Below are 72,089 nucleotides of genomic sequence, written 5' to 3'. Positions count from 1 at the left end.
ACTCTTTCATCAACGACAAATTACTAATCGAGGCATGGGACATCCCAGGCTGCCTCAACTGAAAGTAGTTTGGACCAAAGCTACCAACTACCCTTGGTTTACTAGCTAATTCGTTTGAGATATACATTTCCATCATTGAATTATAAGCATTTTCCCATGTATTGTTATGTGTACTCCAGTGGATGTAAAGGAGCTGGTTGCTAGGGTTAATGTTTACATGACTACAACTCCAAAGTGAAAAATATCAAAGTTGTTGGGAAAGTGTGACACAGATGCAATTTTTTTTTTGTCACTGCTATCAATTATGCTCCAGGAGAGTCCAAACATTTTTCTCCTTGACCTTCAATTCTAAGCGGGCACTCTGTAAGACAGCCCTGTCTCCTAGAGTATGGGGCACGAGATGAAGCAATTTGGAGTGCAGTCAAGCAATTATTCTCACTGCCACTAGTGCCACTAGTGTCGACATTGCGCCACATGTCCAACACTACAAAGTATACCTTTAAATGTTTACAGGAGGGAGCGTGGGCACAGCGCCTGCCAGTTAGTGCCCAGTCCCCTGAGCGGGTGGAGGAACAGAGGTAACTTATTTTCTTTGGCAAGGTTGAGCACACAGTCACTTGGTTTGTGTTGTGTGATTGTAGCTCTGAAAGACACTCTCTCCCTCTGTCTGTGTTTCTCTCTCTTTTCTCTCCCTCTTTCTCTCCCTCTCCCTCCCAGTTTCTCTCTCTCTCTCACTAACCTTTCTCTTCCTTTCTCTTTTCTCTCTCTCCTTCCCACCCCGATTTCTCTCGCTCTCTCCCTCCCTCCCCCTCACTCCCTCTCCATCCGCTCTCTCCCTCCACCTCCACCCCTCTCTCTGTCACACTGGGATGAAGGCTGTCTTGTTGTGCTGTGTGTTTGCCTACAACACAGCCTGCCTGGTTCCAGGCTGTGTTGTTAGTAAATTGGGTCATTAGAAGACACTCTGACATAACCAAAGGCATTTTGTTCTTGCTGCCGTGTGCAGGGGAGCGAGGTAATTGAGGTAGATATGTACATATAGACATGTTTATAAAATTGAGCACACAGCCATGCAATCTTCATAGAACATTGGCAGTAGAGCTCGGTGACTTTCAATGTGGCTGCTATTTTTCCAACAAGTCAGTTTGTCAAACTTCTGCCCTGCTAGAGCTGCCCCAGTCAACTGTAAGTGCTGTTATGGTGTAGTGGAAACGTCTAGGAGCAACAACGGCTCAGCTGTGAAGTGGTAGGCCCCACAAGCTCACAGATTGGGACCGCCGAATCGTCTTTCCTCGGTTGCAACACTCACTACCGAGTTCCAAACTGCCTCTGGGAGCAATGTCAGCACAAGAACCATTCATCGGGCACATCATGAAATTAGTTTACATGTCCGAGTAGTGACACACAAGTCTAAAATCACCATGCGCAATGCCAAGCGTCAGCTGAAGTTGTGTAAAGCTTGCAGCCATTAGACTGTGGAGCAGTTGAAACACACTCTCTGGAGTGATGAATCACGCTTCACCATTTGGCAGACCAACTGATTTTTCTGGTTTGGCAGATGCCAGGAGAAAGCTACATGCCTTAATGCATAGTGCCAACTGAAAAGTTTGGTGGAGGAGGAATAATGGTTTTGGGCTGTTTTTCATGGTTCGGGCTAGTCCCCTTAGTTTCAATCAATCAATCAAATGTATTTATAAAGCCCTTTTTACATCATCAGATGTCACAAAGTGCTATACAGAAACCAAGCCTAAAACCCCAAACAGCAAGCAATGCAGATGTAGAAGGGAAATCTTTCATTCAATGGAAATCTTAACGCTACAGCATACAATAACATTCTAGACTATTCTGTGCTTCCAACTTTTCAGCATGACAATGTACCCATGCACAAAGCGAGTTCCATAGAGAAATGGTTCGTCGAGGTCAGCGTGGAAAAACTAGATTGGCCTGCACAGAGCCCTGACCTCAACCCTATCAAACACCTTTGGGATGAATTGGAACGCTGACTGCAAGACAGGCCTAATCGCCCAACATCCGTGCCCAACCTCACTATTGCTCTTGTGGCTGAATGGAAGCAAGTCCCCACAGCAATGTTCCACCATCGAGCGGAAAGCCTTCCCAGAAGAGTGGAGGCTGCTGTGGTAGCAAAGGTGGGACCAACTCCATATTAGTGGCCATGATTTTGGAATTACATGTTCGATGAGTAGATGTCCACATACTTTTGGTCATGTCGTGTAGGTAGGGATAAAGTGATGAGGTAGGGATAAAGTATGTGATGAGTCAAAAGAGATTAGTGCAAAAAGGGTCAATGCAGATATTTCTTTGTAGCTATTGGTTAACTTATTAACTAACTATTAACATGTTATTGAATAGGGGATGGGTGTCTTTTCAGTCATAGAAACATAATTCATAGAATGGACCTATCCCTTCAGACCACTGGAATTGATCTGCTATACCGTTGAAATTGAATGGAAATTGTAACTTATATTCTATATTTATATGATTTCAATAGGTTTTCCAATGAGGATTAACAGTATAATCAAAAACAACAGATGTTCCCATTCAAGTCAACATTCTCTGATGTCTGGACCTCCAACTATCTTTGTGGTACCATTTGAAATGTGAAATGTATTCCCATTTTAGGACATTTATCAGCCAAAACATGACTCCCACCCTGTATTCAATAGCATGATGTGTCTCATCCGATTGCGGGCACAGCGCAAAAACCTAAGACGATGAAAAATAGGGTCTAAAGTACAACATATGTGAATATGAAAATAATTTGAGTTGATGCATTTTTGGTTAACAGAGGTTAACTGATAAATGTCCTAAAATGGGAATACCAGTGATGAAGACATGGGTTGTGCAAAAGGTGTTTCTATTCTAAGCATCTTCAAGACCGGACGGCACACTGGGATAAGACGAAAGGAGGAAGGGTGTGTCACTTTGTTACCAACAGCTATGACTGAGTGAAATTTATTTGAATTGCACTGAATTAAATTTGACTTCCTGTCACTCAAACAAAAATTCTAGTTCTACACTCTTTGGGGTGTGGCCAATTCAATTAGAATTTCAATTCATGAGTTTAATGGGAGTCAATTCCAAAATGCTCAATTGAGCCCAACCCTGCTTGGCATAGCTCCTGGTCAACAGTCGTTCTGAAGCTGTTCGCTGCAACAAAAACCCAACTCAACATGGGTCCGCGCCCATATGTTATTCTCTTTCATCTCGAAATCACCCCTACTGATTTGACTATTTATTCGTTTGTCCATAATTCCGTTCTGACTCTTTATTTCAAAATGGCCGTCACAGTTCCTTTCATGATGTGTGAATAGAACGTAAACATCACAAGTGTATCAGTCTCTCTCTCTGTCAATTAGTTTTAATTGTCAGTGAATGTCGAGGTTCAGCACATGTATTTTCTCTCATCCTGAAACACGTCTTGTGTAATGTTGTCCTTTTGTCGAAGTACACTCATATCATCCTTCATACACAGTGTCTCTGACGTATGTTCTATTGTTCCTCAAGTACCCATTTTGATGTTGGAGCATCAACAAGCATCTATTGGCTGAAACAAAATTAGCTTTAACACCTTATTACTCACCTCCATTTAAAAGCCTGGACCTTGACCACTTACGCTGTGAAAGAAAATTACCCTGGCACAAAGACCGAGCTCTTGTCTCCCCAAAACACATCACCGCACCCTTGTCATTAGTGGAGGGTCTATTAAAAAAAATTATTGTAGCCCTTCACTGTGGCCAGTTTGGTCTTTGTGCAGTTGTGGGTTTGTATCACTGGAGAAGGACAGAGTATAAACAATGGATGAGCCGTTTAGTCAGAGTAAGACTACACTGTGATTTTAGAACATCACGGGGTGGAAGTCACATGGGGTGACGGGTGAAGATGGCACACTAGGCACTAGCTGCGAAACCCAGACCAGAATTGTTTGAAAGATATTCTCTGGAACTTTTGTATACTTTTTAGCCAGTAGTTCTGAAAGCAGTTCTCACAAGCCAAAAGTGGTCCCCAAAAATTACATACAGGTACAGTATGTTATAGCCTCAGGATAGTTACAGAATGAGAAGCGTAACCTCAAACATGTATATGCCCCTAATATTTCACATGTCACCGTTCTCTCTACCTTGGAGCCTGTGATATCTAACTCTCTTGAGGGTCCCAGAAGTATGGATGGTGACGTTAATTTGCTTTGCAATCCTTTACTAGACCATTCTGGTGCCCTCCTTCTCTCAGACACATGCCACAGCAGCAATGGTGGAATTTCAATCAAGGCTCCTGGTTAATTCAGATTCATGGGAATATACCTTTTACCTGATAAATTTAAACAGATAGAGAACCAACAGTCTATTCAAGCCATTAGGGATAGTGAGAGAGTACTTCAATGTGATGCCAACAGAATTAATCAATATTTTAGGCACTTCTATTCCAAGTTGTATGGGTCAGAGAATAGAGGGCAATGACTTTGATGCCTTCTTTAAACTTCTTAAGGTATAGTGGGCAGCATTTTCACTTTTGGATAAATAGCGTGCCCAAATTCAACTTCCTGCTACTCATGCCAAGAATATAAGATATGCATATTATTAGTATATTTGGATAGAAAACACTCTGAAGTTTCTAAAACTGTTTGAATCATGTCTGTGAGTATAACAGAACTTAGGTAGAAGGCAAAACCCTGAGGACTAACCGTTCAGAATCTTTATTTTTTTAGGTCTGTCTGTTCAGTGAGTTCTCATTGGGAAACAATATTTCTTAGGCACTTGTTTTCAGTTCCTACCGCTTCCAATGGATGTCACCAGTCTTTGGAATTTGGTTGAGGGTATTCCTTTGTGCAATGAAGAAATATGGCCATCTTGGAAAACGGTAACGCTGTTGAGAGTGCGGAAGACTTGATAAGTAGCGTTAGTTTCCTCTCGTCCTCTATTGAAAACAGATAGACCCGTCTTCAGTTTGATCGATTATTAACGTTTAAAAAGTGGTCCCCCCCCCCCCCCCCCCCCCCTCTGTCTTGTCCATTCGCCAACGAGTATACCAGCAACATAAGAGAAGTTTGGAACAGATCTCTCTCCATGATCACTCCAAGTGGACTCCTGTCACACCCCTGAGAGAAACGACATGAGAGAAAAAGCAGTTCGGCTTGCAAGCCTTCCCCTTTTTCCTCCAAACATAACAATGGTCATTATGGCCAAACAGTTATATTTTTGCTTCATCAGACCAGAGGACATTTCTCCAAAAAGTGCAATCTTTGTCCCTATGTGCAGTTGCAAACCATAGTCTGGCTTTTTTATAGCGGTTTTGGAGCAGTGGTTTATTCCTTGCTGAGAGGCCTTTCAGGTTATGTCAATATAGGACTCGTTTTACTGTGGATATAGATACTTTTGTACTTGTTTCCTCCAGCATCTTCACAAGGTTCTTTGCTATTGTTCTGGTATTGATTTGCACTTTTCGTACCAAGGTACGTTAATCTCTAGGAGACAGAACGCGTCTCCTTCCTGACCGGTATGACGGCTGTGTCGTCCTATGGTGTTTATACTTGCGTACTATTGTTTGTACAGATGAACGTGGTACCTTCAGGCGTTTGAAAATTGCTCCCAATGATGAACCAGACTTATGGAGGTCTGCAAAAAAATGTTTTCTGAGGTGTTGGCTGCTTTTTGTTTTTTTCCCATGATGTCAAGCAAAGAGGCACTGGGTTTGAAGGTAGGCCTTGAAATACATCCAAAGGTACAACTCCAATTGACTCAAATGATGTCGATTAGCCTATCAGAAGCTACTAAAGCCATAAAATAATTGTATGGAATTTTCCAAGTTGTTTAAAGGCTTAGTGTTTGCCTGTTTTTTGATTTATTGGTGACTAAAAGTTGGCAAGAAAAATGACCCTCCTAATTTCACTGCAAATAGTCAGTTTCTTTTCTCCATATAATTTGGCTTATTAGGCTCGTGCACATTTCCATGAGTGTTGTATTACCTAGTTAGCTAAGTTACTGAGTGACTAAGCTAATTCGTATTCATGTTTTTGTTGCATTTCAGGTGGAGTTTCATTGCTGACAGGTCAGCATGCTGATAGGCCAGGGCCCATATTAACAAAGAATCTCAGAGCAGGAGTACTGACTTTAGTGTGTGCAAATGAGGTAGGATAAGGGAGGTAAGGCAATAAATAGGCCATAGTGGTGAAATAATTACAATTTAGAAATGAAATACTGGAGTGATAGAGACAGGAGTGATAGATGTGCAGAAGCTGCATGTGCAAGTAGAGATACTGGGGTGCAAAGGAGGGGAAAAAAAAGAATAACAGTATGGGGATGAGGTTGTTGGATGGGCTATTTACAGATGGACTATGTACAGGTGCAGTGATCAGTGAGCTGATCTGACAGCTGGTGCCTAAAACGAACGAATGGCACTGTGATAGACTGCATCCAATTTACTGAGTAGTGTTTTAGGCTATTTTGTAAATGACATCACCGAAGTCAAGGACAGGTAGGATAGTCCGTTTTTACGATGGTATGTTTGGCAGCATTAGTGAAGGAGGCTTTGTTGCGGAATAGAAAGCAAACTATAGATTTGATTTTAGATTGGAGATGTTTGATATGAGTCTGGGAGGAGAGTTTACAGTCTAGCCAGACACCTAGGTACTTATAGATGTCCACATATTTTAGGTCGGAACCATCCAGGGTGGTGATGCTAGTCGGTTGTGCGGGTGCAGGCAGCGAACGGTTGAAAAGCATGCATTTGGTTTTACTAGCGTTTAAGAGCAGTTGCAGGCCACGGAAGGAGTGTTGTATGACGTTGAAGCTCGTTTGGAGGTTAGATAGCACAGTGTCCAAGGAAGGGCCAGAAATATACAGAATGGTGTCGTCTGCATAGAGGTGGATCAGGGAATCGCCCGCAGCAAGAGCAACATCATTGATATATATACAGAGAAAAGAGTCGGCCCGAGAATTGAACCCTGTGGTACCCCCATAGAGACTGCCAGAGGACCGTACAACATGCCCTCCGATTTGACACACTGAACTCTGTCTGCAAAGTAGTTGGTGAACCAGGCAAGGCAGTCATTAGAAAAACCGAGGCTACTGAGTCTGCCGATAAGAATATGGTGATTGACAGAGTCGAAAGCCTTGGCCAGGTCAATGACGATGGCTGCACAGTACTGTCTTTTATCGATGGCGGTTATGATATCGTTTTGTACCTTGAGCGTGGCTGAGGTGCACCCGTGACCGGCTCGGAAACCAGATTGCACAGCGGAGAAGGTACGGTGGGATTCGAGATGGTCAGTGATCTGTTTGTTGACTAGGCTTTCGAAGACCTTAGATAGGCAGGGCAGGATAGATATAGGTCTGTAGCAGTTTGGGTCCAGGGTGTCCCCCCCTTTGAAGAGGGGGATGGCTGCGGCAGCTTTCCAATCCTTGGGGATCTCAGAATATATGAAAGAGAGGTTGAACAGGCTGGTAATAGGGGTTGCGATAATGGCGGCGGATAGTTTCAGAAATAGAGGGTCCAGATTGTCAAGACCAGCTGATTTGTACGGGTCCAGGTTTTGCAGCTCTTTCAGAACATCTGCTATCTGGATTTGGGTAAAGGAGAAGCTGGGGAGGCTTGGGCGAGTAGCTGCAGGGGGGGCGGAGCTGTTGGCCGAGGTAGGAGTAGCCAGGAGGAAGGCATGACCAGCCGTTGGGAAATGCTTGTTGAAATTATCGATTATCATGGATTTATCAGTGGTGACCGTGTTACCTAGCCTCAGTGCAGTGGGCAGCTGGGAGGAGGAGCTCTTGTTCTCCATGGACTTTACAGTGTCCCAGAACTTTTTTGAGTTAGAGCTACAGGATGCAAATTTCTGCTTGAAAAAGCTTGCCTTTGCTTTCCTGACTGACTGCGTGTCAGTCATGGGTGGTAAATCCTCAAAGGAGGTCCCGGAATTAACCAGGGACAAGAGGTATATGCAGTCTGATGAGAAGAGGAATGAGTATTATGAACATGAGCAGAGAGAGCAAGCCATAGCCAGGGAGAGGAAAGAAGAGCCAGAACCAAGACAGTCTAACCTTAAAAAGCGATTAGCACCGTATAATAAGCCAGAGCTGAGGGAGGTTCAATCAGATTGGGAAGAGGATCAGTGTCCTCTCATAGAGCTTCCTAATCCTAGAGCAGGAGAAGCTGACCAATCGGATACCTTACAAGTGTATCGACCCTGGACTCAGAGAGATGTAGCAAGAGCCGTTGAGGGAATAGTACATCCAAAAACAGGAATAGAAGGGTTTAGGAGAGATATGGAGGGACTGACCGAGAGTTTTAAACTAAATATATGAGAATTGTAAAGGGCTGTCCGACAGATAGTGGGGATAGACCGGGCAGCAGTGAGGGGAACCTGGGTTCCAAGGCACGGAGGAGAACCGGTTTTACTGTGGGCAGGAGATGGGGATCATACAGACAAATTGACACAGCTCTGTAATAATCTTAGGGACTATTGCCATAGACATGCAGACTTTTCAAAGATACATGAAGGTAAACAAGGGGATGAGGAAACTGTTAGCCAGTATTTAGAGAGACTGAGAGACGTGTTCGATGCTAATAGTGGACTGGTAGATCCTAGACAGGGAGAGGACGGACCTTACCACCAACAATTAAAAATAGCCTTCTTGAGTGGTATGAAGCCTGATATTTGTCTAATGATAAAAGAGACTCTGATAGGGTGGGGAACAGCCACATTAGCCGAAGTAAAAAGGTATGCTATACACCATGAGCATAATGGCAAGGGAAAGAAAACTAAGAAAGAACAGATAGGACAGAACATTTGATCGCCACTCTTGGGGAAATTGCAGGAAAGAGCAGGAAAGATTTTAAAAAGAAAGGGGAAAACAGGGAGAGTAGAAAGTGGAAAGAACCGAGGACAGAAAGTGTTACAACTGAAATAAAACAGGCCACATGGCAGAGGATTGTAAGGCCCCACCAAGGAACAGTAGACAGAGACAGTTTAAGGAGAGACGGAAGAGGGAACGTAGGCGAATGAGAGAGCGAGAAGAGTCCGAGGATGAGGAAGAACAGGCAGGACTAGATGAGCGGAATTCAGAGAAAGGAGAAAGGAGGACAGGATTTGGCAACCTTATTGAGAAAGTTACAAGAAGGATATCAGCAGGGGAAAAAAGTCTGTGAGTGTGAGACCTAATAGTAATTATTCCTGAATTCTGAGTAGGAGATAGAGAGAGTGACAAGGGTCAAGAGAGAGAACCAATTGAGAGAGAGTAAGAAGGAGAAGCCTCGCTGGGGAAACGCTTGGATCTTTAAAGTATGACTATTTTCTCCCAACGCGGGAGACTTTGGTTCGTATCTCAGCCTTGGCACCAATAGACTAAAATTCATTCTGATTGTAATTCAAATACTGATATGTTTTTCCGGGAGAGGTACGGTTAGTTAGTGTTTGTTTAGGTTATAAACTGAACGTTTTAATAGCTTGTTTGGGTTAAATTGAAAGACTAATTCATTCTAAATAATAGCGAGTCAATTTCGATGGAATGCATTGTCTTGCCTAATTGGTCCGCTGGAATAACGTATTGGGAATGGAGTCGTATTTAAATTACTGAATCATAGAAGAGACAGTTACCCAAGTCTAATGAATTCTACATAATAGAGGAGAGATAATTGCGATAGAGTTGTGCCCATCGAATTGTCTTTTCATTCCTATGGATTGACTGACATACGCTAAAAATTTAGCGAAGTACATGGTACTTTAAAATTTTGGACATTTCATAAAGGGGAAGCCGAAAGAGAAGAGAAAGTTGGAAAGTTTGGTTTCACTCTTACGATAGAATTCAAGCAGAACTCAGTCTGAATAGGGGTTAGATTTTTGCCTAGAGGCAGGAATAGGAGAGTTGGTTGCAGTGTTGCCAACTCATTTTCAGGGTAAAGTTGCTAGAGGAAGGTTGATTTGTTGCTAAATGATGTTGTAATATCATTGCGTGATAACGTAAAACTGCGTCATTATGTAGAATACACAATAACGTTACTTAAATTGATTTGACAGTTGTTCAGGTACAGACTCCCACTCTTTTCTGTACTTCTGGCAGTAAGATTTTGATTGAGAGATGTTGATTGATGTTGTAAGTTTTGTTCAAGATCAAACCTTCGTGACCAACTATATTCATTGGGTTTAGCTTGTCGAACCCGTACTACTGCTGCTGCAGTCAGCCAATAATGATTTGCAATTCGTTGAAATTGCTGCTGCCTGGGCACGGGCTGAGCTCCTGCTGCTGACGTCACTCACAATGCACTTTTGCAGCCAGGCAATGATGTTGTGACTGAGGGTGTGACAAAGAAAATTGTTTGTGTTATTTAGAGGGAAAATGCGTGTATTATAGCTTTGAGTTACTTTTCAAAAGTTGCTAAAAGTTCCAAATACATTTTTAAAAGTAGCTAAATTTGTCAGGGTAGTCTGAAAAGATGCTAAATCTAGCAACACAATTGCTAGGTGGGCATCACTGGTTGGTGGTGCTGGTGGTGCTGGTGGGCTATATTTGGCTGTAAGGGACTCAGGTCTGAATAGTTGAATCGTAAAAGTTTTGTTATGGTTTCCGGTTATTGAGTTTTGGTTTGAAACTAATGATTGGAGGGAGCACAATGGAATTATCATTATTATTGGGCTTTGTTTGTAGTCAACATTTGGATTTCTGAATCGGGGTAGTCTGACAAAGTGGTTTTTCTGGGAAAAGGAGTGTTTCATTGTCATTCTTTGGAAATGTTCTCCGGGGCTGTAATCTTGAAGGGAGCTAATGAGAGAGGCATGTTGCTACCAAAATTGAAAAGGCTTTTGTTGTTTGTTGTTTTGTTTGTTTCTAGCCTTTGGGGTTAAGGAGATTTCCATTTTCCCAGAGACACGATATCTTAAAGGGGTACACTCACATATGGAATATTAGAAGTTTTGTTTTCTCAGTTTTATTTAAACACGTGAATTCTTTAGATAAAGAGTTCTGTAAGTTGTATAATATAGTATGGAACATGACTGTAAAAGGGTGGTATGACCTTTGACCTCTATCATGGCTTCCCGTTGTGGTCTGATCAGCCTCATGGGAGGGCCATTTGGATAATGATTTTAAGGTAATTTGTGATACTGATTTTAAGGTAAATTGAGTAATTGATAATTATGAATGAGTTTATAGTTCTTTGACATAGTTGTAATTTGAACCAATGAGAAGAAAGAAATGGCATAGCCCTGGATTAATGGTAGATTTATGTTAAGTATTCAGAACCTAATCCAGGTCATAACGATAAGGATATATGAAATCTGTGTTGATTTAGGATTATTGATAGGATCGAGATAACCTTAATTAACCTTAATTAACCTATGTAAGGACTTTAGAGATTGCCAACATGTTTTTTCAAAAAATCCATGAGTTCAGATAAAGCCAAACAGTGAGACACTTAGTTAATATTTGGAAACAACAAGAAAGAGCTACAGAAAGATAGGAGAAAGGGCAGACGGAGGAGCCCTCCCCGCACTGCTGAGACCTTGAAGGTTTGGGAGCAGAGAGGAGAAGGTGGGGAAGGGGGGCCAGGAAATGAGCAAGAAAGGAGTGACACAGAATGGGTAGATAACAGTTACTGAGTGGAGACAAAAGGGGAATGAAAGCTTAGTTGGTCTCAGGAACTAAGGTGTTAACTACGGAAACATTGCCCGGAAATTATTCGGCACAACAGGCCGAAATAGTAGCATTGACTAGGGGATGTGAAATAAAAAAGGAGAGAAAGATTACTGTTTACATAGACAAGCACATATACAGTGCCTTGCGAAAGTATTCGGCCCCCTTGAACTTTGCGACCTTTTGCCACATTTCAGGCTTCAAACATAAAGATATAAAACTGTATTTTTTTGTGAAGAATCAACAACAAGTGGGACACAATCATGAAGTGGAACGACATTTATTGGATATTTCAAACTTTTTTAACAAATCAAAAACTGAAAAATTGGGCGTGCAAAATTATTCAGCTCCCTTAAGTTAATACTTTGTAGCGCCACCTTTTGCTGCGATTACAGCTGTAAGTCGCTTGGGGTATGTCTCTATCAGTTTTGCACATCGAGAGACTGAATTTTTTTCCCATTCCTCCTTGCAAAACAGCTCGAGCTCAGTGAGGTTGGATGGAGAGCATTTGTGAACAGCAGTTTTCGGTTCTTTCCACAGATTCTCGATTGGATTCAGGTCTGGATTTTGACTTGGCCATTCTAACACCTGGATATGTTTATTTTTGAACCATTCCATTGTAGAGTTTGCTTTATGTTTTGGATCATTGTCTTGTTGGAAGACAAATCTCCGTCCCAGTCTCAGGTCTTTTGCAGACTCCATCAGGTTTTCTTCCAGAATGGTCCTGTATTTGGCTCCATCCATCTTCCCATCAATTTTAACCAGCTTCCCTGTCCCTGCTGAAGAAAAGCAGGCCCAAACCATGATGCTGCCACCACCATGTTTGACAGTGGGGATGGTGTGTTCAGCTGTGTTGCTTTTACGCCAAACATAACGTTTTGCATTGTTGCCAAAAAGTTCAATTTTGGTTTCATCTGACCAGAGCACCTTCTTCCACATGTTTGGTGTGTCTCCCAGGTGGCTTGTGGCAAACTTTAAATGACACTTTTTATGGATATCTTTAAGAAATGGCTTTCTTCTTGCCACTCTTCCATAAAGGACAGATTTGTGTAATATACAACTGATTGTTGTCCTATGGACAGAGTCTCCCACCTCAGCTGTAGATCTCTGCAGTTCATCCAGAGTGATCATGGGCCTCTTGGCTGCATCTCTGATCAGTCTTCTCCTTGTATGAGCTGAAAGTTTAGAGGGACGGCCAGGTCTTGGTAGATTTGCAGTGGTCTGATACTCCTTCCATTTCAATATTATCGCTTGCACAGTGCTCCTTGGGATGTTTAAAGCTTGGGAAATCTTTTTGTATCCAAATCCGGCTTTAAACTTCTTCACAACAGTATCTCGGACCTGCCTGGTGTGTTCCTTGTTCTTCATGATGCTCTCTGCGTTTTTAACGGACCTCTGAGACTATCACAGTGCAGGTGCATTTATACGGAGACTTGATTACACACAGGTGGATTGAATTTATCATCATTAGTCATTTAGGTCAACATTGGATCATTCAGAGATCCTCACTGAACTTCTGGAGAGAGTTTGCTGCACTGAAAGTAAAGGGGCTGAATAATTTTGCACACCCAATTTTTCAGTTTTTGATTTGTTAAAAAAGTTAGAAATATCCAATAAATGTCGTTCCACTTCATGATTGTGTCCCACTTGTTGTTGATTCTTCACAAAAAAATACAGTTTTATATCTTTATGTTTGAAGCCTGAAATGTGGCAAAAGGTCGCAAAGTTCAGGGGGGCCGAATACTTTCGCAAGGCACTGTACATCTAAGACCATACAAAGCAGCACAGATAACTCTTAACTTGTTGAGTGTAGGGGGCAGGATTTTCGTTTTTGGCTAAAAAACGGTACGTTTTGAAACTGCCTATTTCTCAGGCCCAGAAACTAGAATATGCATATAATGTCAGATTAGGATAGAAAACACTCTAAAGTTTCCAAAACTGTCAAAATATTGTCTGTGAGTATAATAGAACTGATATTGCAGGCGAAAACCTGAGGAAAATCAAACAAGGAAGTGCTGTTTTTCCTGAAAGCTCTCTGATCCATTGGATGCCTTGCCTCCATTTAAAGGGATATCAACCAGATTCCCTTTCCTATCCTATGGCTTCCTCAAGGTGTCAACAGTCTTTAGACATAGTTTCAGGCTTTTATTTTGAAAAATGAGCGAGAAAGATAACATCGTGCCAGTGGATAGCCTTTTTGAAATCTGACATGGTGGCTGGATTAACAAGAAGAAAAGCTTTAATTTGGTGTATTGTACTTGTGATTGTATGAAAGTTAAATATTTCTAATAATTTAATGTGAATTTGGCGCTCTGCCATTTCACCGGATGTTGTCAAATCGATCCCGTTACTGGGATTTGATTCCTAAGGTTAACTACTATTTTTCCATCTCTCTCTCTCTCTCTTGGTGGCATTGAGAATCATCTTGTTCTTAGCTGTTCACAGACAAGGTACACTGAGTATACCAAACACTGGGTTTCACTCCCACCTTTTTCATTCAGAACAACCTCAATTAATTGGGGCAGGGAGGTCTCAAAGTCAAACAGTGAAGAGGCGACTCCGGGATGATGGCCTTCTAGGCAGAGTTCCTATGTCCAGTGGCGGGGTTCTTTTTCCCATCTTAACCTTTTCTTTTTATTGGCAAGTCTGAGATATGACTTTTTCTTTGCAAATCTGCCTAGAAGGTCAGCATCCTGGGAGTCATCTCTTCACTGTTAACGTTGAGACTGGTGTTTTGCGGGTACTACTTGATGAAGCTGCCAGTTGAGGACTTGTGAGGCGTCTGTTTCTCAAACTAGACACTCTAGTGTACTTGTCCTCTTTCTCAATTGTGCACCGGGGCCTCCCACTCCTCTTTCTAATCTGGTTAGAGCCAGTTTGCGCTGTTCTGTGAAGGGAGTAGTACACAGCGTTATAGGAGATCTTAAGTTTCTTGCCAATTTCTCACATTGAATAGCCTTAATTTTTCAGAACAAGAATAGACTGACTAAAATAGTCTTGTTTCTGGCCATTTTGAGCCTGTAATCAACAGTTGTAATGCTTCTTTAAGCACAACACTTTTCAGCTGTGCTAACATAATTGCAAAAGGTTTTTCTAATGCTCAATTAGCCTTTTAAAATGATCAACTTGGATTAGCTAACACAATCCCTGAGCTGACAAGGTACAAATCTGTCGTTCTGCCCCTGAACAGGCAGTTAACCCACTGTTCCTAGGCCGTCATTGAAAATAAGAATTTGTTCTTAACTGACTTGCCTATTTTTTTTAAAACACAAAAAAAACATGCCATTGGAACAGAGGAGTGATGGTTGCTGATAATGGGCCTCTGTACACCTCTGTAGATATTCCATTAAAAAATCTGTTGTTTCAAGCTACAATAGTCATGTTTATGACAGAATTTGTATTCAAGGTATGATTAATTCTGTGTATATGCAATTCTGTGTGATTAGTTAGGTATTTAGTAAATAAATAATTAAACCCAATTTTGTATTGCTTATTCAACTTCTTAGCCAGGTTTCGTGAAGATAACCAAGAATTTACAACTTTCAGATGAGACTGAAATAAGGTGACGATTAATATTGACTGCTGTTGATGTAAAATATTCCTAGGTCTTCAAGAGTTTATTCGGAAGATAACAGCTCTATAAATATTTATCGTGGTGCCCCGACTTTCTAGTTAATTACATTTACACGATTAGCTCAATCAGGTAATATTAATTACAGTGAAATTATTTTATAGAATAGCATGTCATATCACTTAATCCGGCATAGACACAACAACTGTATGTTCACTGACAATAGTGTACATTTAAACATTTTACTGTACACCCTGGCATCTTCTCACCTTTTCTGCATGTACCTCCCTGCTGGTGTATTCTCCCCCTGTCTCCCTTCTCTCTCACACATGCATGCAGCCAATTGATTTGCTCTCTGCTTCATATTGCTGGTGATCAGGTTTTGTTTGACTTTCCTCCACAAAGCACAGGAGGACTCGGTGGGATGCACCCCCCCCCCCCCCCCCCCCCCACACACACACACACACACACACAGTGCCCCTGCTTCAGATCCCAGGGCATCTTCTCCAGCTTCTGTCAGAGCCATGATGTCATAATGAAGAGCCTCTTTACTACATCCACTCCCATCCACCCTCACACATACCTCCACTTCCTGAGCTATATGTTATATGTTATGTTACACTAATATAAGAGTGATATGGGGGAGAATGGAGGGAGCTCAATAGGACTATAGTAGAATAGATAGGGTTGAGGTTAGGGACCATATATATAGTAGCAGGTTTTCGACTGTCACATTCCCCTATAACAATGACAAGACAGAGGGGGGGTCAAGACTGTAGCATTTGGCTGTAATCAAAGATCTGGAATCAGATAACATCTTACATTGGTTCCAGGGACCTATAGGGCACAATGTGACCCTGTGACAGTGTGTTAGCCTCGTGGGCTTAGATCACTGGATGCTCCCGGAGATGATTTCACAAGGTCAACCAGAGGTCTGCGTAAGTATTACAGGTTGTCAGGGTGCACCCTACAGGGCTAGAATTTCTTTTTCAGTGTTTGTGCATATGAGAGAGATAGAGAAAAAGCGAGAAACTAACCCTAGGAGATATCTGAACTCAGTTCAAGCAGAATTACACCAGGGTACTTTCTGTGAAACTACTTCATGTAGACAGGGTGGTTATTTTCTCTTCGAGTGTTTGTTATTCATGCAGACTGAGTACTTTATACAAAACTAATCTCCAGCGATGAGTCATATGGAACGGGTCAGATGTTAAGGAAGTCTCAACTTGCTCCCAAACGAGAGTGGAGCAGGCTTCATTGTGTTTAGGCATGCCGTTAGCGTCCCAGTAAAATAGCATTTGCTTCCCAGTCATCTCAATAGCTCGGCTCTGTCTCAACAGCTTCCTCACGCTCTGATGCACACAACATCTGTGGCTCTGCAGCACCGCTCGTTAGTCCTCCTCTCCTCCTTTATCTCCTCTCTCTCTCTCTCCCTTGCTCTCTCTCTCTCTGTCTCTCTCCTTTCTGCCTCCGCTACGGGCCCCGTTTAGCGCTTCTTCCCCCCTCTCTGTGTCATTGTCAATGGGCATGGCTCGGAGACATGGCTCCTTGACTTCCAGAGAGAGACAGAATAAGAGAGAAAGAAAAGAGGAGGGCGATAAGTAGGGGAGGGTTTAAGGTGGGGGTGAGTTGCGTCTGAGGCCAGGAGGTTGGGGTTAGCGGGGTCGCAAGGGGGTTCTTGCGGGAAAACACAGGTTCCTTGGAGCCCTGGCATGGCCTGGAGTGATATAGATGCTGTCAGCCTTGAGTAGGGCACCTTTTAGAAAGATAGGGCATACCTTGTCTTACTAAGGAGGGAGAAAGAGTGTGTGTGATTATCATGCCCTTCAAAAGAAACATGACTAAAACAAACCACAGTATTAGTGATAAGGAAATACTCACTTCTAGTGGTTAAATGAATAAATGTTAAAAAAAAAAAAAACTTTTTAGAGCATAGTGTTACAAAGGACTGTCACACTAAGTGATCAAATAAAATAAAATAAAATGTAATATGTCACATGCGCCGAATTCAACAGGTATTGAACACCATTCTGCTTACTTACAAGCCCTTTATTAATCAACAATGCAGTTGAAGAAATAGAGTTTAGAAAATATTTATGAAATATATATATTTTTTAAAGTAACACAAAATAACAATAACAAGGATATACACAGGGGGAACTGGTACCGAGTCAATGTGCGGGGGTACGGGTTAGTCGAGGGAATTTGTACATGTAGGTATGGGTAAAGTGACTATGCATAGATAATAAACAGTGAGTAGCAGCAGTGTAAAAACAAAAGGGGGAGTGGGGTGTCAATGTAATTAGTCCACGTGGCCATTTGATTCATCGTTGAGCAGTCTTAGGGCTTGGGGGTAGAAGCTGTTTAAGGAGCCTTTTGGACCTAGACTTGGTGCTCTGGTACCACTTTCAGCGTGACACGTGACAAATAAACTTTGATTTGATTTGTTTAAACCATTATGCGCTCATTCACTTCCATTTCTCCTCCTGTCTACAACTCACTCTGCTTACACGTTATACTATTCTTCTTTTAACAAACCATCTCCCTTTTTAACCGACTCAAGCACACCCTCTTCCTCTCTCTCGCTGCCTCTCTTTTTCCCTACATTCCTCCTCCGTATGCCAAGTATAAGTCTCCTTATGATAACACTGCACTTCTCCTGACATTCATCTTGTTCTTGACTTGTCAAGGGATACCATTTAACCGGCTGTCACAATCGACATACAATCAGCACAAACCCCTGGGTATGTAGCACTCAACAGTGCATCCCACTTTTAAAGCAGCTGCTTCGTCTTGATGTTCTTCTTTATCAATAGCTACCATAAAGCTCCTCCATTTCAAACAAGCCTGCTCTCTTTCTCCCAGATTCCTCCCTTCTTGCCTACTCCCATCACTTGGTCTTCTTCTAGGTTCCAATCTGTATGGCTGTAGTCAGGTGCCTTAAAGTGAAACCACACAGAGAGATGTGTCAACAGCATAAACATTTGCGTGAGAGGGTAGAGATCGTCAATTCAAACACACTGTGTAATGAATTCCAACGTAATTGTCATGAAAATCCATAAACAGTTTAATGTGTTATGTTCACCGTGTAGCCCTTATGAATTATTGCTGTGTGTTCCTCTTGACTCGCCTTATGTCCTATGGGAACCACCATACCTGCTTCCTGTTATGTTCGCTTATGAACATGAGGAGAGTTGTAGCTAATACACCCTAGCAGTGTAGAAAGAATGTTGCTAGTCACATTCTTTCTACATAACAGTATTCTCTGTTGAACAAGTTCCTCAAGTATCCCATCCGTAGCCTGCCTAGGCTACAGTATACGCCTGTGCAAGAAATCAACAAAGGTAGGCATATGGTTGCTTTCAAATATGTAATTTAGGCATATAATTGTTTTGAAATATGTAATATTGGCACCGGCAGCCAAACTTATCAACACTTTTTAAATATACATGTCACAATTCCAGATGTAACAATGCCGTCTATTATATCTGGCAATTGATCCGCTCACTTTACCAGCATTGCTTAGCGTCGACATGAGAAAAATAGACTTGCTTTCTAATTTGAAGCGCATGAAGCTGTTGACGCTCGCAGCCCATCTGTTTTCTCTCATTCACTACCATGCATTCTAATTCCATGCATTCTCGTTCACACGCAAAAAAAAAAGCTTTTCATTTCATTTGTGCTTTATTGTCAAAAGCAACCCACTTGTAACACAGACACCTGGTGCAACCAGGCAATCAATGGTTCAGCGTTCCAAAACTCATCTGTTTCTATGGCAGAGCAAGGACAATGTTCCATTTGTTATTTTTGTGTGTATTTATTGTACTCTGCAGCACAGCAGTATATAATCTATTTTATCTCCAATTTCCACAAAGAAAGGTGACATATATTGATTGACACATTGACACACAGCTATATGCGCCAGTGGAGGCTGCTGAGGGGAGGACGGATCATAATAATGTCTGGAACGTGTTTAATGTATTTGATGCCATTCCACCTCTTCCGCTCCAACCATTACCATGAGCCCGTCCTCCCCGATTAAGGTGCCACCAGCCTCCTGTGACATACGCTACATATTATTGTTTGGGGGGTGGAACATGGCCTTTGTTGAACACCGTTCTGTCATGCGGAATGCAGCCCAGGCAAATGCAATCGAGCAATGTGCCGTGGCATTGATCAAACAATGGTGTTCGATTTCACTCACATACGTTTGCTTGACCACCCCTCATTTTCGTATTGGAGGAAGAAATACAGAAATAAATAAATGAAATAATATAAATGAAAAACATCAAAGAAGTTGGGATTCGTTATTTAAATGATTTATTTGTGTGCATTCAGTCATCCATTTATTTAGGTACTGCAGCATAGAAGCATTGTGCAGTGAGGCCTCCTGGCTGGCTGTGGCTCGGCTCACCATGCCTCACCACAGAAAACAAAACGTTGGAGAGGTTGTCTCTAAATAGGTCCTAGACAGGGGAGGGAGGGTACGGAGGGAAGAGGAGAGGACGGGAGATTTGGGGATAACGACCACCCTTCCTGGCCCTATACTCACACATACCAGGGCTTTGGAGCTGAAACCCTATCGCATGGTTTTTCCCCTAAATAAAACCGCAAAGCCCCCTTGCCAATGTCCAGATCAGAGGAGCAGTTAAGCAGAGCCACGGACGGGTGGCTCAGTTAGAGTTTTTGGGAGATGGAGGGGTGGGGTACTTTTAAATGTGTGATGCAGGCGAGGGCTTGCGTAACATAGGGAGATGTTCCCCCTTCTTATTAGGAACTAATTCCTGTTTTTACATGGGTGTAAGTAATCTACAGTAATTGGCAAAACACACACACACACATACATATATATAGACACACTCAAAACACATACACACAGACTAGCAGTAGTAGCGTAATGTTCACCCATGGGCTAAATCCTATTCAAGTGTTGGGGCTGAGGACACAAGGTTGCTAGAGAGTGAAGAGGTTGTGATTTTAGATGTTTGAAATTTGAACTTTTAGCCCCCAGTCGTTTAACCCTTTTTAATTGTGTTGGGCTGTTGAAAAAAAAAGACATTTGTGCAGCTGTTTTGGTACACATTTGTCCCTAACTTCTGACATCATCATGAACAGCTGGAGACAACTATGACTAAACTGATGCTTGTAATTGAAAAAGAGCTAGTACACTAGGGTTGGTGTCAACAATCTAATCCATTTAGGCTTTAGGGAAATTCCAAATGTTTTTTTACAAATCATAATTCAATATAAATTGCATAAATGTTTTCATTATTATTATTCATCTGGATTTTTATTATTTCCCTAAATTGACCCCAACCCTATTGATGATAACTGTGAGCAGGCATGTGCTCTCCTATATTCCGCTCCTCATGGCCCAGTCTTGATTACACATTTAGGGATGAGATCTTGGAGAGGCATTTCCTTGGACTGGGAAAGTACTCACCATTGATTTATGAATACAGCTTTTGGTCGTTGGATCTGCTAGGGAACACACCCCTAAAGACAGGGAACACAATGAAAAATCACAGTGCTTTCACTCGGTGTCCATCTGCCCGCTACTGAGCCAGCTCAGTGTGTGCCACTTGGCTTAAATCTGTCCCATCAGCCATCACAAAAGCCCTGTTCCAATTTAAAGGCTGATCAAAGCATGGCCAAGGCCAGGGAGCAGGAGCCAAGTCCCAGTCCAGAATCAACAACCTATTCTCCAAAGATCACAGACGCAGAGGAGGGGGAGAACGAGAAAGTGGCAAATATATTCAAAGAAAGAAACAACAATACAGAAGATAGACAGAGAAGGGAAAGTATGGTTTGAGAGAGGGAAAGAGCCTTGTGAAGCCTTGTCATTTGCTGTAAATATCTACAATCATCAGTCAGCACTAACCTCATTGTCATGTGAAGAGTGATGTGTATTCACAAATGCATCAGCTGGCATACAGAATCAAACCAAAATTCCCCAAAATCCACTCAAATTTATAGGCTCAGTCTCTTAATCACAAATGAAAATGTTTTCATAAATGTTTAATTCAATTCAGTCCCAAACTCCAGAATAAAATCAGAAAATGAGCAAACATCCAAATAATCTAGCTTCATGTTATCCAGAGGTAAACAAATCCTCGGCCAGAGCATCAAGTGAGCAAAACGAGATGGGTGGGGCTAAAGCTTAAGAGTGATGCTGAATGGGTGTAGACAAAGAAGAGCTCTTCACTAGATACCAAAACATTCATAGACCAATTTATCAAAAGTGAGTTTACAAGTTGATACATTTTCAAAGCAGAATTACTTTTCCATTTTTCCTCATGTGGTGTATGATAAACCATTTTGTAGCTCTGAGTCTCTACTTTCATCCAATGTAAAAAAAAAAACACAATTTCACATTTTGCTACATAAGACCAAAGCCAGGTGGTGAGTCACATATTTTGTTGTGTTATGGATTAAATAGAGACGTTTTATTACTGGCCTACACACAATATCCAATAGTATCTAAGTGGTATTATGTTTTAAAATGTTTGTTTTTTGTGCAAATTGACTTTTTGTGTACATGGACTCACTCTGTGTGCAATAAGAAGGGTAACATTATTGTTTTATGGCTACCTCATCTCTGTAACTGACACATAAGATTATTTGTAAGGTCCTTCAGTCGAACAGTGCATTTCAAACACAGATTCAATCGCAAAGACCAGGGAGGATTTCCAATGCCTCGCAAAGAAGGGCACCTATTGGTAGATGGGTAAAAAAAAAAGCTAACATTGAATATCCCTTTGAGCGTGGTGATGTTATTAAAACAATTGCAGAGTTTAATGGCTGTTATAGGAGAAATCTGAAGATGGATCAACAACATTATAGTTACTCCACAATACTAACCTAATTGACAGAGTGAAAAGAAGGAAGCCTGTACAGAATGAAATATTCCAAAACATGCATCCTGTTAGCAACAAGGCACTAAAGTAATCCTGCAAAAAATGTGGCAAAGCAATTAATTTTTTTGTCCTAAATACAAAGTTTTATGTTTGGGGCAAATCCAATACAACACATTACTGAGTACCACTCCTCATATTCTCAAGCACCCTGGTGGCTGCATCAACAGCATGCTTGTCATCATTAAGGATTGGGGAGTTCTTCAAGACAAAAAAAATAATGGAATTGAGCTAAGTAAGCACAGGCAAAATCTTAGAAGAAAACCTGGTTCAGTCTGCTTAACACCAGACAATGAGAAATTAATTCAGCTTTCAGCAGGACAAGAACCTAAAACAGGCCAAATCTACAGTGGAGTTGCTTACCAAGAAGACAGTGAATATTCCTGCTTGGAAATCTATGGCAAGACCTGAAAATGGTTGTCTAGCAACCAATTTTATAGCGTTTTAAGAATTTTGAAAAGAATAATGGGCAAATGTTGCTCTTAGAGACTTACCCAGAAAGACTGACAGCAGTAATAGCTGCCAAAGGTGCTTATACAAAGTATTGACTCAGAGATGTGGATAGTTATGTAAATGAGATATTTCTGTATAATTTTTCAATAAATTTGCTAAACATTTTTTAAATATGTTTTCACTTTGTCATTATTTGGAATTGAATGTAGATGGGTGAGAAAAATATATTTAATCCATTTTGAATTCAGTCTGTAACACAACAAAATGTGGAATGAGTCAATGGGTATGAAAACTTTCTGAAGGCACTGTATCTCTAGCAGCTGATCTCTCATCAGCAGTAGCAATTTTAACATTATTGTGAACATGTGAATGGGGAAAGCTGATCTGAGAGTAGCACGGCCTTTCTATCGATCTTGTCGATACACATGCTCCAATGTTGCACTTGTGAAAGTTCTCCCTACTTGGTGTTTTGGTCAAAAGCATGAGTTATTCGGTCGTTATAGCAACAATGCATTGCTTAAACACTCATAAGCTTAATCTCCATCGCTATCGGAAAACCGGGACCAGTTCAGTTGTATGGTTCAGTATAATAATCCAAAAGGAAAGAAGTCCACAGAACAAAACCACAACAGGACTTGTAAATAACCTTCCAAGCTTTGGTCTTTAGTAGCATTAGGCCCTAAATGATTGATACAGTGGCTTGCGAAAGTATTCACCCACCTTGAATTATATTACAAAATATCTTTATTTATAAAAAATTACAAAATATCTTTATTGTGAAACAAACAAGAAAAAGACAAAAAATCTTTCAACTTGAGCGTGAATAACTATTCACCCCCCTAAAGTCAATACTTTGTCGGGCCACCTTTTGCAGCAATTACAGCTGCAAGTCTCTTGAGTTATGTCTCTATAAGCTTGGCACATCGAGCCACTGGCATTTTTGCCCATTCTTCAAGGCAAAACTGCTCTAGCTTCTTCAAGTTGGTGTGCAGCAATCTTTAAGTCATAGCACAGATTCTCAATTGGATTGAGGTCTGGGCTTTGACTAGGCCATTCCAAGACATTTAAATGTTTCCCCTTAAACCACTCAAGTGTTGCTTGAGCAGCATGCTTAGGGTCATTGTCCTGCTGGAAGGTGAACCTCCGTCCCAGTCTCAAATCTCCAGAAGACTGAAACAGGTTTCCCTCAAGACTTTCCCTGTATTTAGCGCCATCCATCATTCCATCAATTCTGACCAGTTTCCCAGTTTCTGCTGATGAAAAACATCCTCACAGCATGATGCTGCCAACACCATAATTCATTGTGGGGATGGTGTACTCAGGGTGAAGGGTCCCAGTTACACAATAAATGTTTGTTTTGTTTGATAAAGTCCCTCTTTATATCCCAAGAACTCAGTTTTGTTGGCGCGTTTTGTTCAGTAATCCACTGGCTCAAAGGCAGTCAAAACATGCAGATGAATACATCCTAATAGTACCGGTAAAGTTAGTCTAAACATGTCAAACAATGTTTATAGTTAATCCTCAGGTTGTGAATTGTCTAAATAATCGATAATATTTCAACCGGACAATAACGTATTCAATAGAAAGGAAAAACAACAAAGGGCACGCACTCGGTCATGCGCGCAAACGAGCACTGCATGATTCTACAGTCCACTGACAGAAAGGTCTCATTCGTCTTCATTTTTCAGAAAACAAGCCTGAAACAATGTCTAAAGACTATTGACATCTAGTGGAAGCCATAGGAACTTCAATATGGATCCCAACCTATTAGATACTCTATAGGTGTTCAATTGAAAATACCCACATTAAAAACATCCCACTTCCTGGATGGATTTTCCTCAGGTTTTTGCCTGCCATATCAGTTCTGTTATATTCACAGACATTATTTTAACAGTTTTGGTAACTCTAAAGTGTTTTCTATCCATATCTACGAATTATATGCATATCCTAGTTTCTGAGCCTGAGTGACAGGCAGTTTACTTTGGGCACCCTTCTCATCCAGATGTCGAAATACTGCCCCAAGCTATACAAAGTTTTAAACAATTTAAAGGCAATGCTACCAAATACTAATTGAGTGTATGCAAACTTCTGACCTACTGGGAATGTGATGAAAGAAATAAAAGCTGAAATAAATAATTCTCTCTACTATTTTTCTGACATTTAACATTCTTAAAATAAAGTGGTGATCCTAACTGACCTAAGACATGGAATTTTTACTAGGATTAAATGTCAGGAGTTTTGAAAAACAGAGTTTACACCTTAGCCAAATACATTTAATCTTCCGACTTCAACTGTATATACTGAGATCATGTGACAGATCATGTGACACTCAGATTGCACACAGGTGGACTTTAACTAATTATGTGACTTGTGAAGGTAATTGGTTGCACCAGATCATATTTAGGGGCTTCATAGCAATGAACGGTTGAAAACATACATACACGCACTACTTTTCCATGTTTTTTCTTTGTTGAATATTTTTGAGAAAGACAAATTAAAAGTGTCCACACATTTCCAGGATGTGTCAGTGCAGGTCTCTTTCCGAGGGCAGTCCTCTCAGTAGCTGTTAATTCTGTGAGTACAGGTCATCAGCACCAGTACATTACAACAATGGAAATAGATGGAGACCCACGGATTGGAACACAACTCATCTTGCCCATTTGCATGGTTCGGTGCTCTCTGTGATTATGTCATTATCAAAGACCTCTATGTGCATGTCTATGTGCAAGTGGGCAGGCTGACAGGTGGGGAAACAAACCTATTTACATCCAAGCAGTTCCAGTGTTCTCTTTTTCTCTCTCTGTCTGTCTGTCTGTCTGTCTCACGCTCTCACATTTTCTAGTACTGTCTGTGCCTCAGGATGACCCTCCAGCCCCAGCCCACCTCCTGGACACCTCCAGCCCCACTGCCCAGTGACCCTGCTGGGCTGCAGGTGGAAGGAGCCCCCTGGGCCAGATTTCCTTCATGTGATGGAGGGGTAGACAAAAAGAAGGAAAAGGAGTCATGACAACCTCTTCCCTCCTTCCTCCTGTATCCCCTCCACCCATATAACGAGCGAGGGATAGCAGATGTAACAAGACCTCATTAGGTAGGCAGGACTTAAGACAACATGGCTGAGAGGAGAGAGCAGCGACCTCTGACACCAGCATGTATCCATCATGTTCCTCTTCAAGACAGACCACCTGTACAACCTCCCGCTGTCACCTGTGTGTGTGTACGTGTGTGTGTGCGCGCGTCTGTCTTATTTTAACAACAATATTTACATTAGACTTGATAATAAAACTGGCTGTAATGAATGTGAATAAGAATAACCTATTAATGCTATCACCACAGTCTCAAGCCTTCTGGAGTGTCAGAGCTTTTCTGAAACATTATCTCAGTAATTCCGGGCACTGTTGAGGAAAGGTGTGAGGAGTCATAATGTGTCTCATTCTATGCTAATTTCTGTGTTTTACACAGCAATCAGGTGACAGATGATGATTGCACGACGTGAGAGGTGTGTGTGTGTGTCTGTGTGAGACACCATTAGTGACATCCCAGGTCCTCTTCAGGAATACAATGGTCGGTGAAATTGCTAATGGAAAAGACTAATGTGAGACACAATTCACACAAACACACACACACACACACACACACACACACATACCTCCTCAGCTACTCACTCAGGCTCAGAAGAGGACGGTAACTAGGAAATGTATTACTTATGCACAAAAATACTAAAGCAGCTACAGCAGTATACAGCTGCTTGTGAGAGTGGTCGTGTGGGGTGGAACCTGCAGTCTTAAACCACTGAATATTCCATCCATCTCAGTAAGCAATGCAGGGATCTCATTTCACATTCTGTGATAGCTTTGCCTCATTATTAGCTGAAGAACCCTTGGGGGGCAGGATATAAGTCTAAATCCTGCTATGCCCTCAGACGAATCATCAAACAGGCAAAGTGTAAATACAGGACTAAAATTGAATCCTACTACACCGGCTCTGACGCTTGTCAGATGTGGCAGTGCTTGCAAACTATTGCAGACCACAAAGGGAAACCCAGCCATGAGCTGCCCAGTGACACAAGCCTACCAGACGAGCTAAATGCTCTTTGAGGCAAGCAACACTGAAGCACCAGCTGTTCCAGATGATTGTGGGATCACGCTCTCCGTAGCCAATGTGAGCAAGACCTTTAAACAGGTCAACATCCACAAGGCCGCAGGGCTAGACAGATTACCAGGATGTGTACTCAGAGTATTCGCGGACCAAATGGCAAGTATCTTCACTGACATTTTCAACCTCTCCCTGTCCGAGTCTAAGACCTACATGTTTCAAGCAGACCATCATTGTCCCTGTGCCAAAGAAAGTGAAGGTAACCTGCCTAAATCACTACCATCCAATTCACATACCTCCCCAACAGATCCCAATTACCTTCAGAAGTCACATAATTAGTTAAATAAATTACACCTGGGTGCAATCTAAGTGTCACATGATCTGTCACATGATCTCATTGTATATATACACCTGTTCTGAAAGGCCCTAGAGTCTGCAACACATCTAAGCAAACGGTGAATAGTTATGCACGCTCAAATTTTCTTATTTTTTTCTTATTTCTTGTTAGTTTCAAAATAAAAAATATTTTGCATCTTCAAAGTGGTAGGCATGTTGTGTAAATCAAATGATACAACCCCTCAAAAAATATATTGGAATTCCAGGTTTTAATGCAACAAAATAGGAAAAATGCCAAGGGGGTGAATTATTTCACAAGTCACTGTATGTGAGAATACTGTTCATTGATTACAGCTCAGAATTAAACACAATAGTACCCAGAAAGCAAAGCTAAGGACCCTGGTACTTAACACCTCCTTCTGCAACTGGATCCTGGACTTCCTGACTGGCCGCCTCCAGGTTAGGCAACAACACATTTGCCATGCTGATCCTCACCACTGAGACCCCTCAGGGGTGCGTGCTTAGTCCTCTCCTGTACTCCAACACCATCGTTAAGTTTGCTGACGAAACAACAGTGGTAGGCCTGATCACCAACAATGATGAGACAGCCTATAGGGAGGAGGTCAGAGACTTGTCAGTGTGGTGCCAGGACAATAAGCTCTCCCTCAATGTGAGCAAGACAAAGCAGGGACAAACACGACCCCATTCACATGTATTTATTTAATTTATTTTTTATTTCACCTTTATTTAATCAGGTAGGCTAGTTGAGAACAAGTTCTCATTTGCAACTGCGACATGGCCAAGATAAAACAAAGCAGTGCAACACAAACAACAACACAGAGTTACACATGGAAATAACAAACATACAGTCAATAATACAATAGAAAAAGTCTATACACAGTGTGTGCAAATGAGGTAGGATAAGGGAGGTACGGCAATAAATAGGCCATAGAAATAATTACAATTTAGCAATTAAACACTGGAGTGATAGATGTGCAGAAGATGAATGTGCAAGTAGAGATATTGGGGTGAAAAGGAGCAAAAAATAATAATAATAACAGTATGGGGATGAGGTAGTTGGATGGGCTATTTACAGATGGGCTATGTACAGGTGCAGTAGTCTGTGAGCTGCTCTGACAGCTGGTGCTTAAAGCTAGTGAGGGATATATGAGTCTCCAGCTTCAGTGATTTTTGCAGTTCGTTCCAGGCATTGGCAGCAGAGAACTGGAAGGAAAGGCAGCCAAATTAGAAATTGGGTTTTGGGGTGACCAGTGAAATATACCTGCTGGAGAGTGTGCTACAGGTGGGTGCTTCTATGGTGACCAGTGAGCTGCGACAAGAAAGGGCTTTACCTAGCAAAGACTAATGGAGCCAGTGAGTTTAACGGCAAATATGAAGTGAGGGCCAGCCAACGAGAGCATACAAGTCGCAGTGGTGGGTTGTATATGGGGATTTGGTGACAAAACATTTGGCACTGTGGTAGACTATATCCAATTTACTGAGTAGAGTGTTGGAGACTATTTTGAAAATTACATCGGTGAAGTCAAGAATCGGTAGGATAGTCCGTTTTACGAGGGTATGTTTGGCAGCATGAGTGAAGGATGCTATGTAGCGATATAGGAAGCCGATTCTCGATTGGAGATGCTTAATGTGAGTCTGGAAGGAGAGTTTACAGTCTAACCACCAGGTATTTGTAGTTGTCCACGTATTCTAAGTCAGAGCCGTCCAGAGTAGTGTCATGACGTTGCCCTCTTTGGGCAACAAGCCCCATCCCCCTCTCCCTGCCTCCCCCTTGCCTCCTTCAACTAGGCTGCTGTGGTAAAAGATAGGTCGTAAATTCCTGAGGAGAAGACCTTGCCTCATGGCCACACAGTATAGAGATAGAGTGAAGTTTCATAGAGAACAAAGGAATTTCTTCCACCTCACAGAACTTGAGGTCCGAACAACCTTTACGTTCCGGAGAAGGTAAAAAAGATCGGTGAAGAATCCATCTACAAACTGGTCCGTTTGTTACAACTTGGGGAAGCTCATGGGAGACGATGCGGCCACATTACCATAACGCTGTTTATATAATAGCTTCAGATATGAGGTTTACATCTAATTGTTGTATAAGAAAAATTTGTGAGTATGATACTGTTTGTAAAATTGTGTCATGTGATTTTGGACTGTTTAATGAAGGAAACTCCAATTCCCTTTTGAGTTGAACTAAATCAGAGGACCGCCCATGAGCCCAGTTAGGGTCAGGCATCCTGGGACAGACCCTTTTCTGCAATTCCGAATAAAACCCAACTTTGAGAAATTCTCAGTAGACCATGTTTCTCTCAATCACGGGAGGACGAAGGTTGCAGACCATTGCTGAATCTTTTAACCATACCACGTGGTTAAACTCTTAGACTATCAATACCGACAGAATAAGAACAAGTCTTTGATATTAATTACTAGTCTGCAGCTAGGAATTCAGTATCATTGAACGCGAAGAACGACAACCGCCGAAACATCTATTCTATAACGAAACGAATGAATGTCACTCTGTACGACCCATCCAAACCACAGAGAGAGAGAGAGAGAGGACGGAAACTCTCCAACAGAAACTAACTTTTCAACAGCGATCAAGACGTCACACTGAGCGTAAATGTATATATTAATTTCAATTGTTCCCGAATGAGTGAGCGTTCATGTGCAAATGATTAGCATTTCAATTGTTAGAATTATCACTCTGTAGTGACTTCTCAGCTGACTCCCCCTTTTGTCATTAATTAATTAATCAGAAGACTATTTGATCAGATATAAAATATCTGAAAAGTTATTTTAGGAAATTATAACTTTAATCTGAATATTTTCCTTGGTGCCCCGACTTCCTAGTTAATTACAGTTACAGTGCCTTGCGAAAGTATTCGGCCCCCTTGAACTTTGCGACCTTTTGCCACATTTCAGGCTTCAAACATAAAGATATAAAACTGTATTTTTTTATGAAGAATCAACAACAAGTGGGACACAATCATGAAGTGGAACGACATTTCTTGGATATTTCAAAGTTTTTTAACAAATCAAAAACTGAAAAATTGGGCGTGCAAAATTATTCAGCCCCCTTAAGTTAACACTTTGTAGCGCCACCTTTTGCTGCGATTACAGCTGTAAGTCGCTTGGGGTATGTCTCTATCAGTTTTGCACATCGAGAGACTGACATTTTTTTCCCATTCCTCCTTGCAAAACAGCTCGAGCTCAGTGAGGTTGGATGGAGAGCATTTGTGAACAGCAGTTTTCAGTTCTTTCCACAGATTCTCGATTGGATTCAGGTCTGGACTTTGACTTGGCCATTCTAACACCTGGATATGTTTATTTTTGAACCATTCCATTGTAGAGTTTGCTTTATGTTTTGGATCATTGTCTTGTTGGAAGACAAATCTCCGTCCCAGTCTCAGGTCTTTTGCAGACTCCATCAGGTTTCCTTCCAGAATGGTCCTGTATTTGGCTCCATCCATCTTCCCATCAATTTTAACCATCTTCCCTGTCCCTGCTGAAGAAAAGCAGGCCCAAACCATGATGCTGCCACCACCATGTTTGACAGTGGGGATGGTGTGTTCAGCTGTGTTGCTTTTACGCCAAACATAACGTTTTGCATTGTTGCCAAAAAGTTCAATTTTGGTTTCATCTGACCAGAGCACCTTCTTCCACATGTTTGGTGTGTCTCCCAGGTAGCTTGTGGCAAACTTTAAACGACACTTTTGATGGATATCTTTAAGAAATGGCTTTCTTCTTGCCACTCTTCCATAAAGGCCAGATTTGTGCAATATACGACTGATTGTTGTCCTATGGACAGAGTCTCCCACCTCAGCTGTAGATCTCTGCAGTTCATCCAGAGTGATCATGGGCCTCTTGGCTGCATCTCTGATCAGTCTTCTCCTTGTATGAGCTGAAAGTTTAGAGGGACGGCCAGGTCTTGGTAGATTTGCAGTGGTCTGATACTCCTTCCATTTCAATATTATCGCTTGCACAGTGCTCCTTGGGATGTTTAAAGCTTGGGAAATCTTTTTGTATCCAAATCCGGCTTTAAATTTCTTCACAACAGTATCTCGGACCTGCCTGGTGTTTTCCTTGTTCTTCATGATTCCCTGTGCGCTTTTAACGGACCTCTGAGACTATCACAGTGCAGGTGCATTTATACGGAGACTTGATTACACACAGGTGGATTGTATTTATCATCATTAGTCATTTAGGTCAACATTGGATCATTCAGAGATCCTCACTGAACTTCTGGAGAGAGTTTGCTGCACTGAAAGTAAAGGGGCTGAATAATTTTGCACGCACAATTTTTCAGTTTTTGATTTGTTAAAAAAGTTTGAAATATCCAATAATTGTCGTTCCACTTCATGATTGTGTCCCACTTGTTGTTGATTCTTCACAAAAAAATACAGTTTTATATCTTTATGTTTGAAGCCTGAAATGTGGCAAAAGGTCGCAAAGTTCAAGGGGGCCGAATACTTTCGCAAGGCACTGTATGTGGACATCTACAAATACGTAGGTGTCTGGTTAGACTGTAAACTCTCCTTTCAGACTCACATTAATTAAGCATCTCCAATCCCAAATTAAATATAGAATCGGCTTCCTATTTCACAACAAAGCATCCTTCACTAATGCTGCCAAACATACCATCGTAAAAATGGACTATCCTACCTGTCCTTAACTTCGGTGATGTAATTTACAAAATAGCCTAAAACACTACTCAGCAAATTGGATGCAGTCTATCACAGTGCCATTCGTTTTGTCACCAAAGCCCTATATACCACCCATTATTGTGCCCTGTATGCTCTCCTTGGCTGGCCCTCGCCTCATATTCGTCGCCAGACCCACTGGCTCCAGGTCATCTACAAGTTCATGCTAGGTAAAGCTCCGCCTTATCTCAGTTCACTGGTCACGATGGCAACACCCACCCGTAGCACGAGCTCCAGCAGGTGTATCTCACTGACCATCCCTAAAGCCAACACCTCATTTGGCCGCCTTTCCTTCCAGTTCTCTGCTGCCTGTGACTGGAACGAATTGCAAAAATCGCTGAAGTTGGAGACCTTTATCTCCCTCGCCAACTTTAAACATCTGCTATCTGTGCAGCTAACCGATCACTGCAGCTGTACATAGTCTATCGGTAAATAGCCCACCCAATTCACCTACCTCATCCCCATACTGTTTTTATTTATTTACTTTTCTGCTCTTTTGCACACCAGTATCTCTACCTGCACATGACCATTTGATCATTTATCACTCCAGTGTTAATCTGCTAAATTGTAATTATTCGCCTACCTCCTCATGCCTTTTGCACACAATGTATATAGACTCTTTTTCTTTTTTCTACTATGTTATTGACTTGTTTATTGTTTACTCCATGTGTAACTTTGTGTTGTTGTCTGTTCACACTGCTATGCTTTATCTTGGCCAGGTCACAGTTGTAAATGAGAACTTGTTCTCAACTAGCCTACCTGGTTAAATAAAGGTGAAATAAAATAAATAAATAAAAAATGTTTACTCAATTACTGTTTTGCTTATTTTCTAATATGTATTCTCACTTTCTATGGGTGTATTTCTATAAATCGGTTATTATACTTAAATCTCACTTACCCCCTCCCGTTAGTCCTAGACTAACGTAACTTATTTTACTTTATTTCGCCTTCTATATCACGTTTTCAGGCTACTGTACTTCAACCAGTTTTACTTTTAGGTCGTACTGTTAGATACTGTACTTCGAAATGTCTTAATTAGATCTGTGACCGAGTGCCGTCAACACTAACATAGATACTTTTGTCTTAAATTTTCTCTACATTAGATTATATGGACGGTATACCCGATACAAATCTTACTTACTGTTAGTTTTACAGTTAAAATCCTCCCTCACATTTATCTTGACCAATCCTTTATTTTTTGTAAGTTTAGAATTGAACCCCAAACTAATGAATAAAGATCACCGATCTTATCTTGCGGCTGGGAATTCAATGTTGGTTGAATTTCGTCACCGCTTTCTGTCGTGTACCAGTTTGCCACAAGCCTGAAATGGAACCTCAATTTCCAGAGGCCAGGTCTTTAACTTAGATCTCTGATCTCTGATCCGTCCGTACGCGGTTTTCGGCGCTCCCATGGGACGACAGAAAACAGGTGTTGAAAATCCATCTCGAAGGACCAAGTTGTCAAGAGAATTTTCTATCCCAATGATAATAACTGACAAACAATAGCTCTGGCCAATTTTCGAGGTTTGTAAGACCATGGGTATAATAATAATTAGTCAAAGACTAATTAAAAGTTTATTCAGAGAACGTTCTGGCGTGAATAGTACAAAGCAATTCATTTTATATTGACTTCTCATGCCCACACATTCACACAACCATACGCACACACATACACACAACCATACGCACACACTATCTGTCTAACTACCCTGCCGACAGAGATTAGTGGCCTTGTCCTTGAGACGTACTCCCCGTTCTCTCCCAAATCTCTAGTCAGGTCGGCACCAAGCTCAGACAGTCTGTGTTTAAAATACCATAAACACATATTACCCTAATTCTTACTAGGACAACACATTTATTGATTATGATTTTATACATTCTAATCAATTCCATACAATATATGTTTCAGGGCAGAATATTCTAATCATTCAATTAACAGACAATTCTCACCTATCAGAGCTTCTTCTGTTGGCACCCCAATATGTCCCATAAACATCACAAATGGTCCTTTTGTTCAATAAATTCCGTCGTTATATCTCCAAAATGTCAATTTATTTGGCGCGTTTGATTCTGAAAAACACAGGTTCCAACTCGCCCGACATGACTACACATTATCTAATAAGTTACCTGTAAACTTTGTCCAAACATTTCAAACAACATTCCTAATCCAACTTTAGGTTATTTTTTTACGTAAATAATTGATACAATTTAAGACGGGATAAACTGCGTTTAATAGCGGGAAAAAAAACAAAGTGAAGCGAGCTTTCAGGTCGCGCGCCCCAACCACAACAGTACAGTTGGCTATTCACCCAGATAGGAAATGGCTACTTCATCATTACTCAAAGGAAAAACATCAAGCAATTTCTAAAGACTTTTGACATCTAGTGGAAGCAATAGGAACTGCAACCTAGTGCCTTAGAAATCTAGATCCACATAGAAAACAATTGAAAACACTGTCACCTCAAAAAAAGAAATCCTGGATAGTTTGTCCTCGGGGTTTCACCTGCAAGATAAGTTATGTTATACTCACAGACATTATTCAAACAGTTTTAGAAACCTCAGAGTGTTGTCTATCCAAATCTACTAATAATATGCATATCCTAGCTTCTGGGCTTGAGTAGCAGGCAGTTTACTTTGAGCATGCTTTTCATCCGGATGTGAAAATACAGCCCCCTAGCCTAGAGAGGTTGAAACTATTTTCAAAAGACACATACAGTACCATTTTGAAAAGACAAATGTTGCTCAGTCTTGCAGGTGTCCAGTCCAGCAGGCAAATCGATGAGGGCTATACTACAAAGTAGCATCAATGAGTTAGCCACCTAACTTTGATAAATAACCAGAAATAACTATTTATTTTCTGGTTCATGAAGAAAGCTAAACATAGATATGTGTTTTAGGTTGTTCAGTTAACCTCTCTGCGCATGGAACACGGTAGTGGGCTGAAATTCCACAACATATGGTGATCACTACATAAATAGTCATATTAAACATTCATGAAAATACAAGTGTATCGAAAGCCTAGAATCTTGCTAATCCAACTGCGTTGTCAGATTTAAAAAAGGATTTACTGCGAAAGAATACGATGCGATTATCTGAGCATAGAGCTCCATAAAAAACAACTATTTCAACCAGCACAGGCGTAACAAAATCACAAACTGCATTAAAATAAATAGTTTACCTTTGACAATATTTGTCTGTTTGCAATCTCAATGCTCATTGTTTCACAATGAATGATCTTCTGTTTGATAAAATAAATTTTTATAGCCTAACACAAAACATTTTGTGAACCGCTTGTGTCATGAATTCCGTCTCATTCCATTTTCGACGACACATTCGAGGTAAATACCCACACAAAACGTGACTTTTCCAGTCATGTTTGGTTTCATTGCAATCAACTGGTTTGTTTGTAACACAACCAAACATGATGGGCCATTTCGCAGGAGGTATTGACTGAAAGAAACCGATTTGAAGACAACAAGTAATGACATCACTGTGCGCCAATGATATGACCACTGTTTCGTTGATTGACTGTATTTTAACCCAATGACCACTGATCGTCTTGAAATCTAGCTGGGTAGATAGCCAATGAGCTGAGGTAAGCGGCAATATGCAATGGTTATGTGTTGGAAGACCAACCCATGTAGTACACTCCGGCGTAGAGAGTCATTCGCTTTTGAAGTTTCATACCGGAAGGAGCAAAGCATTTTACGCACAGCGTTGTTTTGGTAAACGCGCAGATTCAGCTGTTTGTATATCAATCAGTATGGCGACTAAGTCGGGGAAAGCTAAATCTAAGTCTAGATATACAGATGTACACACAATTTTAGAATAAATTGATCGGGAAAGTGAGACAGAGATTGTTGTAGGACGATTCAGTTAGCGATTCCCAAGTGGAGGAATATTTTTTGAATGGAGAGGACATCGTTTTGGACTGGTAAGTTCTTCTCATGCTAATGCCCTTGTTTGAAATTAATAATATAAAATATTATTTGTGATTTTTTTTAATTTTAGAAGCAATATATAAAAATGTAATGTAACGAAATGTGAGATGCGTGTGTCTGCCGTCCCACCCCAACCCACATGAAATAGCCTATTTGAGCTTGTTGAGGGGAGGGCAGGCCCACAACAATGGCCAAAGTGAAATGGAGACAGTAGCTACAGCTGGTCTGCTGTAATATAATAAAGACAGTAGATCTAGCTGAAATGTCATAATATAAAACAGACAGTAGATCTAGCAGGTCTATAATAATATATTCAACCTTATGTTCCCTGTACTCTATATACAGTATATATATGTTTATTATACCTGTTGATACAGGGCTCATATGTGAAACTATTCTAACTGAACATTTTCTTTCACAGTGACACTGACTCCGAATGGGAGCCCCCAGTGCCAAGGTGTCCATCCCCCACTGAAGCTGGTCATCCAGCTCCTGCCACAAGTGGTGTTCATCTGCCCAAATTAATTTCTGCAGGCATGGATGTGCCTCAGGGCCAAAAGGGCACAGCATGGAGGCGTCGCTGTGTCCTTTGCAAAATTAAGTCCCCCATCACCTGCACCACATGCTTGGTGACCCTCTGCTTTACAGCAGAAAGAGACTGCTATGGCACCTGGCATCAGCAGCACAATATTGTGTAGAGCTTTGGCAAAGTGGGTGGGGTTATATCCTTCCTGTTTGGCCCTGTCCGAGGGTCTCATTGGATGGGGCCACAGTGTCTCCTGACCCCTCCTGTCTCAGCCTCCAGTATTTATGCTGCAGTAGTTTATGTGTTGGGGGGCTACGGTCAGTTTGTTATATCTGGAGTACTTCTTCTGTCTTATCCGGTGTCCTGTGTGGATTTAACCTGTCTACGATACTGGTTCCCAATTGGGAATCAACCCTCCCACGTTCAGCTGAAACGGTGGCGCATGGAACGCAAAAATATTCTTAAAAATATTTAACCTCCACACATTAACAAGTCCAATAGCTCAAATGAAAGATAAACACCTTGTTCATCTAGCCAGCAAGTCAGATTTCTAAAATGTTTTACGGCGAAAACATAGCACATATATATGTAAAACCACCACCAGACACAGCTCATTTGAATAGCCAAAACATGCAATCAACAAACGCAGGATTAAAAAATAAATCGCTCACTAACCTTTTGAAAATCTTCATCAGATGACAGTAATATGACATGTTACACAGTACATATTATTTTTTTTCAATAATATGCCATTTATATCCATAAATGTCCATTTACAGTGAGTTCACGTTCAGAAATTACTCAAAAATGCCCGCAGGAAATCTATGTAGCGCGGCAAGATAACGTAAATAGACATCATAAACTTTGACTAAATATACATGTTCTACATATAGTTAGAAAGATACACTGCTTCTTTATGCAACCGCTGTGTTAGATTTATTTTTAACGTTACAGAAATCGCACACTATTCCATATGCTGAGACAGCGCTCAGTTCCAAGCTACATTTCTACGTAATGTTGGAGTCAACAGAAACACAGATTTAAGCATAAATATTCCCTTACCTTCGATGGTCTTCATTCAGAATGTTCTGGAAGGCTTCATACTTACCCAATACATCGTTTGGTTTCAAGTCTTGCGTCTTTGTATTAGCTACTGCTAATAACATCAGCTGAAATGCACCCAAAACGTCCTCTGGTCCGGAAAAGTTGCGCATCAAAACTTCAAAATTACATATTATATGTCGACTAAACAGGTCAAACTAAGTGCAGAAGCAAGCTTTATGATGTTTTAGACACGCAAAACAAACTTCAATTCAATCGGCCATCGTCTGCCCTTCTCTTGAGTGCTGGAACAAAGGAATGGCTGGGACCAATTCGCGCCCATACGCACAGCCTATTCTCTCGTGGCACGCACTAATTTCACTCCCATAGGGTCAATTCTCGCGGGATTTGAACGATTCAAAGCTCTGAAACTGACTGAAAGAGGACATCTAGCGGAAGAGATAGAAAGTGTCCCCAGAATCATAACTGGTTGGGAAGGGTGGGGGCCATGACGTCAAAGTTGCTCCAACTTTCATGGCCACAGAAACTAGTTTGGAAGAATGCCTGCCCTGTGAGTTCTGCTATACTTACAGACATAATTCCAACGGTTTTAGAATCTTTAGAGTGTTTTCTATCCAATAATAATTTATTTGCATATATTAGCAATTTTTGACAGATTTTTTTTCCAGTTTACTAGGGGTACCCAATCTCTCCAAAGGGGGCCTATGTCTGCCATATCCTTAACAGGTTTTAAGTATGCTCTCTCTAATTCTCTCTTTCTCTCTCGGAGGACCTGAGCCCTAGGACTACCTGGCATGATGACTCCTTGCTGTCCCCAGTCCACCTGGCCTTGCTGCTGTTCCAGTTTCAACTGTTCTGCCTGCGGCTATGGAACCCTAAACTGTTCATATTTACTCTTGAGGTGCTGTCCTGTTGCATCCTCTACAACTACTGTGATTACTATTATTTGACCCTGCTGGTCATCTATGAACGTTTGAAAATCTCGGCCATGTTCTGTTATAATCTCCACCCGGAACAGCCAGAAGTGGACTGGCCACCCCTCATAGCCTGGTTCCTCTCTAGGTTTCTTCCTAGGTTTTGGCCTTTCTAGGGAGTTTTTCCTAGCCACCGTGCTTCTACACCTGCATTGCTTGCTGTTTGGGGTTTTAGGCTGGGTTTCTGTACAGCACTTTGAGATATTAGCTGATGTACGAAGGGCTATATAAATACATTTGATTTGATAGAGGACTGAGGGTCTTCCAAATATTGAAAGTGTGTAAATAGTTACCTATGTTATTTTGTAAATGTATATATTTTTTCCTTCATATTTTTTGTCCATATTTTTTTCTAAATTTTTATTGGGGGGTGGGGGGGGTGTTAGAATAACATTTTGGCATTTTGTATATAGTTATTTGTTTCAAAATGTATACCTTCACCAATTTGGCCACTTGGGTACATTTGGGCTATTTGTGTGGGACACCTGGGTGACTTCATGATAAATGTCATGTAGCACACTCATTTTGGAAGTTATCATTCTGAAGCTTTGCACAAGTACTGTTGCCCTCTTATATTTTTCACTGAAATTGTCCCCATAATCCTATCTGAATGTGTTTTTTTCTTGATCATTTTAAAGATGATGATACAACAATAAAAAGAAAAAACATGTTTTTTTTCATTGTATTATCTACACCAGATCTATTGTGTTATATTCTCCTACATTCAATTCACATTTACCCAAACTTCAGTGTTTTCTTTCAAATGGAACCAAGAATATGCATATCCTTGCTTCTGGGCCAGAGCTACAGGCAGTTAGATTTGGGTATGTCTTCAGGCAGAAATTGAAAAAAGTAGGGGGGTAGCTCTAAGAGGTTTTAATGTTAGTTTTTTACTAGTACCATCTTTAATAACACCCTGAAGTATGAGCAAAACACAGACGCCATCATAAAAAAAAACATACCAGCCATTACTTCCTCAGGAAACTGAACTCATTCAGTGTACACAAATCAATATGGCACATTTTTTATAGTTCTTTCATCGAGAGCGTTCTCTGTTTCTCCTTTGTGTGCTGGTTCACATCCCTCTGCTAAGAACAGGAACTGCCTCCAAGCCATTGTGAACACCTGTGCTAAGACCACCAGGGTACCTCTCGGAAGTCTGGCCTCATTCTTTGAGCAGCAGGCCAGGAGGAAGGTCTATGACATCCTGGGTTGCAGCACCCATGTCCTTAACCTGCAGTTCCAACTGCTTCCCCTTGGATGATGCCTGCACTGTCTCAAGTGCCACACCAATAGGCACAGTGCACAGGAGGTTGGTGGCACCTTAACTTGGTTGAACGGGCTCGTGGTATTGGCTGGAGTGGAATAAGTGGAATGGTATAAAATATACCAACCACATGGTTTCCATGTGTTTGACGCCATTCCATTGATCTCTGTTACAGCCATTATTATGAACCGTCCTTCCCTGAGCATCCTCGTTTGTGCTTGAGGCCATCCAACTGGGTAACAGGACAATTAAGGAAGGCCTAGGGACTATCCTTTAAATAGTTTAGCCCTGCCACATTTTAAGAACTGTGGCTACCAAGGAATGTTTGTTTCTTAAATTTCACTATGTACATTTAGCTAATGGCTTCATAAGTGTTTATTTTTTATACTGCCTGTCTGTTTGTCCACACACACACACACACACACACGCACACGCACACGCACACACACACACTCTTTCCGTTGTCTTTCTTTTCTACCCCTTTAGACGAGCACCCAGGTCCCTACACTGGAAGACCCAGTCAAGGTGAACGTGGTGTGGGCCGTGCATCCTTCCCATAACTCCACCTCCCTTTCTCCCTCCATCCATTCTTCTTTCTTTCCATCCCTCCCTCCCTGGCCCCTCCAGGCCCCTGGCCCCTGGCATTCTCTCCCACACAGGAGGTTAGGGAAGCAGAGACACACAGCCAGAGTGACAGGCAGGTCAGCTGGGGGCCACTGGTGCGTGTGTGATGTGTGTTCCACTGGGCACCAGATGGCCCCTTGTGTCTCTCTCTGCTCCTCCCTCCAAAGGGTGCCTGGTAGCCCTTGGGCCGGGGCCTAGGGGTCAGAGAGCATTTACCCAGTGACCAGGCTCCTCGGATGCGGGAGGAGAGACAAAGCCCTGGCTCCTTCAGTAGGCTCCAGGGAACTGTGCAGCTCTCTTCCAGCCAAGGTTAGAGAGCCCCAGACAGGAGTATGATACTCCTCCCCTCTGGCCGCCCATTAGGAGCATCCAGCCTGTGAGCTCACACACACACACACACACACACACACACACACACACACACACACACACACACACACACACACACACACACACACACACACACACACACACACACACACACACACACACACACACACACACACACACACACAGCCAACTGAGCAACAAGTCTTCAGGGCTCCAGATGACCACTGTTTTGACAGCCAAGGAGAAGAGATTGTCATTGAATAGACTAGTGATACCTGTGTGGTTATGAGCTTTTGGGGGGGGGGGATACTGGACACAAACACACATGTCTCACAGCAAGGTCGATTGTCATCACAATGGATTAATGTCTGAGGAGCTGCAGGGAAAAGACAGCGGAGCTTGCTACACTTACCGCTCTGTCAGAGCAAGTCCGGAAGAGAGAGAGAAAAGGGAAAAGAGAGCGAGAAAGACGGGGGAATGCACAGCACAGGACATGGGTGACTAACTAAACCCACTCATACAGTAAGCCTCCGTTTTACATGACGATAATACACATGTGAGTAAATTCAAAATGTTTATACATACTAAACTGTTTCTCTCCTTTCCTCCATGTATTTCTCATTCCATCTAGGAACGAGAACCTTGGCTGATCTTTACAAAAATCAGTGAGAGCAAGGGAATGCAAAGCCAGGTAGGGAACAGAGGAGCCACACAGTATTCTCAGCCCAGGTGTGATGTCTAACGTCAGACTCAGAACACAGCATAGCTTCCCTTTTCTCAATAGCTAACTAAAGGAGCTATAGGAGTTCCCTCTCCCTTGGTCAATTGTTTAAGAAAAGTATGATCTCTTCTCCTCTCTTAGGGCCAGGAGGAACCTTCTCTGTTCTCCTGTCTCTTCTCCACTTCCCCAAAAGCAACCGAGAGCCATTTTTCAAGGGGGAAATGATTAAGGAGGAAGTGAGAAGATGAGGTTTGGAGAGTCTGGAGATTCTCACGCTTCAGGTAGAAACTTCTACCTATTCTGATTGGCACAGTTGACGTTGGGTTTTGAGAACTTTAGCTCTGAATATAAATGGGGAAGCGACAGCCAAAAAAGAGGAATCTAAGGCATATTTTTAAGTGAATCAGGCGATACAAATTGTGACAATGCACATACTGTATTATCAACAGACAGAATGACAGTGAGGTAGATAGAATGAAAGGGAGTGAGTGAGATTGAAACAGAGAATGAAAAAGAGAGTAAGACGGAGTGAGTGAAAGTAAGATGAAGAGAAAGAAAGTGTTAAAGAGAGAGAGAGGTTGAAGAGAGTCAGAGAGAGAGACCAGTTATATGGACTTCAGACTCCCACAGGCATAGAATCACAACCAGACTCACCGACAGACTGACAGACAGAGACTGAAAGAGACTCACAGGCAGATACTCACAGGCAGAGACTCACAGGCAGAGACTCACAGACACACAGAGACTGAAAGAGACTCGCAGGCAAGAGACTCACAGGCAAGAGACTCACAGGCAAGGGACTCACAGACACACCGACAGACTCACAGACAGAGCATGAATCCCCCTGCTGGAACCTCATGGCTACTACACCTATCACAAGCTGCCCAATGAACAGTGCACAAACAGAACCAAACTAACCAGAAAGACATGTAGATTATACATGCTTTGACAATTAGTCATATATCTGGAGCTACATTTATTCAGAATCTAGACGTAGTCACCCCACCACATCAAAAGAATACCATATCTTCATATTTCCCAAATTAAAAGAAGTACAGCCAACACTCAATTCCATCTGGAATGAATGACCCCTATAAGAATGGTTCTATCTGACCTACAAAGTCCCCAACCTCTGCCTGCTTATCCCTCCCTCATCTGTCTTTAGTGCAACAACTCCTGCTGACCTCTGACCTCTGTGTTCCCATCTCCATTAGAGGGCTTTAATACATTGATGGTGCTTCTGCTGCTCTGGCCTTCCTGGGGCTTAGGCTACTGTGCATTTTGAATATTGTGTGTGGAGAGAGATGGTGCTTTGCTTTCAGACTTATTGTACTGCCATACATTGTGTTTGGACACAAGGATTGGGGGGGGGGGGGGGATTGGGGTGGGAGAGAGGGAGACAAGTAAAACACACACACACTTAAAAGCATATACATCTGTCATTTTTGTTTCTCGGGCGACGCATATGTTAACTATGTGCCCCCTGTCGTCTGGTGTTCGAGTACAGTATCGTGTGCAGTGTCGCAAATAAACATGCACACAGACACCCACAACCACCTAAAGGCATTAAGTTGCAAGGTGGTCCGGTGGAGTCTTGAGCATAACAGCAGTGTGTTTAGTCAGCCTTTAAACAATATGCCAGGCCACAGGAGAGGTCAGTCACACCAGCGCAATGCATGCTGGCGCAACACCGCCCTCCAAAGGACACTATGGGAACTACATCCAGCTTGTCCGCAAATGTATATTTTCTTCTGTCATTTTAAGCCTTTCAAAATATGTAAAAACAATGGATGACAGTAGTCATCTTTCATCAATAGTCACAAAAAAATGTTGGTCTTGTGTGCATCTGTTACTAAGTTTAATTCTGCGATAAGTGTGGGTTCAAATCTTGTTCATGTTATAAAGACATCAATGAAAGACAACTCTCAAGGCACTCATAGCAAAACTACACCTCTTAGTGTGTGTAGATTGCCTTTTAACAGGCTAATAATAACTAAACATATTTTAAATTAGCATGCCCTTGCAAAGCTTGACATTCAGATTAATTTGCCAGTGGCACATCAGGCCAGTGCCAACTGAAAGCTACTGGCCCGAATGAAAAGAATACTGGTCTAGGAAAACCTATATCCAATAATGACCTACAATCTATACACAAATAACTACATTTTAACTTGACAATATAATATTTACATTGGAGGGATAAAATGAAACAAAACAATCCATCTCAAAAATAGTGTTTTTGTTTCGAACAGTCAAGCTACAGTTGTAAGGCCCTGTAAAATCTGTTTTATCTTTGGGTAAATTCAGTTTTCACAAATACATTCTTTCCAATTTCCTCATTTTCCTCGTATTTCAGGTTTTCACTCTCAAAAAAATCCCACTTTTTGTAGAAAAACAACCATGCTTAAACCATGCCAGGAGACCACATTTGAGGCCTGGGAACAATAAAATAAAAAACATTTGGAGGGTGCAGTTATCCTTTAATTTAATTTAACCTAGCAAGAGACCAAGCTACATGTGATGGCAGAGTTTGCAAAACAAATGTCCCGCAATTGATACAAATCATCATCGTATAATTTTGCCAGGTAGGCCTACTTTGCAGTCAACATATAATTGGGAAGGCTTTTTGGGAAAGCCTTAATTAATGTTAATAGAAATTGATGATTGATTTGAATTGATGATTGAATTGCACCTCGCAAAGTTTCAACCAAGACTTCGGACCAAACTTTTTCAATACCTGGTCTACATGTAACAGTATAACTTTAGACCGTCCCCTCGCCCATACCCGGGCGCGAACCAGGGACCCTCTGCACACATCAACAACAGTCACCCACGAAGCATCGTTACTCATCGCTCCACAAAAGCCGCGGGGAACCACTACTTCAAGGTCTCAGAGCAAGTGACGTCACCGATTGAAACGCTATTTAGCGCGCACCACCGCTAACTAGCTAGCTATTTCACATCCGTTACATACATACCCATTGTTGCATACCCTTTGCTGTTTCAATAAATCTTGATTAACTAAAAAAAACAAATTATGAACCAAAAACAAACATGACCAGCAAAAAAAAAACATTTCACTGGCACCTTAGCGACCAATTCAATATTGGTGTCACACTGCCAAGTCAAAGGGTTGCTAATGCGCTGACCCTCTCTCTCTCTCTCTCTCTCTCCACTCAGCTCACCTCTAGAACACCCCCCTTTTCCTTACTTCTTCCTCTCTTCCCTTTTAACAGAGGTTTTCCAGCAGTGCACGGCCCCAGTGATTACTCCTGTTTAGCTGCTAACGGCTAGTACTATCATTAGGACTAATGGTGTCATTAGCTAGCAGGGGCTATTAGCCTGAGCCTGGGCTAGCCAGACTGATGCACTACACTAGCCTGGGCTGGTGATGGCCATTTAGAACAATAATTACACACAGAGACACAGGGAGACAAACAGCCACTCAGCTAATTAGACAAGTGGCTGTAATGAGGTGCAAAGAGATGATGGGACTGGAAACGGAAAAGGTGGGAAATATTTTCTAGCCTGGGTCGGTGTAAAACAAAGAGGGAATTCCCAAACTATTGGTATCGGTTCGAACTGAGAGACGGGAGTATGAGTGGTCAGTCCTATCTCTTTGAACACATCTAGTAGAACTACCATAGAGTCTAAGCTTTGAACGATGGTAAGTTGCTGGTTGAAGATATCCCTCTAGTTGTGTGGGGGCTGTGCTTTGGCAAAGTGGGTGGGGTTATATCCTTCCTGTTTGGCCCTGTCCGGGGGTATCATCGGATGGGGCCACAGTGTCTCCTGGCCCCTCCTGTCTCAGCCTTCAGTATTTATTTTTAGTTATTTATTTATTTCACCTCTATTTAACCAGGTAGGCAAGTTGAGAACAAGTTCTCATTTACAATTGCGACCTGGCCAAGATAAAGCAAAGCAGTTCGACACATACAATGACACAGAGCTACACATGGAGTAAAACAAACATAGAGTCAATAATACAGTATAAACAAGTCTATATACGATGTGAGCAAATGAGGTGAGATAAGGGAGGTAAAGGCAAAAAAAGGCCATGGTGGCAAAGTAAATACAATATAGCAAGTAAACACTGGAATGGTAGATTTGCAATGGAAGAATGTGCAAAGTAGAAATAAAAATAATGGGGTGCAAAGGAGCAAAATGAATAAATAAATTAAATACAGTAGGGAAAGAGGTAGTTGTTTGGGCTAAATTATAGGTGGGCTATGTACAGGTGAAGTAATCTGTGAGCTGCTCTGACAGTTGGTGCTTAAAGCTAGTGAGGGAGATAAGTGTTTCCAGTTTCAGAGATTTTTGTAGTTCGTTCCAGTCATTGGCAGCAGAGAACTGGAAGGAGAGGCGGCCAAAGAAAGAATTGGTTTTGGGGGTGACTAGAGAGATATACCTGCTGGAGCGTGTGCTACAGGTGGGAGATGCTATGGTGACCAGCGAGCTGAGATAAGGGGGGACTTTACCTAGCAGGGTCTTGTAGATGACATGGAGCCAGTGGGTTTGGCGCCGAGTATGAAGCGAGGGCCAGCCAACGAGAGCGTACAGGTCGCAATGGTGGGTAGTATATGGGGCTTTGGTGACAAAACGGATTGCACTGTGATAGACTGCACCCAATTTGTTGAGTAGGGTATTGGAGGCTATTTTGTAAATTACATCGCCAAAGTCGAGGATTGGTAGGATGGTCAGTTTTACAAGAGTATGTTTGGCAGCATGAGTGAAGGATGCTTTGTTGCGAAATAGGCAGCCAATTCTAGATTTAACTTTGGATTGGAGATGTTTGATATGGGTCTGGAAGGAGAGTTTACAGTCTAACCAGACACCTAAGTATTTGTAGTTGTCCACTTATTCTAAGTCAGAGCCGTCCAGAGTAGTGATGTTGGACAGGCGGGTAGGTGCAGGTAGCGATCGGTTGAAGAGCATGCATTTAGTTTTACTTGTATTTAAGAGCAATTGGAGGCCACGGAAGGAGAGTTGTATGGCATTGAAGCTTGCCTGGAGGGTTGTTAACACAGTGTCCAAAGAAGGGCCAGAAGTATACAGAATGGTGTCGTCTGCGTAGAGGTGGATCAGAGACTCACCAGCAGCAAGAGCGACCTCATTGATGTATACAGAGAAGAGAGTCGGTCCAAGAATTGAACCCTGTGGCACCCCCATAGAGACTGCCAGAGGTCCGGACAGCAGACCCTCCGATTTGACACACTGAACTCTATCAGAGAAGTAGTTGGTGAACCAGGCGAGGCAATCATTTGAGAAACCAAGGCTGTCGAGTCTGCCGATGAGGATGTGGTGATTGACAGAGTCGAAAGCCTTGGCCAGATCAATGAAAACGGCTGCACAGTAATGTTTCTTATCGATGGCGGTTAAGATATCGTTTAGGACCTTGAGCGTGGCTGAGGTGCACCCTTGACCAGCTCTGAAACCAGATTGCATAGCAGAGAAGGTATGGTGAGATTCGAAATGGTCGGTAATCTGTTTGTTGACTTGGCTTTCGAAGACCTTAGAAAGGCATGGTAGGATAGATATAGGTCTGTAGCAGTCTGGGTCAAGAGTGTCCCCCCCCTTTGAAAAGGGGGATGACCGCAGCTGCTTTCCAATCTTTGGGAATCTCAGACGACACGAAAGAGAGGTTGAACAGGCTAGTAATAGGGGTGTCAACAATTTCTGCAGATAATTTTAGAAAGAAAGGGTCCAGATTGTCTAGCCCAGCTGATTTGTAGGGGTCCAGATTTTGCAGCTCTTTCAGAACATCAGCTGAACGGATTTGTGAGAAGGAGAAATGGGGAAGGCTTGGGCGAGTTGCTGTGGGGGGTGCAGTGCTGTTGACCGGGGTAGGAGTAGCCAGGTGGAAAGTATGGCCAGCCGTAGAAAAATGCTTATTGAAATTCTCAATTATGGTGGATTTATCAGTGGTGACAGTGTTTCCTATCTTCAGTGCAGTGGGCAGCTGGGAGGAGGTGTTCTTATTCTCCATGGACGTTACAGTGTCCCAGAACTTTTTTGAGTTAGTGTTGCAGGATGCAAATTTCTGATTGAAAAAGCTAGCCTTGGCTTTTCTAACTGCCTGTGTATAATGGTTTCTAGCTTCCCTGAACAGCTGCATATCACGGGGGCTGTTCGATGCTAATGCAGAACGCCATAGGATGTTTTTGTGTTGGTTTTAAGGGCAGTCAGGTCTGGAGAGAACCAAGGGCTATATCTGTTCCTGGTTCTAAATTTCTTGAATGGGACATGTTTATTTAAGATGGTTAGGAAGGCATTTAAAAAAAATATCCAGGCATCCTCTACTGACGGGATGAGATCAATATCCTTCCAGGATACCCCGGCCAGGTCGATTAGAAAGGCCTGCTCGCTGAAGTGTTTCAGGGAGCGTTTTACAGTGATGAGTGGAGGTTGTTTGACCACTGACCCATTACGGATGCAGGCAATGAGGCAGTGATCGCTGAGATCTTGGTTGAAGACAGCAGAGGTTTATTTAGAGGGCAAGTTGGTTGGGATGATATCTATGAGCGTGCCCGTGTTTAAGGCTTTGGGGAGGTACCTGGTAGGTTCATTGATAATTTGTGTGAGATTGAGGGCATCAAGTTTAGATTGTAGGATGGCTGGGGTGTTAAGCATGTTCCAGTTTAGGTCGCCTAGCAGCACGAGCTCTGAAGATAGATGGGGGGCAATCAGTTCACATATGGTGTCCAGAGCACAGCTGGGGGCAGAGGGTGGTCTATAGCAGGCGGCAACGGTGAGAGACTTGTTTTTAGAGAGGTGGATTTTTAAAAGTAGAAGTTCAAATTGTTTGGGTACAGACCTGGATAGTAGGACAGAACTCTGCAGGCTATCTTTGCAGTAGATTGCAACACCGCCCCCTTTGGCAGTTCTATCTTGTCTGAAAATGTTGTAGTTTGTAATTAAAATTTCAGAATTTTTGGTGATCTTCCTAAGCCAGGATTCAGACACAGCTAGAACATCCGGGTTGGCAGAGTGTGCTAAAGCAGTGAATAGAACAAACTTAGGGAGGAGGCTTCTAATGTTAACATGCATGAAACCAAGGCTATTACGGTTACAGAAGTCGTCAAAAGAGAGCGCTTGGGGAATAGGAGTGGAGCTAGGCACTGCAGGGCCTGGATTCACCTCTACATCGCCAGAGGAACAGAGGAGGAGTAGAATAAGGGTGCGGCTAAAAGCAATAAGAATTGGTCGTCTAGAACGTCTGGAACAGAGAGTAAAAGGAGGTTTCTGGGGGCGATAAAATAGCATCAAGGTATAATGTACAGACAAAGGTATGGTAGGATGTGAATACAGTGGAGGTTAACCTAGGTATTGAGTGATGAAGAGAGAGATATTGTCTCTAGAAACATCATTGAAACCAGGAGATGTCATTGCATGTGTGTGTGGTGGAACTAATAGGTTGGATAAGGTATAGTGAGCAGGACTAGAGGCTCTACAGTGAAATAAGCCAATAAACACTAACCAGAACAGCAATGGACAAGGCATATTGACATTAAGGAGAGGCATGCTTAGTCGAGTGATCAAAAGGGTCCGGTGAGTGGAGAGGTTGGTTGGGGGTCACGGCGATTTAGACAGCTAGCCAGGCCATCGGTAGCAAGCTAGCATAGGATGGAGGTCTGTTATTAGCCACCTCTTGCGTTCCGTCAATTGATTAGTGGGGTTCCGTGTGGTAGAGGGGATTAATCCAAATCACACAACAACAACAAAAATAAAAACAATAGATATAGTTATAGAGGCCCAAGAAGAAAAAATAAAATAATAATAATACAAATAAATAGATAAATTGTCTGATTGTCTATTCAGATAGCAGCCGATAAGACAGCTAACGGTTAGCAGGCCGCAGATGGGCGTTCAGGTAACGTCGCGACGGAGGAGCCAGCCGGATAACTCCTTCGGGTAGATAACGTCGGCAGTCCAGTTGTGAAGGCCCGATGGGGCAGTAAAACGGGTCCGGATAGGTGACTGCAGCCCAGGAGTGATTGATGGAACACTTCAGCTGGCTAGCTCCGGAATAATTGATGTTTGCTCCGGAATCGACGAAAGCCGATAGTCACACGGATAGCAGCTAGCTAGCTGTGAGATCCAGGTATGAATGTCCAGAGTTAGCGGTTGAAATCCAGGGACATGGAGAGAAAAATTGGTCCGGTATGTTCCGTTCCGAGCCGCGCTGCGCTGCGCCGTACAAAACTGCCGATAGATTTTCGAGCTAAAGGATAGCTGATGACCACAAACCGTGGTTAGCTGAATACTAACGATTTGCCAGTAAAGAAGCTAACTAGCTTCTGAACTAGCTTCTGAACTAGCTTCTGATTAGCTTCTGGATTAGCTTCTGGCTAGCTCCTGGCTAGCTTCTGGCTAGTTTCTGGCTAGCTTCTTGGAGTTTCTGGCTAGCTTCTTGGAGGATTACAGATTTGAGGTAAATAATACTTTTTTATAAATATAAATTGGTGAGGCGGGTTGCAGGAGAGTGTTTTGAAGATGAGTTTATGGAAAATTTTAAAAAATTTATGTGAAAAAAGTTGTAAAAAAAAAGTTGTAAATATTTATATATATACGGGACACGACAAGACGAGGACAAAAAACGTCTGAACTGCTATGCCATCTTGCTGCAGTAGTTTATGTGTCGGGGGACTAGGGTCAGTTTGTTATATCTGGACTACTTCTCCTGTCTTATCCGGTGTCCTGTGTGAATTTAAGTATGCTCTCTCTAATTCTCTCTTTCTCTCTTTCTTTCTCTCTCTTGGAGGACCTGAGCCCTAGGACCATGCCTCAGGACTACCTGGCATGATGACTCCTTGCTGTCCTCAGTCCACCTGGCCGTGCTGCTGCTCCAGTTTCAACTGTTCTGCCTGCTGCTACGGAACCCTGACCTGTTCACCGGACGTGCTACCTGTCCCAGACCTGCTGTTTTCAACGCTCTAGAGACAGCAGGAGCGGTAGAGTGGCTCTTAACGATCGGCTATGAAAAGCCAACTGACATTTACTCCTGAGGTGCTGACTTGCTGCACCCTCGACAACTACTGTGATTATTATTATTTGACCATGCTGGTCATTTATGAACATTTGAACATCTTGGGCATGTTCTGTTATAATCTCCACCCGGCACAGCAGAAGAGGACTGGCCACCCCTCATAGCCTGGTTCCTCTCTAGGTTTCTTCCTAGGTTTTGGTCTTTCTAGGGAGTTTTTCCTAGCCACCGTGCTTCTACACCTGCATTGCTTGCTGTTTGGGGTTTTAGGCTGGGTTTCTGTACAGCACTTTGAGGTATCAGCTGATGTACGAAGGGCTATATAAATACATTTGATTTGGTGTCAAGTAGTGACCCAATCAGTTCTTTAAAATGGATTTTCAACTGTTCTGAGCTGCCCTTCATAATGTTATTGAATACCACATGAACTATGATATACTCAATTTCCTGATGCTGGTTTAAAATGTTTGGGAGCAGCTTATTGATGTCCTGTACTCTTGCTCCTGGCTAGCACAAAGTTTTTGACATTCCTCACTGTTGAACTGCCCAATACAACGGCCGGAGAAGGGAATTGAGAAAAAAATTACAGCAGGCCAGATTTACTAAATGAACTGGTTTCATTCAAACGCAAACGCTATGTAAATGGCTTTGCTTCTGAGTGTGCGCGCCTGTCACAAACGTATAGGTGACAGGGAAGTCAGGCGCAGGAGAATAAACTTGGTAAATGGAGTAATTTAATAAAACAAAACATAACTCCAAAACCATAAATACAAATGAAACAAATTGGTTATGAGGACCGGTCGCGCACCAAATACAAACAACACGAAACTGAAACAAGAAACAATCTCTGACGAAGACATGATGGGAAACAGAGGGTTAAATACACAACAGGTAATGAATGGGATTGAAACCAGCTGTGTAGGAAGACAAAACCAGGAAGACAAAACCAATGGAATATGGAAAATGGATCAATGATGGCTAGAAGACTGGTGACGTCGACCGCCGAGCACCACCCGATCAAGGAGAGGCATCGACTTCGGTAGAAGTCGTGACAGTACACCCCCTTTGATGCGCGGCTCCAGCAGCACGCCAACACCGCCTCGGGGACGACCCGGAGGGCGAGGTGCAGGGCAATCCGGACAGAGACGGTGCAGCATAGAAGGGTCCAACACGTCCTCCTCTGGAACCCAGCATCTCTCCTCCGTGCCGTACTGCTCCCAGTCCACGAGGTACTGAAGGCCCCTCGCCCGACGTCTCGAATCCAGGATGGATCGAACGGAGTACGCCGGGACCATCCCAACAGAACACAGAGGGTGTTCTTTAATGGAAGCCTGTCTAACATAATCCTGGTAGAATCAGGAATTCCCTGGGGCAGCTGTCCAGCCCTTTACTTTTTTCAATCTTTACTAATGACATGCCACTGCCATTAAGTAAAGCCAGTGTGTCTATGTATGCGGATGACTGAAATGATTGCAACACTTAACAAAGAGCTGCAGTTAGTATCAGAGTGGGTGGTAAGGAATAAGTTAGTCCTAAATATTTCAGAAACTAAAAGCATTGCATTTAGGACAAATCATTCAATAAACCCTAAACCTAAACTAAATATTGTAATGAATAATCTGGAAATTGAGCAAGTTGAGGTGACTAAACTGCTTGGAGTAACCCTGGGTTGTAATCTGTCATGGTCAAAACATATTGATTGATACAACAGTAGTTAAGATGGGGAGAAGTCTGTCCATAATAAAGCACTGTTCTGTCTTCTTATCAGCACTGTCAACAAGAATAACAATTATAGCACATTCCTCGGTGCGGTGGGTAATGATGGTGGTGCTGCAATTTCTCTCACTCACTGCTTGAAACAACCTAGAATGAGAACGAAACAGTCAGTGGGGGCAGGGGAAGTGACTCTTGTTCCAGCAGCGGAGGCCTTTTCTAAATAAAAGTCCCTCAACAAATCTAGAAGTCTTGCGCTTGTATTACACCTCTGGGGGGAGGTGGGCATTTCCCCCTGTCCACCCCAGCCTCCTAAACCCTTGTCATTGCATCTTCCGCAAGTGATACAATTGTGGGGAGAATCTTCTCATGTGAGTAACTGCTATTAGTCCTTTCTCTCTCTTTCACGCATGCATGCATGCATGCACGCACGCACGCACGCACGCACACACACACACACACACACACACACACACACACACATACATACCCTTTGAGTGGAAAATAAGGAGGCCCAGGTGTTAGCACAGCTAATGAAGCGCTGCGCCACCGGGTATTCAGAATAATGACCTGTGACATAAACCAATCTCTATCAAACATCTGTTTACAACAAGGGCAGGGAGGAAATGGGATGGAGCGACATGGAGGGAGGGAGAGATTGTAGGGTAGGTGTGAGTGGGTATACATAGAAATGGAGAGGAGACAAGGAGAGAGAGAATACATAGGAAATATGAAGTTAGTGACAGAGACAAAAGGAAGGAGTGCGTAGTGCACCCTCAGCATACTGCAGCAACAGAAACCGTGTCCTCTGAGAAGATGAACTTCCTCAATGCCCATTTGGGGGCACTAGTGAGGGAGGAATGATGGCACGCTTGGTCCTCCCACACTCACTGCTCTTCCTCAGACTCTGGTGAGGAGGCAGGGAGGGAAAAGGCCAGGGTTGAGGGGAAAAGTTAGAGAGGAGATGAGTGATGTTGTAGGGATGAGGGACAAAAGTTGAAAGGATGTGTATGTGAGAGAGAAACCATGTTTGTGTGTGTGTGTGTGTCGTCTGTGTCTGTGCCGTGATGTTCGTTGGCATCTGGCACACGTCTTGCCATAGAACAGGAGAGCTGACAGGGATACGCACAACATTACACTCAAAGCACATGGTGGCTTTCACACACACACATACACACCCCTACAGTCTAGATACATAGGACTGACGCACACAAGAGTAAGACTAGTAGTTCACCATATAGTTACTTTGAAAATGAAGGCCTCCTGGGTTCTCATGTCCATAATCAGAAGAACCTGAGGGGGGAAACAAACAATAGAATACCCATTTAAAAATACAAAGCATAAACATTTCAGTCTCCCTCAATCTCCTCTCTTCCCTTCCTCCTTCCCTGCCTTTCCTCCCTCACTCTTAAATATTTTCCGTTGAACCTGCCTGGACCCCCTCCCTTCCTCTCTCCTTTCCTGACATCTTCATATATTTTCTCTTTCACTTCTCCTCCTCTCTCTGACATCTCCATTTCTCTCCTGCTCATCCCGTCAGGGGCGAGCTGGAGCATATGTGGCGGTTTGTGTGTTATTCTCGCTGTGACACTGGCTGGGCCCAAACAGGTGCACGCTAAATAGATATGAATGGAGTTGTGAGTAAACAGAGTGAAAGTGCTAGCCAGGGCGCTAATATAATTAACACACATCAGGGATGAGCGGAGAAAAGAGGGGAGGGGGGAGGAAACGCAGGGGTGACCAGCTCTTTCTATCTATCCAATTAAAAGTGAGCGAAGGAGAATGAGAGATGTTGTAGGGAGAAAGAGATAAATCTTGTCTTCTGTATGCCGTTGTGTTCGTTAGTTTAGAAACAATGACTTTCGTTATCTTTTGTTAGACACATTTTTTATTTTTTTATTTTATTTTACATTTTTTCCCCCTTTTCTCCCCAATTTTATGGTATCCAATTGTTAGTAATTACTATCTTGTCTCATTGTGCGTCGCCCCACAGACCACCCGGTCGTGGCCAGCTGCGACAGAGCCTGGGCGCAAACCCAGTCTCTGGTGGCAAAGCTAGAGCTGCGATGCAGTGCCATAGACCACTGCGCCACCCGGGAGGCCTCGTTAGTTGCATTTTGATTTGCACAGAGGAATGGAGAAAATGTCCTACTGTCATTTAGTAGTGTTGCTGAGTTGTGCGTAAACATAGTATGGATTTAGTTTTGTGTAGAACTACAACACTGTAGCACATGTTGTGTGTTGTAATGTGTCAATATTATTTGTGTGTTGGTTGTGTTCATAGAGCTGTGGCACTGGCCCGTGTTGAGCTCCATTGATTCTGTGTTGTGTAATGTCTGCTCTGCCAGCCAAGTCATTTCATGCTCCAGTGCTGGAGTCACTTTGCCAACAGCTGTTTGAGAGGACCAGTAATCTAAACTGACCTTGTGGCACCCCTAACAACACACACACTTCCTTCACTGACACACAGACACACTGCATTTCAACGGTTAGTATTACACACTGGCTTACATTCCCCTTCTCGTTGCCTTGAATCTAGCTGAATTTAAAGACCTGGATACAGTAGGTGAAAACAGGTAACACAAAAGTCTTTCTAGGAGATGAGATGAGTACAGGAAACCACAGGGTACATCTCAATAGTCTAAAGTGGCTTCCTTTCATTGACTTCTCGACTTCATCTGCACCGAGCTAAAAGAAACTCTCTTTGACTGATGTTTAACTCCTTCCTCCCCAGACTGACCTTATCAATGACCCTGTAGGCCCTGAGCTCCCCGGCTGGACTCTGCTGACCCCCTCTGCTGATGGGGGTGGAGCACTGTACCCCCAGGGCCTGAGATAGATGGACGTTTACAAAATATTTATTTTATATAACCTTTATGTAGCCAGGCAAGTCATTGAGAAGAAATGTTGTATTTTACAATAATGACTATCAGGGTGCATCAGTAGCCAAAGAGATTGTCTATAGCCACTTACCGCTGCCTGTGTTGACCTTCGAACCATGTTTCTTCTCAGATGTTGATTGGATATCTGCTCAGCACGCATCAGATACTCAGCCATCCTTCTCTTCACCGCCTCCCGCGTTGTAGAGCTGGGCTCGCTTGGAGAGGGAGATTAGTCGCTCCAGCCCTGACACCCAACTTCTCAGATTCTTCTGAAATTATTTCTGTAGTTAGAAACAGGTACGATTGGCTTTCCTGAAACAGTATTTTGTTGAAATGTAATTGTATCTTGGAGATATTAAGCTAATTGTTTGCACCCAAATTGGCCATTTTAATTTATAGGATTCAGGCCACATTCTATAAATATAATACCCAACATCTGATGTGGACCAGACTTCCTCCTACCAATGAGTAAGACATGAGGAATACAAATTATATAAATTATAATAATCAAAAGCCACCCACGGACCCCCACACCCAATGCCAATCCCACCCCAACGACGGACACCCACACCCAATGCCAATCCCACCCCAACAACAGACCCCCACACCCAGTGCCCAGTGCCAATCCCAAATATAGTGTATAAGCGGTCATACAACAAGTGTTGTAGTGATTCCTGTTTTCAAGATGAAAATAATATTTGCTGTTCAGTGGTGTGTAATAAGGAGCAACCAAATGCTGCACTTGACACATTTTTGAAATTGCTTATTCCAGTTACTTATTCCAGTTACTTCAGGAGGCTGAATACATTTGGCTTGGCACCTAAAACCCTTACAATATTTTACAGATGCACATTTGAGGGCATCCTGTCAGACAGTATCACTGCCTGGTAAGGCAACTGCACATCCCGCATCACCGGGGGCAAACTACTTGCCCTCCAGGACACCTACAGCACCCGATGTCACAGGAAGGCCAAAAACATAATCGACGACAACAACCAACCGAGCCACTGCCTGTTCACCCCGCTATTATCTAGAAGGCTTGGTCTGAACAGCTGCATCAAAGCTGGGACAGAGAGACTGAAAAAAAGCTTCTATCTCGAGACCATCAGACTGTTAATTAGCCACCACTAGCACATTAGAGGCAGCTGCCTTCATACATAGACTTGAAATCACTGGCTACTTTAACAAATGGAACGCTAGTCACTTTAATTATATTTACATATCTTGCATTACTCATCTCATATGTATATATTGTATTCTATACTATCTACTGTATCTTAGTCTATGCCGCTCTGACATTGCTTATCCACATATTTACACTACCGTTCAAAAGTTTGGGGTCACTTAGAAATGTCTTTGTTTTTGAAAGAAAAGAATAACATCAAATCGATCAGAAATACAGTGTAGACATTGTTAATGTTGTAAATTACTATTGTAGCTGGAAACGGCTGATTTGTGATTTAATATCTACATCGGTATACAGAGAGAGGCCCATTATCGGCAACCATCACTCCTGTGTTCCAATGGTACGTTATGTTAGCTAATCCAAGTTTATAATTTTAAAAGGCTAGTTGATCATTAGAAAACGCTTAAAGAAGCAATACAACTGTCCTTCTTTAGACTAGTTGAGTATCTGGAGCATCAGCATTTGTGGGTTCGATTACAGGCTCAAAATGGCCAGAAACGAATAACTTTCTTCTGAAACTCATCAGTCCATTCTTGTTCTGAGAAATTAAGGCTATTCCATGCGAGAAACTGCCAAGAAACTGAAGATCTCGTACTACGCTGTGTACTACTCCCTTCACAGAACAGCGCAAACAGTCTCAAACCAGAATAGAAAGAGGAGTGGAAGTTAGTCATTAAGATAGTGTCACGCCCTGACCTTAGTTATCTTTGTTTTCTTTATTATTTTGGTTAGGTCAGGGTGTGACGAGGGTGGTTTGTTTAGTTTTGTATTGTCTAGGGGTTTTTCTATGTCTAGGTGTTTATGTGTCTATGGTTACCTAGATTGGTTCTCAATCAGAGGCAGCTGTTTATCGTTGTCTCTGAATGGGGACCATATTTAGGTAGCCATATTCCTTGGGTAGTTTGTGGGTTCTTATTCTATGTTTCTATGTTTAGTTGCCTGTTTGCACGAGCCATATTAGCGGCATGGTTCGGTTTTGTTGTTTTTTGGATAGTTTGTTCAGTGTTTGTTATTTCATTAGGGAGTGGGTATGAGAAAATAACTTTTTCAATGGGAATGCTATTTTTTCCACAATTTTTATTGAGATAAACGTAAATAAACGTAAATTATTGAAATATTGTAAATGTATCTATTAAAAGGATGCTGTTTAGTGGCAACCCAATTGTCTGCCTTTTTTGTACTGAGGTTTACCAAACGGGCAACTGAGATAAAAGGCAGTGGTGCTGTCGGCTGGTGAGTGATGCCAAATAATAAGAGTAAGAGAGGGCAGGTTTAAGAAGCATTGCTCTGATTTATAACCACATGACCCTGTGGAGACAGTCAAATAAAACTGCACATAGCGATCATTATATCTGCAGCCGAGACGTTTTTGGGCCACCAAGACTTAAAGGTAGAACTTTGAGGACTACTGTCGCCTGGAAATGTCCCGCCATCACAGGATCCTTCTGAGCCTGGGTAGGGACCTGATTAAAACAGATCAGCTGGCTGATTTAGCTTAATTAACATGTTGTTGCTGACAGTTTGTATGGAATTTGTCATTTGTTTTTTAGATTGATTTTTTTTCTTCTACTTTTTGGATCCTTATCCACCTGTACAGTAAGTGGCAGGATATGCACATATAATTGGTGCGAACTACTTTATTTCAAAGAACTACCTTGTGATTGTGGCTACTGCTAGGAAAGTTTGAAGTAACGTCACAGTCAATCAACCTCATTCTAAATCAAAACAATACAGAAATGGCATATGCTCAAGACGACAAGCTTTACATGGCAAAAGTGGACATGCATCTTTGCAAGAAATGCCAAGAAACCATTGCAAAGGATTCGCTGCGAATGGCTGTCATGGTGCAGGTAATGTGGAGCATCTCTTTCATTCCGCGAAAACTGCAGAAATGTAACTGTATAAAACCCTTATATACGGTTATTATGTTGATTCTGCGCTAAACAGCCCATTATTGATATGTTGTGGATTTCCTTTACGAATAAAGACTGTTTTGTCGATAAGCCCTCAGTAGCTTTTAAATGGCTTCTGAACGATTTCATGTGAAAGCACGTTGATTCCTTAATGCATGTAGCGGCACATGTCATGTACTGTCATGTTGTGTCTTGTCTCTGTCCTTTCCCTTCACCCTGTCTCCCTCTGCTGGTCGTTGTTAGGTTACCTTTTCTCCCCCGCTTTCCCCCAGCTGTTCCTTGTCTCCTCCTAACTACCCATTCACCCCGTTTCCCACCTGTTCCCTTTTTCCCTCTGATTAGGCCCCTATATCTCTCTCTGTTTTTGTTCCTGTCCTTGTCGGATTCTTGTTTGTTGTGTTTCATGCCTGAACCAGACTGTCGTCATGTTTGCTGTAACCTTGTCTTGTCCTGTCGGAATCTGCCAGTCCGTCTGAGCCTACCTATGTTTGGTAATTAAAGAAGCTCTGTTTAAGTTAATTCGCTTTTGGGTCCTCATTCACGCACCGTAACAGAAGAATCCGACCAAGAATGGACCCAGCGACTTCGGATCCTCTCCACTCAGCCGTCGGGATCCAGGGAGCGATGCTAGGCAGACACGAGCAGGAAGTGTCTGCTGCTCGACATGCCGTTGAGACCCTGGCCACCCAAGTCTCCAACCTCACAGAACAGGTTCACCATCTCCGCCTCGATCCACCGGCCACTTCCAGGGCTTTCGAATCTCCGGAGCCCAGAATCAATAACCCGCCGTGTTACTCTGGGGAGCCCACTGAATGCCGCTCGTTCCTCACCCAGTGTGATATTGTGTTTTCTCTCCAGCCCAACACTTACTCCAGGAGCACTGCTCGTGTCGCCTACGTCATATCTCTCCTTATTGGACGGGCTCGTGAGTGGGGCACGGCAATCTGGGAGGCAAGGGCTGAGTGTACTAACCAGTATCAGGACTTTAAGGAGGAGATGATACGGGTTTTTGATCGATCTGTTTTTGGGGAGGAGGCTTCCAGGGCCCTGTCTTCCCTATGTCAAGGCAATCGATCCATAACAGACTACTCTATTGAGTTTCGCACTCTTGCTGTCTCCAGTGGCTGGAACGAGCCGGCCTTGCTCGCTCGTCTTCTGGAGGGTCTCCGCGCAGAGGTAAAGGATGAGATTCTCTCCCGGGAGGTTCCTTCCAGCGTGGATTCCTTGATTGAACTCGCTATTCGCATTGAGCGACGGGTTGATCTTCGTCACCGAGCTCGTGGAAAGGAGCTCGCGCTCTCCGTCGCCCCCCTCTCCGCATCACTACCATCTTCCTCTGCCGGCTCGGGTGCTGAGCCCATGCAGCTGGGAGGTATCCGCATCTCGACTAAGGAGAGGGAACGGAGAATCACCAACCGCCTCTGTCTCTATTGCGGTTCCGCTGGTCATTTTGTCACTTCATGTCCAGTAAAAGGCCAGAGCTCGTCAGTAAGCGGAGGGCTACTGGTGAGCGCTACTACTCCTGTCTCTCCTTCAAGATCCTGCACTACCTTGTCGGTCCATCTACGCTGGACCGGTTCGTCAGCTTCCTGCAGTGCCTTAATAGACTCTGGGGCGGAGGGCTGTTTTATGGACGAGACCTGGGCTCGGGAACATGACATTCCTCTCAGACAGTTAAAGGAGCCCACGGCCTTGTTCGCCCTGGATGGTAGTCCTCTCCCCAGGATTCAGCGTGAGACGCTACCTTTAACCCTCACTGTTTCTGGTAATCATAGTGAAACCATTTCTTTTTTAATTTTTCGTTCACCTCTTACACCTGTTGTTTTGGGCCATCCCTGGCTAGTTTGTCATAATCCTTCCATTAATTGGTCTAGTAATTCTATCCTCTCCTGGAACGTCTCTTGTCATGTGAAATGTTTAATGTCTGCTATCCCTCCTGTTTCCTCTGTCTCTTCTTCACAGGAGGAGCCTGGTGATTTGACAGGGGTGCCGGAGGAATATCACGATCTGCGCACGGTGTTCAGTCGGTCCAGGGCCACCTCTCTTCCTCCACACCGGTCGTATGATTGTAGTATTGATCTCCTTCCGGGAACCACCCCCCCCCCGGGGTAGACTATACTCTCTGTCGGCTCCCGAACGTAAGGCTCTCGAAGATTATTTGTCTGTAGCTCTTGACGCCGGTACCATAGTCCCCTCCTCCTCTCCCGCCGGAGCGGGGTTTTTTTTTGTCAAGAAGAAGGACGGGTCTCTGCGCCCCTGCATAGATTATCGAGGGCTGAATGACATAACAGTGAAGAATCGTTATCCGCTTCCTCTTATGTCTTCAGCCTTCGAGATCCTGCAGGGAGCCAGGTTTTTCACTAAGTTGGACCTTCGTAACGCTTACCATCTCGTGCGCATCAGGGAGGGGGACGAGTGGAAGACGGCGTTTAACACTCCGTTAGGGCACTTTGAATACCGGGTTCTTCCTTTCGGCCTCGCTAACGCTCCAGCTGTCTTTCAGGCATTAGTCAATGATGTCCTGAGAGACATGCTGAACATCTTTGTTTTCGTTTACCTTGACGATATCCTGATTTTTTCACCGTCACTCCAGATTCATGTTCAGCACGTTCGACGTGTCCTCCAGCGCCTTTTAGAGAATTGTCTTTTTGTGAAGGCTGAGAAGTGCACTTTTCATGCCTCCTCCGTCACATTTCTCGGTTCTGTTATTTCCGCTGAAGGCATTAAGATGGATCCCGCTAAGGTCCAAGCTGTCATTGATTGGCCCGTCCCTAAGTCATGCGTCGAGCTGCAGCGCTTTCTCGGCTTCGCGAACTTCTATCGTCGTTTCATCCGTAATTTCGGTCAGGTGGCAGCTCCTCTCACAGCCCTTACTTCTGTCAAGACGTGCTTTAAGTGGTCCGTTTCCGCCCAGGGAGCTTTTGATCTCCTCAAGAATCGTTTTACATCCGCTCCTATCCTTGTTACACCTGACGTCTCTAGACAGTTCGTTGTCGAGGTTGACGCGTCAGAGGTGGGCGTGGGAGCCATTCTTTCTCAGCGCTCCCTCTCTGACGACAAGGTCCACCCATGCGCGTATTTTTCTCATCGCCTGTCGCCGTCGGAACGTAACTATGATGTGGGTAACCGCGAACTGCTCGCCATCCGGTTAGCCCTAGGCGAATGGCGACAGTGGTTGGAGGGGGCGACCGTTCCTTTTGTCGTTTGGACTGACCATAGGAACCTTGAGTACATCCGTTCTGCCAAACGACTTAATGCGCGTCAGGCGCGTTGGGCGCTGTTTTTCGCTCGTTTCGAGTTCGTGATTTCTTATCGTCCGGGCTCTAAGAACACCAAGCCTGATGCTTTGTCTCGTCTCTTCAGTTCTTCAGTAGCCTCCACTGACCCCGAGGGGATTCTCCCTGAGGGGCGTGTTGTCGGGTTGACTGTCTGGGGAATTGAGAGGCAGGTAAAACAAGCGCTCACTCACACTCCGTCGCCGCGCGCTTGTCCTAGGAACCTTCTTTTCGTTCCCGTTCCTACTCGTCTGGCCGTTCTTCAGTGGGCTCACTCTGCCAAGTTAGCCGGCCACCCTGGCGTTCGGGGTACGCTTGCTTCCATTCGCCAGCGTTTTTGGTGGCCCACCCGGGAGCATGACACGCGTCGTTTCGTGGCTGCTTGTTCGGTCTGCGCGCAGACTAAGTCCGGTAACTCTCCTCCTGCCGGCCGTCTCAGGCCGCTTCCTATTCCCTCTCGACCGTGGTCTCACATCGCCTTAGATTTTGTCACCGGACTGCCTTCGTCAGCGGGGAAGACTGTTATTCTTACGGTTGTCGATAGGTTCTCTAAGGCGGCTCATTTCATTCCCCTTGCTAAGCTTCCTTCTGCTAAAGAGACGGCACAAATCATCATCGAGAATGTTTTCAGAATTCATGGCCTTCCGTCAGACGTCGTTTCGGACAGAGGTCCGCAATTCACGTCTCAATTTTGGAGGGAGTTTTGCCGTTTGATTGGGGCTTCCGTCAGTCTCTCTTCCGGCTTTCACCCCCAGTCTAACGGTCAAGCAGAACGGGCCAATCAGACTATTGGTCGCATCTTACGCAGTCTTTCTTTTCGTAACCCTGCGTCTTGGTCAGAACAGCTCCCCTGGGCAGAATACGCCCACAACTCGCTTCCTTCGTCTGCGACCGGGCTATCTCCTTTTCAGAGTAGCCTCGGGTACCAGCCTCCGCTGTTCTCATCTCAGTTCGCCGAGTCCAGCGTCCCCTCCGCTCAGGCTTTTGTCCAACGTTGCGAGCGCACCTGGAAGAGGGTCAGGTCTGCACTTTGCCGTTATAGGACGCAGACTGTGAGGGCTGCTAATAAGCGTAGAACTAAGAGTCCTAGATATTGTCGCGGTCAGAGAGTTTGGCTCTCCACTCAGAACCTTCCCCTTAAGACGGCTTCTCGCAAGTTGACCCCGCGGTTCATTGGTCCGTTCCGTATTTCTCGGGTCATTAATCCTGTCGCAGTTCGACTTCTTCTTCCGCGATACCTTCGTCGCGTCCACCCGGTCTTCCATGTCTCCTGCATCAAGCCCGTCCTTCGCGCCCCCGCTCGTCTTCCCCCCCCCCCCCCCATCCTTGTCGAGGGCGCACCCATCTACAGGGTCCGTAGAATTTTGGACATGCGTCCTCGGGGCCGTGGTCACCAGTACCTCGTAGATTGGGAGGGGTACGGTCCTGAGGAGAGGAGTTGGGTTCCCTCTCGGGACGTGCTGGACCGTGCGCTGATCGAGGATTTCCTCCGTTGCCGCCAGGTTTCCTCCTCGAGTGCGCCAGGAGGCGCTCGGTGAGTGGGGGGGTACTGTCATGTACTGTCATGTTGTGTCTTGTCTCTGTCCTTTCCCTTCACCCTGTCTCCCTCTGCTGGTCGTTGTTAGGTTACCTTTTCTCCCCCGCTTTCCCCCAGCTGTTCCTTGTCTCCTCCTAACTACCCATTCACCCCGTTTCCCACCTGTTCCCTTTTTCCCTCTGATTAGGCCCCTATATCTCTCTCTGTTTTTGTTCCTGTCCTTGTCGGATTCTTGTTTGTTGTGTTTCATGCCTGAACCAGACTGTCGTCATGTTTGCTGTAACCTTGTCTTGTCCTGTCGGAATCTGCCAGTCCGTCTGAGCCTACCTATGTTTGGTAATTAAAGAAGCTCTGTTTAAGTTAATTCGCTTTTGGGTCCTCATTCACGCACCGTAACAGCACATTCCTTGCTGACGTTATTTACTTTACCGAAAATCACTCAATTAGTATTTCTTCAGATTGCCATCAATTGTGAAGTGATCTTGATGCATTAATTTGCTTTCCTATAGGCCCTTCCAAGGAATTTGACGTCAGGTGCCATTGTCACCTTGACCCATTTACAAATTAGCTAAGGGAGAATGTATTATACATTATTCTTTGTCATATTGACTTTTTAGTTAACCTATACAATTCCTGAGACTTGTGTGAATTGTGGCAAGAATTTTACATGGGCCAATGTTTACACTTCACAAGTGTAACGAGAAGCTAAAATTGCAAGTGTATGTTGCAGAGCTTCAAGTTCCTTGGTGTCCACATCACCAACAAATTCAAATGGTCCAAACACACCAAGACAGTCGTGAAGAGGGCACAACAAAGCCTATTCACCCTCAGGAAACTAAAAAGATTTGGCATGGGTCCTCAGATCCTCAAAAGGTTCTACAGCTGCAACAAAGAGAGCATTACTGGTTGCATTACTGCCTGGTATGGCAATTGCTCGACCTACGACCGCAAGGCACTACAGAGGGTAATGCGAACAGTCCAGTACATCACTGGGGCTAAGCTGCCTGCCATCCAGGACCTCTACACCAGGCGGTGTCAGAGGAAGGCCCTAAAAATTGTCAAAGACCCCAGTCACCCCAGTCACTCTACTACTGCATGGCAACAGTTTTTACCCCCAAGCCATAAGGCTACCCGGACTATTTGCATTGCCCCCCCAACCCCTCTAAAATGCTGCTGCTACTCTCTGTTTATCATATGCATAGTCACTTTAACTATACATTCATGTACATACTACCTCAATTAGCTTGACTAACCGGTGCCCCCGCACATTGGCTAACCGGACTATCTGCATTGTGTCCCGCCACCCGCCAACCCCTCTTTTATGCTACTGCTACTCTCTGTTCATCATATATGCATAGTTACTTTAACCATATCTACATGTACATACTACCTCAATCAGCCTGACTAACCGGTGCCTGTATATAGCCTCGCTACTGTTATTTTTTTAGGAAGAAGGCCATCGAGACTGGGGGAGCCACAGGAGGTCAGGCTTTAACTTCTAACCGTTAACCTTTCCCCCAGCATGAAGTCATCTGTGTATCCCTGTGACGCAATTGAAAAGGCACACCCAAAAAAAGTGAATGCTCATTGACTGGAAGTCAAAGGTCAAATAACACGTTGGCTTCCCTCTTCCTCACGGGAAAAGTTGACGCAAAGGGTGGGGCAAAAGGAGAGAAGACTCTGAATGACTTTGCAGTGGAGTATGCCAAGTTCAACAGCAGCACATGCAAAGAGTGTGAGGAAAAAATTGAAAAGTTTAGAAGCCATTATTTACATCTGTTCATTATCTGATATACACCTGGCTGCAAAATGAAGTTGCCCTACATCTATTCTAAAACATCTGTTCAATGTGAAAAAAGGTTTAAGAATAAAGAGATTGTTAATTTCCATAAATGCATGAATCCTACATAAACCCAAATTAACACTATCATAACAGCCCTAACACCTCTGTGCTCCAGGACTAAATCCGTGTGTTTAACAAGACCGTGGACCCAGAGAAGCCCCAGCTTGGGTTGATACACCGCTGGTACCATACGGCCTGCTTCGTGGGTCTTCAAAGCAGAGTACAGCGCTGCCCAGCTCAAAGGCTTCAACACACTCAGGGGAAGACAAGGAGCTCAAGATGAGGCTGCCTGCCATTAAATCTGAAGGGTAAGGCTTTGTTTAGTGATGTAATTAAAGATGGAGACTATTGTCTACGAACTTTAACTTTACTGGAATGTACATAATTCAGGAGCGGTGTCCCTGATATTCTAGCAATGCATACATGTTTCACGTAAAGAGAGCAAGGGTTGAGGGAATAGGGTATGTTCTTCCTAAACAACTGAGGGAGCAGAACTTTTCAGTCAGAAACATGTAAGAAACGAAATGGTTGAAATTATGTTGAAGCTTCAGCACGGACAGCGCAATGAACACTTGCTGTGGTGCCCTTTTGCTGCAGCAAGGAGGAGAGGGACAACGTGTGCCAGTCACACAGGCAATTGCTTTCTTTTTTTTCTTTACACAGCTTGGCATCGGGCTCCCTCGAGTCATTTGTCTTAATTGTTTAATAAAACATTGCGCTTAAAGCATCAGACAAGCTCAGTGCATATAGTTGATTTTATTAAAACACATAGGGTGTTTTGGAAGGACAGACAACTTTTTTTTTTCAGGGACAGCCCTTATTTCCAAATTTGACATCTTTGATCTCCTAGAGGAGATGGAAGGAGTCTGGCGTGCGTGTCGTCTCAGAGGACTTCCCTCACAGACATCAAGTCATCTGGCAAGGCTATGCAGGAGCTGGTCTCCCTGAACACCATCTACACCTGGAGGACAGAGGTCAAACTAGAGACCCATGCTACAGTAGTAGCCTCCAAGTCTGGAGCCATGGCTGCCAAGAGCACTAGGAAGGTAAGGAATCGGATGTAGCATTGATGAGTCATTTAACTGATTGGTATGGTAGAGTGTTATGTTGTTACAGGCTGCTATGGTAGAGTATATAGTAGTTGGGGTCAATTCTACTTTTTTCTATTTTTGCAGGTGGTAGCAAGGCCAGTAAAGAAGATGAAACTGACTGAAAGGAGGGGCAGCAGTGGACCCAGATTCTGGTCTAGAGAACAGTGCTCACGTCCTGGAGCAAAACGACAAGATCTTTAGCGCTATGCTGGGTCTGGTGGACATCGTCAGGGGAACCAACTACAAACTGCAGCTGCTGGAGGACGATGTTCAGAAACGGGTGCCACTTTCTCTCTTCCTCTCATCACTCTCTTTATCCTCCCCATTCACCACTCGTCTCCCCCTTTCCCTTGGCTACTCACTACTTTCCGTGAATTTATCTTCCTCTTCTGCCTTTGTCCTTTTCCGTTTCCCCTCATCTCACCCTTCTCTCTTTCCTCTCCCTCGGTCTCCTGGCTTCTGTCCCTCCTCACCTTCTCTCTTTCTCCTCTGTGTGTAGGTACTGGGTGCTCCTGGGGCAGAGTGGGCACCACCATCGGGGGGCAATACGCTGGATAAGTTCCATGAGAAGAACTCTACCATGGACAACTTCCTTGGTGTGTATGAAGAGAAGACAAGCAACACCTGGGGTTCTTCCCACTTCACCAAGTACCCCAACAAATTCTACCCTCTGGCAATCGACTATGGACAGGTACAGCTAGAACTTGCAGACACTGCTCAAGCTATGAAATCAGCTACAAGGATTGTTTGTGTTCATATTTAAGAAACATGTTGTGCATTTGACTTGACAGGACTACTTTTTAATAAGAAATGTTTGTGGACTACCATGACTGGCCCATCCTCATTGGTTGTTTCCTCCACCAGCATGAGAAGGCAGAAATTCCTTAGCATCCCCCCCCCCCCCCCTTGTTGTTTTTTTAAACTATATTGTGTGTCTTCTGTGGTGTCTCGCTTCCGCCCTCTCATATCTTCAGAATCGTTAGGGAGGGAGAGTACCAGGGGTACTGCCCTTTCAAGGATCTGCCCAATCGTCAGCTACTGTTCTCGTGCCACCAACTATGCTGGTATCCTGTCTCGGGGTCTGCGCATCGCCCTGCCAGAGGCCCCCGTGGTAAGTGTCCACCTCACGTTACAGTGCTGTCTAATGCATGGGATGCATAGCCCAAGTTCCTTTGTTTGTTTTTTTAATTAGAAGGTCTAGTGCATGTTGTTTTTTGTGCAGTCCATATTTATCAATATTTGACAACAGCTCCAGCTCAAATTCAGCTTTACTACATTGTGACATTTTGAAAAATGCTCACAATGTTTTGACACTTTCCAGATGGATTACATGTTTGGCAAAGGTGTGTACTTTGCAGACATAGTGTCCAAGTTCGCCAACTACTGCCACACCGCCCAGTCCAACCCTACTGGCCTCATTCTACTGAGAAAAGTTGCCCTCTGAAACATATGCGTGACAGCTCAGGTTCTTAGAATGCTGTTAATATTCCATATTCTCTGCAGTCAACAACTATTGTCATTGATTATATATATTTTTTTGTACAGGCATGAACGTAAGAAGGCCCCGCACATCACAAAACTACCCAAGGGTAAACCAAGTGTGAAAGGTATGGCTTGATTTGAGGTAATATCAAAATGATTGAAAAGGCAGTATACAATCATGCACTATTTATACTAAAAAGTATATTGTAGTAACTTACTTGCCATTTAACTCATTATTTTCTTCCGTCTCTCCCTGTTAGGTTTGGGTAGAAATGCCCCAGATTCTAGTGCCATTGTCACTTTAGACGGGGTGCAAGTGCCTGTGGGAAAAGGAACCAACACCAACATTGAAGTCTGCTGTACAACGAGTATCCTTTGCTTCCTCTGAGGGCCTAACTTCTGACTGAGTCTTATACTTTCACATCCAATTGAGTTTGTGCATTGCACTTGTTATTGCAGCTCTACTACATTGTTATTACAAATGTATAAGGTTGGAACATTTTTATTTTTTTATTTTTTTTTATTTCACCATTATTTAACCAGGTAGGCAAGTTGAGAACAAGTTCTCATTTACAATTGCGACCTGGCCAAGATAAAGCAAAGCAGTTCGACACATACAATGACACAGAGTTACACATGGAGTAAAACAAACATACAGTCAATAATACAGTATAAACAAGTCTATATACGATGTGAGCAAATGAGGTGAGATAAGGGAGGTAAAGGCAAAAAGGCCATGGTGGCAAAGTAAATACAATATAGCAAGTAAAACACTGGAATGGTAGATTTGCAATGGAAGAATGTGCAAAGTAGAAATAAAAATAATGGGGTGCAAAGGAGCAAAATAAATAAATAAATTAAATACAGTAGGGGAAAGAGGTAGTTGTTTGGGCTAAATTATAGGTGGGCTATGTACAGGTGCAGTAATCTGTGAGCTGCTCTGACAGTTGGTGCTTAAAGCTAGTGAGGGAGATAAGTGTTTCCAGTTTCAGAGATTTTTGTAGTTCGTTCCAGTCATTGGCAGCAGAGAACTGGAAGGAGAGGCGGCCAAAGAAAGAATTGGTTTTGGGAGTGACTAGAGAGATATACCTGCTGGAGCGTGTGCTACAGGTGGGAGATGCTATGGTGACCAGCGAGCTGAGATAAGGGGGGACTTTACCTAGCAGGGTCTTGTAGATGACATGGAGCCAGTGGGTTTGGCGACAAGTATGAAGCGAGGGCCAGCCAACGAGAGCGTACAGGTCACAATGGTGGGTAGTATATGGGGCTTTGGTGACAAAACGGATTGCACTGTGATAGACTGCATCCAATTTGTTGAGTAGGGTATTGGAGGCTATTTTGTAAATGACATCGCCAAAGTCGAGGATTGGTAGGATGGTCAGTTTTACAAGGGTATGTTTGGCAGCATGAGTGAAGGATGCTTTGTTGCGAAATAAGAAGCCAATTCTAGATTTAACTTTGGATTGGAGATATTTGATATGGGTCTGGAAGGAGAGTTTACAGTCTAACCAGACACCTAAGTATTTGTAGTTGTCCACGTATTCTAAGTCAGAGCCGTCCAGAGTAGTAATGTTGGATAGGCGGGTAGGTACAGGTAGCGATCGGTTGAAGAGCATGCATTTAGTTTTACTTGTATTTAAGAGCAATTGGAGGCCACGGAAGGAGAGTTGTATGGCATTGAAGCTTGCCTGGAGGGTTGTTAACACAGTGTCCAAAGAAGGGCCAGAAGTATACAGAATGGTGTCGTCTGCGTAGAGGTGGATCAGAGACTCACCAGCAGCAAGAGCGACCTCATTGATGTATACAGAGAAGAGAGTCGGTCCAAGAATTGAACCCTGTGGCACCCCCATAGAGACTGCCAGAGGTCCGGACAGCAGACCCTCCGATTTGACACACTGAACTCTATCAGAGAAGTAGTTGGTGAACCAGGCGAGGCAATCATTTGAGAAACAAAGGCTGTCGAGTCTGCCGATGAGGATGTGGTGATTGACAGAGTCGAAAGCCTTGGCCAGATCAATGAATACGGCTGCACAGTAATGTTTCTTATCGATGGCGGTTAAGATATCATTTAGGACCTTGAGCGTGGCTGAGGTGCACCCATGACCAGCTCTGAAACCAGATTGCATAGCAGAGAAGGTATGGTGAGATTCGAAATGGTCGGTTATCTGTTTGTTGACTTGGCTTTCGAAGACCTTAGAAAGGCATGGTAGGATAGATATAGGTCTGTAGCAGTTTGGGTCAAGAGTGTCACCCCCTTTGAAGAGGGGAATGACCGCAGCTGCTTTCCAATCTTTGGGAATCTCAGACGACACGGAAGAGAGGTTGAACAGGCTAGTAATAGGGGTGGCAACAATTTTGGCAGATAATTTTAGAAAGAAAGGGTCCAGATTGTCTAGCCCGGCTGATTTGTAGGGGTCCAGATTTTGCAGCTCATTCAGAACATCAGCTGAGCAGATTTGGGAGAAGGAGAAATGGGGAAGGCTTGGGCGAGTTGTTGTGGGGGGTGCAGTGCTGTTGACCGGGGTAGGAGTAGCCAGGTGGAAAGCATGGCCAGCCGTAGAAAAATGCTTATTGAAATTCTCAATTATGGTGGATTTATCAGTGGTGACAGTGTTTCCTATCTTCAGTGCAGTGGGCAGCTGGGAGGAGGTGTTCTTATTCTCCATGGACTTTACAGTGTCCCAGAACTTTTTTGAGTTAGTGTTGCAGGAAGCAAATTTCTGCTTGAAAAAGCTAGCCTTGGCTTTTCTAACTGCCTGTGTATAATGGTTTCTAGCTTCCCTGAACAGCTGCATATCACGGGGGCTGTTCGATGCTAATGCAGAATGCCATAGGATGTTTTTGTGTTGGTTAAGGGCAGTCAGGTCTGGGGAGAACCAAGGGAGAACCATTACGGATGCAGGCAATGAGGCAGTGATCGCTGAGATCTTGGTTGAAGACAGCAGAGGTGTATTTAGAGGGCAAGTTGGTTAGGATGATATCTATGAGCGTGCCCGTGTTTAAGGCTTTGGGGAGGTACCTGGTAGGTTCATTGATAATTTGTGTGAGGTTGAGGGCATCAAGTTTAGATTGTAGGATGGCTGGGGTGTTAAGCATGTTCCAGTTTAGGTCGCCTAGCAGCACAAGCTCTGAAGATAGATGGGGGGCAATCAGTTCACATATGGTGTCCAGAGCACAGCTGGGGGCAGAGGGTGGTCTATAGCAGGCGGCAACGGTGAGAGACTTGTTTTTAGAGAGGTGGATTTTTAAAAGTAGAAGTTCAAAAATGTTTGGGTACAGACCTGGATAGTAGGACAGAACTCTGCAGGCTATCTTTGCAGTAGATTGCAACACCGCCCCCTTTGGCAGTTCTATCTTGTCTGAAAATGTTGTAGTTTGGAATTAAAATGTCTGAATTTTTGGTGGTCTTCCTAAGCCAGGATTCAGACACAGCTAGAACATCCGGGTTGGCAGAGTGTGCTAAAGCAGTGAATAGAACAAACTTAGGGAGGAGGCTACATGGCTTATTGCAATAGCAGATGGCTATAAATTGGATTGATGTATTGGCCTTGGTTTTATGCAACTCAGTACGTACCTGTTTGTCTTTACTAAGTTACTAATAAGACTGTGGATCATGAGGTCAGAGTTTGCCTTTCAGAATGGCTGAATTGAGGTACCTGTGGAAAGAGATTCTCATTAGATAACAATATAAAATTACTTGTCTGTAAAATTGTACCTGTGTACCCATAGTCCTAGGTAGTATTTGAGGTAAAAGCAACCTCTGGGGTTGCATGTACAGTATGTCTGGAGAATTAATGTCTACACCTAATATGTCAAACATCCCCAGGTGGCCCACTTACTGCATGTCTGTCATTTGGGGGTATCCTTTGAATCCTGTGTGAAACAAGGGTAGATTCTCTGCGTGGTAAGGCAATTTAAACAGCATTCTCATTCCTGTATTTTTGTCTTATTTGTGTGGATGAATTATACAACAGGGATCATTGGAGTGTATCCCCCCCCCCCCCCCCCCCCCCCCCCCCCCCCCTCAGACAGGACGTTTGAGGTCTGTGCCAGTCTTCTCAAAGTTTTATACAACTATAGCTAAATACATTAATTTCATTGTAACCCAATTTGAACAGCCCTTTCCATAAATTATATATCTGAAAATAATAATGTACTGGTTTATTATAAAGATGACCGCTGAATTAGTTGTATGCTCCAGACACCCTCTGTCCCAGAATGCATCTTAACAATACATCTTTGAAAAAACGGCGCGGCTAATTCAAGATGGCGGAGATGGACCAGCTGTTTGATGAGAGTAAGTAATAACACGAATTTTACAACACGTTTAAGCTACCAATGCCATTCTGAGGTAATTTGTTGTTTAAAACCTGACATGTTATTATTCACTGAATACTTGTCGCACCCTCCCCCAATGAAGTGTTTATAAGCTCACGATTTCTAGACTCAAAAGCTAGTGAGCTAATAATGCTTGTTAGTTACTAAGGTTAGCTAGCTAGTTATTTGCAAACGTTAGCCAGCTACACTAAACATAATTAGGCGATGGTCATAATGGCTAGCGAAATTATAGCAACCTTGTAGTCGGTTAGCTAAAGACTAAACTAGCTCATGCTAGCTGAGTTTTGTTTGTTTCTGAATCTTTTTATCCACTCATTTTTGAGCCAAGGGTGTAACTAACGCTAATTTATGGTATAATAATTACCCAACAACGATGAGCGGTCTAACTTACTGTTGTAATAACACATTTAGTTAGCTATTTGCTTACATTATCCATTGTTCCCTGAAATATATAGTTAGGTTTCTTTCTTCTATCTAAAAACAAACCGCCTATTCAGCAGCTGAAGACACTGACAGCTGTCTAGTGGGTGATGTGAGGCGTCATACTAAGTTGGCTTGCTGTATGACATATTTTTCTGTATGGGGTGGACTGTATCAACTGTATTTTGTGGGCTCCCGATTGGCTCAGTGGTCTAAGGCACTGCATCTCAGTGCATCACTACAGTCCCTGGTTCGGGTTGTGATTGG

At 43.3% G+C, this 72,089-nt stretch overlaps 1 long non-coding RNA gene and 1 pseudogene across 1 annotated transcript; both read left to right on the top strand.

Annotated features, from left to right (window-relative positions):
* The first annotated feature begins 40,658 nt into the window (after positions 1–40,658).
* LOC110531088 lies at positions 40,659–42,504 on the top strand. Its single transcript, XR_002474628.2, has 3 exons — positions 40,659–40,960; positions 41,070–41,129; positions 41,301–42,504. It is a non-coding gene; the product is annotated as an uncharacterized LOC110531088 (long non-coding RNA).
* Positions 42,505–51,210: 8,706 nt separating this feature from the next.
* Positions 51,211–67,452, top strand: LOC110530911 (annotated as a pseudogene).
* The last annotated feature ends 4,637 nt before the right edge of the window (positions 67,453–72,089 follow it).

This window comes from Oncorhynchus mykiss, chromosome 8 (assembly GCF_013265735.2).
Source record: "Oncorhynchus mykiss isolate Arlee chromosome 8, USDA_OmykA_1.1, whole genome shotgun sequence".
Taxonomy (NCBI): Eukaryota; Metazoa; Chordata; class Actinopteri; order Salmoniformes; family Salmonidae; genus Oncorhynchus; species Oncorhynchus mykiss.
This window is presented reverse-complemented; position numbering and strand designations above follow the sequence as displayed.